The 70,020-nt window shown below is 55.8% G+C and overlaps 1 protein-coding gene and 1 pseudogene across 2 annotated transcripts; one reads left to right on the top strand and one right to left on the bottom strand.

The window, feature by feature from the left end:
• Positions 1 to 39,945: 39,945 nt before the first annotated feature.
• On the bottom strand, positions 39,946 to 64,690 carry TRMT44 (tRNA methyltransferase 44 homolog). 2 transcript variants are annotated; one of them, XM_027971267.2, is made up of 11 exons: positions 64,018 to 64,690; positions 61,752 to 61,866; positions 58,980 to 59,199; positions 56,826 to 56,894; positions 55,762 to 55,869; positions 54,658 to 54,729; positions 50,555 to 50,661; positions 49,171 to 49,354; positions 46,599 to 46,995; positions 44,429 to 44,545; positions 39,946 to 40,496 (listed from the first exon to the last, which is right to left on the bottom strand). In XM_027971267.2, exons 1-11 carry the CDS (start codon positions 64,664 to 64,666, stop codon positions 40,267 to 40,269), a joined length of 2,268 nt encoding a protein of 755 aa, XP_027827068.2. In that variant the 5' UTR covers positions 64,667 to 64,690; the 3' UTR covers positions 39,946 to 40,266. The 2 variants fall into 2 exon arrangements, with proteins under 2 accessions (XP_027827068.2, XP_027827069.2); XM_027971268.3 differs by having other exon boundaries at positions 58,980 to 59,170; positions 64,018 to 64,132.
• A 3,638-nt stretch (positions 64,691 to 68,328) lies between these two features.
• LOC114115253 (melanoma-associated antigen 10-like) lies at positions 68,329 to 69,392 on the top strand (annotated as a pseudogene).
• The last annotated feature ends 628 nt before the right edge of the window (positions 69,393 to 70,020 follow it).

Here is a 70,020-nt window from a genome sequence, read left to right as displayed (position 1 = left end):
GAAACAGCAGGCAGCTCGCCTGGGCTGGAGCAGGGGTGTCACCTTACCCGTAACGGCAGCTCTCACTTTACAGGAGGCCCACTGCTCACTGGGTACCGCACAGGCTGCCTGCTGACCCACCACCTTGAAAGCAGCACGACAGCCTCCGAAAGGAGGCGGGGAAACTGAGGCTCAGAGAGGGCAAGTCACTGCCCTGGGGCTGCCCTGCAGCCGTGAGCCCAGCCCGCGTCATCACCTCCATTCCGCAGCTGCCACCCCCCATGGCCTCCACCCCAAACCAAGCAGCCGTTTTGGGCTCCAAGCAGTGTTCCTGTGGCAGGACCCGAGTCCTGTCTGCTGGGCTCCACGGAGGCCTGCCAGGCCCTCAGTCTGCGTCCAGATAGCTGCTGTGGGTGGATGCTGGGCACGGGGATCTCCTCCACAGCAGCCCATTGGGTATGCAGCCAAGACTTAGGGGGACTGCAGGCAGAGTGGGAGGTCCACAGAGGGGGTCGGCCGCCTCGGAACTCGGGCACTTGCCCAGGATGTCGCAGTGGGCACCAACGATGGCAAAGCTTAGGAACTGATGTTGACAAAGAACACGCGCTCTGCTGGCCTGCTGGGCCACTGAGTGGGTAGTGTGGCAGTGGTGCCCACCTTCAGACACGCACACCTAGAGGTTTGGAAGCTTCTAGAACCACAGACGAGTACAAATGGCAGACGGGACAGTTGCTGGGTGAGTGGCTCTGGGCCCCAGCACGGGTGTCCAGGGAGTGGCCGCGAGGGACTGAGTCTGGGAGAACACAGCTTAGTGTCTGGAAAGAGTTGCCACCTCCAGCTGTTGAAGCTCAAGCACCTGTGTTTAGTCGCTCAGTCCTGTCCGACTCTTTGTGACCCCATGGGCTGTAGCCCTCCAGTCTCCTCTTGTCCCTGGGGATTCTCCAGGCAAGAATACTGGAGTGGGTTGCTGTGTCCTCCTCCAGGGGATCTTCCTGACCTAGGAATCTAATAGGGTCTCCTACTTTGCAGGCAGATTCTTTACCAGCTGAGCTACCAGGTAAGCACACACACGCACGCACACGCATGCACGCACAAACACACACGCACATACATGCACACACGCATGCACACATGCACACACGTGCACACGCATGCAGACACGCATGCACAAACACACACGCACACACATGCACACACGCATGCACACCTGTGCACGCGCAGAGATGATCCCTGGTCACATAAACCGCTAACCCCCAGGGAAGCCTTCCTTCATTCACAAAGGCTCCCATGCGGTCTCCTCAGACTAGACCCCTCGCCAGGTTCCCTGTGAGGAAGCACAGCGCCCGGGGTCCAGGAGAAACCCACGCCGCATCCCTGAGCCAACAGCCCCAAGACTCAGCCCTGAGCACGGACTCTCACGGGAGCTTGACAGGGAGGAGAGAGCCCACTGCCTGCCACAGCAGCTCCACGGCCCCCCGGCTTGTGGAGAACGTCCAGCTCCTCCAACAACGCCTTGCAAACAGAATGGCCTGAGGAGACGGTCAGTCTGGACAGACGGACTGACCTTGCGGGAGATCCCAGGAGGACTGCATGTGAACGAAGCCCGGAGCTGGGACCCCCATCCTGACCTGCTGTCTCCCCTGGGGCTGCCGCCTGGGCCATGGGGGACCTAGCCCCGTGAGGCAGAGGACCATCGTCTCCTCCCAGGGGGCCGTGAGGACCACCCGGCGAGTCTGGCCACACCAGGGGCCTGGGCTCAGAGTAAGAAGCCCAAGAACACAGACCCACATGGCCCTCACCATGAGACTGTGACTGTGGTCCCCAGCGGGCCCCAGACACGTCTCTTCCCCAGTCTCCTACAAGCTTCAGGCCAGGGTCTCCAGGGAACGGTCTGGGAGGAGGAGCAAAGAGACCACTCACCCAACTGGAAGAGTCTTGAGGTCCCAGCCCAGCCATCCACCCCTCTTCCCTGAAACCTATGACCCAGGCATGCTGAGTCCCAGGCTGGGATGGCTCCCAGTTTGCCTAACTGAGTTTGAAAACTTCTCAGGATGAGAAAGAGCCAGGTGCCTGCTGGCTGTACCTGCCTGTACCTGGGTCAGTCTCCCTGGATGGAGACTGGTGACATCCCAGCCCCAGTGCCTGTGTCAAGAGCGGAGAGGAAGCTGGTGCCTCAGGTGTGAAGGAGGGGCTGTGGATTTCGGCTGCCCTTTAGGGCCCATCTGGAAGATCTCAGAGGCTGGTGAGCCAGAGGGCCCCTCCCCCTCCCCCCAGGAACTCCCAGGTCAGGGCTTGATAGCCAGGGCGCAACCTGTCCTAGACCCACAACATATGGGGCAAAGTGGGTGATGCTCATCTTCCTAGCACCTGGGAAGCGCCTTCCCCTGGAGGCCCCACTTCTGCTCATGGAGGCAGCTCTCACACACACACACACACACACACACACACACACACACACACACACCCTGCAGGGCAAAAAGAGGGCATGGTCAGAGACAGGACTAGAGAGAAAAGCCTGACAGAGAGCTGGGTTTCTTCTGTAACGGTGGAGTAATGGAGGCCTGGTGGGGTGAGGGGGGCGGCGCAGAAAGGAGGGGTAGATCGTTGCTTCCCTCTTCCCCCTCTAAGCCCCTCCACACCTCCCTCCCATTCTACTCTTCCTTCCGCCCAGAGGTAACCAAGGTCAAGATCCCTGAGGGAGGAGCAGAATGACCCCTCGGTGAGGAGGAGCCTCCTGGACTGTCGGGGGCGTGGGGAAGGGCAGCGTGCGGCAGGGGCTGTGGGAGCTCTGTGTGCGGGAAGGTGGAGGCGGCCCCTAGCAGTGACCCCAGCTGGAGAGTCAGTGGGCATGGGCATGCTAAGCAGTGAGCAGACAGACAGAACCTGGGAAGACCCCCTCCTCCAAGACTTGAGTCCCTGGTCAGGAAAGGCACCGGCTCAGCAGAGCAGAAATAGGGCCTGTTCACATCCACACCCAGGAGGGGCGTCCTGACGGCCCCACATCCAGACAGAAGGAAGGCACCCCCTCCCCACCGCCTTCTCCACTGGCTCCCTACAGACCTCACAGCTTGGCACAAAAGCTCCTCTCCACCTCAGACACATATTTCACTGGCTCAGTGCTGAGAACACTTTAGGTGTGTGGGTGTATGGAGCGTACAAACAAGCCAGTGTGGAAACGCGTGAGCAGCGTGCAGGGGAGGCCCGGCTCTGCAATGCCTGAGCCGATGAGGGTGCCCGCAGGCTCCTCTGGGCCCCCTGCCAAGGGAGTAACAGCAGTTCGGATGCCGCCCTCCAGACCAGGAGGGAACCACGGCCTCTGCACCTCACCTGCGCGGCGAGGACGTTGCTGCGGGGGAAGTGGCCACACACCACCCGCAGCACCTTGGTGGAGGCCAGACAGCACTGTGAGCAAGCGGTGGGTGAAGCTGGTGGCGCGGAGGCCAAGGAAGCCAAGGACGCCGGGTGCTGCCGGCGTGAGGACACAGACAGCAGGCGCAGCGAGCAGGACGCGAAGGTTCCAGCAGCCCCGCCACGAGCAGGGGGAGCGCGCGAGGGGCGCGAAGGCCAGCGGCAGTCCCCACGCGTGGACCAGCAGCCAGAGCCGGGCGCAGGGCGCCACGCAGTGGGAAACCCACCGCCGGCCCCTGGTCCGCGCTCAGTGCCACCACGATCAGCGCCGCCTCGAAGGCTAAGAAAGTGTCCAGGAGGCCGACGGCCTGGCACGCGCCAGCCTCCACCGGCGACCGCCCTCCCAGCCCGCCGAGCCACAGGAAGGGTAAGTGCAGCGCCGCCGGCAGCCGGTGGCCCAGGAACGGGCTCACCAGGAAGACGCCTGAGGCGCGCGCGCACGCAGTGTGGTTCTGCGGGCGCAGAGCAGCACCAGCGCGCTGGACAGCGGCGGTGCCGCCCACGCCGGAGCCAGCAGCGCGGCCAGCAGGGCCTCTCCCCTGCCCTTGGTGCTCGCAGGTCTCCGGGCATCCCGCAGGCGCCAAGGGCGGCAGGGGATCGACCCAGTGCGAGCCAGAGAAAGCGCGGCGGGGGAGCCGGCGCGCCCAGGGAGTCCCAAGATATGGAGGCGCGCTCGGAACGGCAGCAAGCGGCCTAGTCATGATGTGACCACCAAAACCCAGCCCGCAGGACACTCGCTTCTCTGGAACACACAAACCAAATTTAACTAGTGATATTGCACCGTGTGGATGGAGTGTCCAAGCAGAGTGGCACCCTGCCAGAGATGAAATAGGTGAGGTTTTGTTCTGTTTTTCTTTTCTGTAGAGAGAGAATTTATCTGCTTCTTCCAGGTATGGAGCATGATGTCAGGTAAAAACAAAAAAAAAAGGCCTAGAAAAAATTTAGGTAAAAGAAACATAAGATTTAGCAGCGCTGCGGAGCTGGGCGCCTCCGGGGAGGCGGAGCGCACACGCCGCCGCCCTGGCCACCGCTCGCGGCGCTGTCCGTGGTGCTGAACGCGCTCGCCATCCCCGCGCCTGGCACCATCCGGGGGCGCTGAAGTTAGGCGGGAGGGCGCGTGGTGCAAGGGGGCACAGAGGTCTCGTGGCTGTTGCTTTGTCTTTCCTCCTCCCCTCGTGGAGTTGGTGGGAGGGGGCTCTGCGCCTGTCTGCTCTGAACCAGGTGAGTCCCTGCCGTGGTCACACCTTCAAGGGAGGCTCCATGGTGACTCACGCACAGCTGAAATGCTAGCCAGCCGGTTAGCCCCTCCTCCAATGCCCGTCACCATGCGCCTCACCCTCCTCTGAACTGGCACCAAACTGGAGGTGTTTGTGGGGTGCTCTGAGCTAGGGAGAATGAGGGCACAGGGATCTGTGCAGGCCAGGCAGAGGGTGTTGCATGGAGGGAGTTACAGAAAGCACGCACTGACTGGGTCTTGTTCCCCTTCCCCAACTCCCACCCAGCTCAGGGTCAGAGACTGCAGCCTTGCTTGCTGAATCGAGAAGCGTGGCAAAAAGTGGAAACAGGACTGGAGGAGCAGTGAGGGAAGGATGGAGATGAGGAAGGGAAGGTAAAGAGGAAGATCTTAGGAGATGGAGAGGGGAAGGAGAGAAAGGCAGAGAGAGGGGGGGTGACAACCTGGGAGGGGCGCTGCCCACGTCCTGCGATCTGGAAACACGTTTGGAGCTGCTTCTGTGGCTCTTGAAGCCCCTGGGAGGGGGATCCTTCTCTCCCGCCATCTCCTCTGACCCCTGTCAGCTTCTGAACCTTGTCACCCTGTGGGAATCTTCCAATCCCTTCAATGGCCAGTTGGCAGGGCAAGGATGAGGGAAGGTACACAGAAGCCACTGGCTCCAGGAACCTTCTTGGCAGCTTCTCTGCAGCAGCAGCTCCAACTGAGGAGCCAGAAGCCAGACCTTCATCTCAGCTTTCCCCACCCCCTCTTACCCATCCTCACCCAGAGTCTCTGCCAGCCTAGCCTTTCCTGAAGAACAAAGCATGGCTAGTGGGGAGGGGGCTCGCCCTCTGGGGGGTCTTCCTGGTGCCAATGCTGTAAAGCCTGGAGAGAAAGCAGGGGGCCCAAGGAGGCAGCAGGGCAGACTGGCCCCATCACCCCACCTCCTAACCTCAGCAGGTCACTTGACCTCCTGGGCTCCCTTTTCTCAGGTGTGTGATGGGTGTTGACAGCTAGTAATCACATCTGCTTTGTTGCTTTTGAACTGTGGTGTTGGAGAAGACTCTTGAGAGTCCCGTGGGCTGCAAGGAGATCCAACCAGTCCATTTTGAATGAAATCAGTCCTGAATTTTCATTGGAAGGACTGATGCTGAAACTGAAACTCCAATACTTTGGCCACCTGATGCAAAGAACTGACTCATTTGAAAAGACCCTGATGCTGGGAAAGATGGAAGGCAGGAGAAGGGGATGACAGAGGATGAGATGGTTGGATGGCATCACCGACTTGATGGACATGAGTTTGAGCAAACTCCGGGAGTTGGTGGTGGACAAGGAAGCCTGGTGTACTGCAGTCCATGGGGTCGCAGAGTCAGACACGACTTAGCAATTGAACTGAACGGAACTGTATGGCTGCTATTACGAGCAAATTAACAAATAGGCATAAAGGGCTTAGAATAGTGCCTGGCACACCACAGTGTCAGCCTCTATTAGGATCCCCACCTTACCATTGGGAAAGGAAGACTCAGGAAAGCTCCATGTCTGTTTCAAGGACACATAACTGGAAGCCAGGGGTGCTAGGAGTCAGCATCTGGCTCCAATCCCAACGTCCTTGTCATCCCTCTGCCCAGAGAGGCCATCAAACCAGCTCCAAGCCCAGCCTCCACCCCTTAAAAGGAGCAGCCTCCTCTCCTCCCTTCCCTCCTGTCAACCTGCCTTCAAACCCAAGAGGAGTTTTCACCAGATGAGAACGTGCACAACCCAGAATGGGATTGTAAAAGCCTTGATGACTTCCTGGGAAGAGCAGGCAGCTCTGCCACCCCTGGCATCAGTCAAGGGCACAGGGAAGGAGCTGGAACAGGCTCCTCCAGACTCGAGTGGCCAGCTGAGGCTCCGTGGATCAGCAGAGGAATTGGTACGTTCACAGGGAGGCTTCAGTTCAGCCATTTTCAGCAACTGCTCTCCCCTCAGTGTCTCCAAGGAGATTCAGATTCCAGTGAGGTCACTCGGGGGAGGTGAGACGTGAGGAAGGAGAGCTCTGCCCATCGGGATAATGTAAAGAGAAGCCATTCACTCCTCCCCAAGGACTTATTGGGCTCCCAGCATGTGTGCTTTTGTGGCGTTGGAGAAGACTCCTGAGAGTCCCTTGGACTGCAAGGAGACCCGACCAGTCCATCCTAAAGGACTATCAACCCTGAATAGTCATTGGAAGGACTGATGCTGAAGCTCCAATACTTTGCCCACCTGATGCGAAGAACTGACTCATTGGAAAAGACTGTGATGCTGGGAAAGATGAACGGCAGGAGGAGAAGGGGACGACAGAGGATGAGATGGTTGGGTGCCGTCACCAACTCGATGCACGTGAATGTGAGTAAACTCGGGGACTTGGTGGTGGACAGGGAAGCGTGGCATGCTGCAGTCCATGGGGTCGCAAAGAATCGGACACAACTGAGCGACTGAACTGAACTGAACTGAACTGACTGCGGACTCTAACCACATCTGCAAATACGTTCAGAGCAAAATCTAGACTTGCGTTTGACTGAACAGCTAGAATCCACGTCCTTGCCAAGACAGCACGTAGCACTGGCCATCACAACAGACCCCGCGTTTGGCCCATGACGAGACGCTACATGCACCTCCTCCGAGTCGGAGCGGCCAAGGCCTGCCTTTGTCGACCCAGCAGCCTCCCCGACCAGCCCCGCGAGGCTGAGGTTTGCACCTGGGTCTTCCCTCCAGCCTAGGAGGCGAGGGGCTCCAGGAGACGCTGCTGCCCTCAAGTGTGCGTGTGGCACCTGCCAGGCCCAGAGCTCTGGGCGGGGCCCCAGTACCCACAGCAAATCGGGAAAAGCTCGGGTCTCTTAATCTGTCTTAATTGCCCCGCTCCCTGCTAAGGGTGGGCCATATGCCCAGGTGCCCTGTGGCACCACTCCATCCATCTCTCAGCTCCAATGATAGCTTTTTCCTCCCATCAAAACGTGCCTGGCTCAGTGGCGGCTGACGCAGAGCCCCCGTGAGCCCTCCCCGCTCACTTTCTAATGCGGGGTCCCAGTGCAGTATCTGCCTTCCCGGGGACCTTCAGGGTCCCGACCCACAGGGCAGCCCGAGGTGTGGAGGGGGTGCTGGGCTCAGAGCTGAAGCAGAGCAGGACCCCAGGATGCCTTCCCAAGAACAGAGCCTCCACCTCCTCTCCTGTCTGTAGAAAACCTTTAGCCACCGAGGCCTTCCTCAAGTTCCAAACTCAATCAAAGTCAATCAGATGGTGGGAAAACATCGCAGCAAAGGGGCAGAGTCAAGCAAGACAAAGAAAAAAAAGTTTAGCTGTGAAAGCAAAGGAACTTTCGTTCCTCCATAAGGGCCGCAGATAACATCCTGAGTTGCATCCTTGAGCTATTCTGCAGATGCTGAAACCCTTCCAGGGGAAAGAAGTGACCCTAGACTGTTTGGAACCCGAAGGTGATGGCTGAGATTCCTGAGTTACCTCTTCATCAACCAGTCAGAGAATTGTGCACAAGCTAATCACATACCCCAGGACACTCTTCCTCAGGTTACCTTTAAAAGCCCTTTGCTGAAACCCATCAGAGTCCAGCCAGGTCTTTTGAACATGAGCTGCCTGTTCGCCTCTCGGTCATGTGCTGAACTAGTAATCCTGGGAAGGAGTTGGGTGAGCTGACCCCAGCTCCCGTTCATCCGCACTCACACTGAATAACCACCCACTGAGCCCGCTCTGGGCCAGGCACCCTCAGGGCCCCAGTGTCTACACCGCAGTGTTGACCTCGGGGTCCACACCAACACATCACAGAGCCGTGGCTGCAGGCTTCCCTCCAGGAGGGGCAGAGACAGATCCCAACCTTGCAGTGAGGCGCGGGTGGGAGAGAAGCAGACGGGGCCGTCAGGGCAAGCTCTTAGAGGGAGGGGCATCTGCGTCAGGGCTTAGCCAGGTGAAGACTTAGGAGTGTTCTCGGCGAAGGGCAGAGCACACCCACAAGAAACTGTCCGAGAGGCACCATAAAGTCAAAGTGAAGTCACTCAGTCGTGTCCGACTCTTTGCGACCCCGTGGACTGTAGCCTACCAGGCTCCTCCATCCATGGGATTCTCCAGGCAAGAATACTGGAGTGGACTGCCATTTCTTTCTCCAGGGGATCTTCCCGACTGAGGGATCGCACCCCCGTCTCCCTCATTGCAGGCAGACACTTTACCCTCTGAGCCACCAGGGAAGCCCATAGCTTGTCAGAAATCAGGCTTGATATCCAAAGTTGTGGGGAGGGTCTTGCTTTAAAGAGCTCCTTCAACTGTGGTGCCCAAGGTGGTTTGGAGGGGCCCAGGGGAACCCCCTAAGCTGGTGAGAAGTGACCCTACCTGGCTGGTGAGAAAAAAGGACCTGAGAGCTGGTGGGGAAAGAAAGTCATGAGTCCTGTTTCACAGATGAGAGAACTGAGGCCAGCAGGACCCCTTCCCACACACACACCTTCCTGGCTTCCTTTTCACCATATGGGCCCTGGGTCACGTCATTTCTCTCTATATACATCAAGAAGCCCTGGCTCTCTGAAAACCTTCTGGAGACTTGAAGTTCTTTTCTGGAACCTGCTTTCTGCCTCTTCAAAGAACGCAGTGGCCCCCCCTGCCCCGAGGTGAGAAGGGATGCCGGGACTCCACCCAGCAGCAAAGTGCTCCCATCGCTCCTGCCCTCTGACCCTGACACCCAGCCTAGCGGGGAGGCACGCTCAGAAAGCTTCAAAGGGATGAAAAATCTGGCATAAACAAAGTGGAATGAGAGAGAGAGGAGATACAAACACAAAGGCCAGTAACGTAACCCTGGAAACATTGTCCCAATGTCCTACTGAACAAAGTTACACAAAGAAAAAGGAAAGGCTGCTTCCTCATTATTGGCTGGGAAAATCGCTTCCCAGAGGGATGGGGAAACCATCCCACCAGAGGTTATAAAGAGGCTTTGTCCTTGGCACAGAAATCCAGGCTTTTAGCACCAGGAGACGGTGGTGTGGCTTCGGAGGTGCGGCCACACAGAGGCCCAGCCACGCAGAGGCCCAGGGCCGTTCACCACACGGACCTGGAGCTGCTCCTTCCCACGTAAGCGGAGGCCGGAAGCCAGAAAACCACGGTGCGGGCTGACACTTGGGGCTCTGGGAGTCTGCCCAGGCTTCTCACTGCGTTCGCAGGAAGAGAAGATGTGGGGTCACGTGTCACACACTACGGTACGATCTCACTGTGAACCGGGGTCCGTGCGCGTGGCTGCAGGTGGAGGTGCGTGGAGGGAGTGATTTGTCTGAACCCAGGAAACACTGATGTGAGGTTCACCAAAAGTTTCCACATTGATTTCTCCAGGAACCGGATGTGATCTGATTTTTAAAAATCCTTTCTAATCTCCTATACATTTCATTTTACGTCTTATTTTTAAAAAATTCTATGTAAAAACAAAACCAAAAATGCTCTTTTTAAAACAATTCTTTACAAAATCAGCCACAGAGGAGAACACGCATCCTTCTTTCATCGCCTGCGTTGAAGCACAGCTTGCGGTCACTTCCTCTGCAGCCCCGGTGATGGGTGGCCAGATGCCCCTGCCAAAGGCTGCTTTTCCCAGCAGCTACCCCTCCCAGTGCAGGCCTGCCCTGGGGGTGGGAGGCGGGCTCCACGAATTGGGCAGTTGTGAAAATTCAGTCCGCAGAGCTCGGGCTGGCTGGGGGTTGGGGTGGCCTGGAAATGAGCCGGGCCCTGGGACGGCTCCTGCGAGGGCGGGTGAGGGGACTTCATGTAAACAGGGGCTTCCGGGCCCTGTTCAGTTCTGTTCGTTGCCTGCACTGCCTAAGAAATTGTTGGTGCTTCTCCGGCAACACAGTTTGAAACCATCAATTCTTTGACGCTCAGCTTTCGTTGTGGTCCAGCTCTCACATCCCATCGTGACTACTGGGAAAACCACAGCTCATGTTGTCATCATCTCCATCTCAGTGATGAGAAGTCCACGCAGGGCTTGGCTGCGTCCTGGGCTCAGGCTCTCATGCAGCCAGAATGTGGGCCCCCTGGAACGCTGGGTCCTCTTCTGAGCTCACAGGGTTGTGGACCAGAGGGCTCACTCTCCATCCTGGTCCTCCATCTCCAGAGCCAGTTACACAGAACATCCCTCCTGCAGAAGCCCTCTCTTCAGAAAAAGGAGCCTTGATGAAGTCAAGCCCAGCTAGGTGCGTTTCTTGAAGTCAGGAGTGAAATCCCATCAGATTCATGGACCCAGACCACATTCCAGGGGAGCTGATGATCTCGGCGTGCACTCCAGGGGCGGGATCTTGGGGCCACCTCAGGACTCTGCCTTCCTTCCTCACTCATTGCTCCCACATGCAGCCTCATTGTCACCCCGAGCACTAGGCAGGGATCACAGCCCCCAGAGGAGCCTGCCCAAGTTCTCAGCCACTTAGGCACGGTCAGCAGGGTTGTGGTCAGTGCTCGTCTTTAGCCTGGCCCTGTAGCACTGGCTGCTGCCCTGCCTCCACACAGCTGCCTCCAGTGCCGACCTGGCCTGGCCAGGCAGGGAGTCAGGGCCAGGAGGTCAGAAGGCAGTGTAATTGCAGGAACCTGAGCCCTGGGCCCTGGCTGAGGAGGACACGGTCCAAGATCCTCACTGCGGGCCACCTGCAGCCCTGAGACCACATTGACTGCCTGGAAGGCCCCCAGAACCCCTCCTCTCCCATTTTTCAAGAGCCGGAGGCCCTCCTGGAAGGGGCGGCTAATGCAGGAAACAGCTGGTCTGGAGGCTTGGCCCCACTGGACAGCTGAGGTGGCAGCCTGGCCTGGCTCCCTGGGGCTCACTCCAGCCCAGCTGCCCCAGAATCTGGGCCAGGTCCCAGTTCTGCGGTTTTGGATGTTACGGCGTGTCCTTGCCTTTGGCCCATAAAACGATCCTGTCCGCATTTTATGGGCAGGACACGGGGGCCTGAGGGTCTTTTCCTTACATGCACTTCTCATTCAATCCTCACCACCACCCTGGAAGAAGGGACTTGTCCCCTTTCAAGCCCCAGAAAGCAGATCCCCTGGGGACGATGGGGAGAGTGGAGGCCTCGGGCGAGTTACTGGTGAGTATCGGGGTCTCACTTGCGGTCAGACACTGCCCCCAGGCTGGCCACGGCTGGGCCCCGGGGCAGAGAGCAGGCCCACCATGGCTCCCATCTGCAGGCACTAACAGCAGAAATGCTGGTGCAGCTGGGGGGGCTGCTTGCCAGGGACCCCTCCACCAGCAACAGGTTCACCAACGAGCAGCCCAGACTTCACTGGCCGCTTGAGGACCTCTCTGTACATCACTTGGAGGTAAATGCACCCCAGCTTGACAGATCCGGTTCCCTGCTGGCCACAAAGAGCTCGTCCTCTGTGTTTCCTGGAGACCACCCAACCTCCAGGAGTGGAGACCCCCAGAGGTCTGCCTCTCCTCACTTCCCGCTGGCTTGGGTCCTGCCGGGAGTGGACTTGATGGGTGGCACTTCTCAGCTGAGCCCTGACCCTCAGCCTCCCACCTCCTCTCCATGGCTCCTTCCCCATGGCCACAACTGAGGCCCCACCTGAGGCTCCCCTGAGTCCCTCCCATCCAGGGCAGCCCCGACCTCCCACCACCCCCGAATCCTCGGACCACCTGTGACTCCTCTCACTCCCTTCTCCTTGGACATCAGCTTTCACTTGAATGCCTCCAATCGTGAGGAACTCACTCACGTATAAGGGAGCTCACCCCCTAATTTGCGTGTTTTCGAACTTTTTCCTCTCACCTTCAAGTCTTTGCACATGCCAGGCCCTCTGCCAGCGCATTCCAGGTTCCACTGTTCAGGCTGGCTCTGACCTTCTTCAGGTCTCACCTCCAGGAAATCACAGACCCTTCCTCAACCTAGAGGACGTTGGCCAACAATCCCAGGCACCCCACCCCTGTCCTGTCACTGCTAGGCAATCACCTGCTCACATGAGGCTCCCCGCTAAACTCTGGGCACAGGCTTCATATCTTAACAGCACCATGCCCCATACAAGGCTTCAAGCTGTCCCCCAAAACCCCAATCATTTATTCACATTCTCCCTGTGAGGGCCACACAGAAAGTCTCAAGTTTTGATTCCCAAGCAGAAAATAGCCAGCTTTCCTGCGTGCACACCCCTCCCCTTCCCAGGGGAACTGGCATTCATAAGCCAGGAGCCAAGCATGGCTAGCCACCAGCAAGGCAGTCTTCCCAATAAAAGAACTAAGTGGACATACGCTGCCCCCATTTTATAGACAAGGCAATTGTGTCTCAGTTTTTTACTTGATAATGAAAGTCAAGACACCAATTAGGATTTTGCTTAGCTGCATAAGAGAGGAACCATGTCAATAGCTCAACAAGAGAGAGGTTTCATCTCTCCCATATGAAAGTCCAGAGGGAAGAAAAATCAGGGGCGGTAGGCATCTCCATGGTCATCAGGGACCCAAACACCATCCTTTGTTTTGCTATCCTTAGAGAATGACTGACATCTTCAGTATCTCCTCCTGGCCCAAAATGCCTGCTGGAGCTCCAGCCATCGCATTCTGATTCCAGGCAGAAAGCGAAAAGAAGAGGAAAGGAAGGAAAGATGATATGGATGAATAGCCTGTCCCCTTTTAAAATTTGTTTGCTTTCTTCTGTGCTGGGTCCTTGTTGTGCAGGCTTTTCTCTCGTTGCAGAGAGTGGGGGCGACTCTCGAGCTGTGGTGCACAGGCTCCTCACCGTGGCGGCTTCTCTTGGTGCAGAGCACGGGTTCTAGGGTGTGAGGGTTTCAGCAGCCGTGGCACGTGGGTCAGCAGTTGCCAAAACTGGGCTCTAGAGCACGGGCTCAATAGCTGCGGCACGCGGCTTTGTTGCTCCAAAACTTGCAGAAGCCAGGAAACGGAGTATTTTGATAGCACGTTACCACTGGGCTGGGCGCTTGCTGCTTTGCTCCCAGTCCCACTCCTGCTCTGTGTGACGGGGACATCTCTCAGGTCCCCAAGCCAGGAGGCCTCCAGGCAGGCTCCAGCAGTGGGGGATGTGGAGAGGGGAGGGGTAGGTGGAGGAGCAACTCTGTGCTGTTCTGGTCTCACTCAGTGTCTCTGGGCACCTGGGGTGACGGCAGTGATAGCCTCAGCAGTGGTCTGCACATGTCAAGGCAGCACCTCTCTGGTGGACCAGAGCTGGCTGTGACGGCATCTCCACTGCAGGCGCGGACTTGGGGCTCAGTCCAGCCTCTGACCCCAGGCATCACCTCCTTCTCCCCAGCTCCCATAACCCTTCCAGCACTGGGACCAGCACCTTGCATTCAATTCCTTCTGTGTGAATACCTGATGGGCTTCTGTTTCCCAGGCCAGGGAATTGCAAATCAGCTTCTCATGACAGCTGAGGTTGTTTTAGGTGCAGACAGCTACAAACAAGGGCTCACAATGAAATTAGAAAGCTCCAAGTGTTTCTGCATGCCTGGGACCTAAGGGAACCAGGAAAGCCCAGAGACATCATGAAGAGGAAGGAACGTAGATCCTGACTCCATAACACTGTTTCTGAACCCCCGGCTCAATCCCTGGGCTGCATGTATGTGGGGCTGACCTACAGCAAGCAGTAGGTGGCTGAGACGGACAGTGAAAAAGCTGGCTCAGAACTCAACACTCAGAAAGCAAAGACCGTGGCATCCGGTCCCATCACTTCATGGCAAATGGATAGGAAACAATGGAAACAGCGACAGACTTCATTCTCTTGGGCTCCAAAATCACTGTGGACAGTGACCACAGCCATGAAATTAAAAGGCACTTGCTCCTTGGAAGGAAAGCTACGACAAACTTCGACAGCATATTCGAAAACAGACCTGTCACTTTGACGACAAAGATCTTTATAGTCAAAACTATGTTTTTTCCAGTATGTATGGATGTAAGAGTTGGACCATAAAGAAGGCTGAGCACCGAAGAATTGATACTTTTGAACTGCGGTGTTGGAGAAGACTCTTAAGAGTGTTTTGGACTGCAAGGAGATCCAACCAGTCCATCCTAAAGGAGATCAGTCCTGAATATTCACTGGAAGGACTGATGCTGAAGCTGAAGCTCCAATACTTTGGCCACCTGATGCGAAGAGCTGATTCACTGGAAAAGACCCTGATGCTGGGAAAGATTGCAGGCAGGGGGAGAAGGGGATGACAGAGGATGAGCTGGCTGGATGGCATCACCGGCTCAATGGACATGAATTCGAGTAAACTGCAGGAGTAGGTGATGAACAGGGAAGACTAGCATGCTGCAGTCCATGGGGTTGCAAAGAGTCGGACACGACTGAGCGACTGAACTGACTGACTGCCTCTCAGGTCCCGGACTGGCCACTGGGTGGTGCACACACAGGGTGAGCCACTGCAAAGACGGAAAACAGAGCTGACCTTAAAACCGTGACCTACAGAAAGCTGCTGGGTTCCTGGGAGCTGGACCCAGCTGCGCCCCACTGCCTGCTGTCACAAAATTTCCAACATTCTGTGCAGGATTTAAGCAAGACCCAGAGTCTCATAATGTAGGATTCTAAACGTCCAGCATACAGTCCAGAATTACTTGACATACGAAGAACCAGGAAAATTTCAGCTTGCCTAGGAAGAGACCAGAGAAGGCAACGGCACCCCACTCCAGTGCTCTTGTCTGGAGAATCCCATGGACGGAGGAGTCTGGTAGGCTGCACACCATGGGGTCGTGAAGAGTCGGAGACGACTGAGCGACTTCACTTTGAATTTTCACTTTCATGCGTTGGAGAAGGAAATGGCAACCCACTCCAGTGTTCTTGCCTGGAGAATCCCAGGGACGGGGGAGCCTGGTGGGCTGCCGTCTATGGGGTCACACAGAGTCGGACACGACTGAAGCGACTCAGCAGCAGCAGCAGCAGCAGGAAGAGGCCACCAACAGATTATGAAGATTCCAAGATGCCATAACTGATTGAAGCTTCAAAGCAAGTATTGCAAAAAAATAACTCAAGAAGAAACAAGGAACACTACTGAAGTGAAAGGAAAGAATACAAGTCTAGACAAGGAAACAGAAGATATGAAGAAGAAGGAGATGAAAACATTAGAGCTGAAAGAAAAATTGCAAAATAAAAAACTCATTGCTCAGTAGCAGAATGGACACGATGGGAGAATACGTGAGTGAACCTGGTGATAGAGCAATGAAAATTATCCAATACGCACAAAAGAGATAAAGGAGATTTAAGAATGACCATAACATCCAATTCTCTTCCATGATGAAATCACTTAACGAGCTGGGACAGAACCTGATGAAGGACGTGTCTGAGACAAGCACGGCCATCAGCATGCTCAGTGGTGAAGACTGAACGCTTTCCCCTCAGATCAGCAACAAAGCGAGGGCATCGCCTTCACTGGACATCATCCTAGAGGTTCTAGCCAGGGCAGTCGGGCCAGAGAAAGACAAAAGGCATCCGGACTGTACCAGAAGAGTTAAACTATCTCCATTCATGTGTGACACGGTCTTATACACAGAGAATCCCAAGAATCCACAGAAACGCCTATCGGAGTAAATAGAAAGCTCAGTGAGATGGACACTGGGCTACACGTGTCTCTTTCCGTTCTGGTTTCCTCGGTGGCAGATTCTTGTTGATGTATGGCAAAACCAATACAATGCTGTAAAGTAATTAACCTCCAATTAAAATAAACAAACTTACATTTTTAAAAAAGGAAGCTGAGCGAGGTTGTAGGATACGCCATTAACATACAAAAATCAGTTGCATTCTTATACACTAGCCGTGGACAAGCCAAAAAAATAATTCCTACAATAGCATCAAAAATAATAAAATACTTATGCATAAATTTAACCAAACCACAAAACAGTGTTGGAACATGTTAAAGACCTGTATAAACGTGAAGACATCTTGTGTTGATAGATTGGAAGGCTTAATATATTAGGCAATACTCCCCCAAATGATCTACAGAGTCAGTGCAATCGCCACCAAAATTCCAAATGTCTGTTTTGCAGAAATGGATACACTAATCCTGAAACTCATTGAAAGGAAGGCCAAATAGGCAAAACAACCTTTAAAAAAAATTTAAAAATTGAGGGATGCACACTCCCCAACTTCAAAACTTAAAACCAAGCTAGTGCCACTGGGACAGTGTGGTGCTGGCATGAAGGTAAGGACACAGATCACTGGAATAAAATTGATAGACCAGAAATAATCTGTACAGTTTACAGCCAATTGATTTTCTACAAGGACATTGAGACCATTCAGTGGGAGGAAAGACCAGTCTTTTTTAACAGATAGTGGAGGAATAATTGTCTAGCCACATTTGAATGCAGAGATCCAAATAATAGCAAGGAGAGATAAGGAAGCCTTCCTCAGCGATCAATGCAAAGAAATAGAGGAAAACAACAGAATGGGAAAGACTAGAGATCTCTTCAAGAAAATTAGAGACACCAAGGGAACACTTTATGCAAAGATGGGCTCAATAAAAGACAGAAATGGTAGGGACCTAACAGAAGCAGAAGATATTAAGAAGACATGGCAAGAATACACAGAAGAACTGTACAAAAAGATCTTCATGACCAAGATAACCATGATGGTGTGGTCACTCACCTAGAGCCAGACATCCTGGAATGTGAAGTCAAGTCAGCCTTAGAAAGCATCACTATGAACAAAGCTAGCGGAGGTGATGGAATTCCAGTTGAGCTGTTTCAAATCCTGAAAGATGATGCTGTGAAAGTGCTGCACTCAATATGCCAACAAATTTGGAAAACTCAGCAGTGGCCACAGGACTGGAAAAGGTCCGTTTTCATTCCAATCCCAAAGAAAGGCAATGCCAAAGAATGCTCAAACTACCGCACAATTGCACTCATCTCACACGCTAGTAAAGTAATGCTCAAAATTCTCCAAGCCAGGCTTCAGGAATACGTGAAATCATGAACTTCCCTATGTTCAAGCTGGTTTTAGAAAAGGCAGAAGAACCAGAGATCAAATTGCCAACATCCGCTGGATCATGGAAAAAGCAAGAGAGTTCCAAAAAAACATCTATTTCTGCTTTATTGTCTATGCCAAAGCCTCCGACTGTGTGAATCACAATAAACTGTGGAAAATTCTGAAAGAGATGGGAATACCAGACCACCTGACCTGCCTCTTGAGAAACCTGGATGCAGGTCAGGAAGCAACAGTTAGAACTGGGCATGGAACAACAGACTGGTTCCAAATAGGAAAAGGAGTACATCAAGGCTGTATATTGTCACCCTGCTTATTTAACTTCTATGCAGAGTACATCATGAGAAACGCTGGGCTGGAAGCACAAGCTGGAATCAAGATTGCCGGGAGAAATATCAATAACCTCAGATATGCAGATGGCACCACCCTTATGGCAGAAAGTGAAGAGGAACTAAAAAGCCTCTTGATGAAAGTGAAAGAGGAGAGCGAAAAAGTTGGCTTAAAGCTCAACATTCAGAAAACTAAGATCGCATCCGGTCCCATCCATCACTTCATGGGAAATAGATGGGGAAACATTGGAAACGGTGTCAGACTTTATTTTGGGGGGCTCCAAAATCACTGCAGATGGTGACTGCAGCCATAAAATTGAAAGACGCTTACTCCTTGGAAGGAAAGTTATGACCAACCTAGACAACATATTAAAAAGCAGAGACATTACTTTTCCAACAAAGGTCCGTCCAGTGAAGGCTATGGTTTTTCCAGTGGTCATGTATGGATGTGAGAGTTGGAATATAAAGAAAGCTGAGTGCTGAAGAATTGATGGTTTTGAACTGTGGTGTTGGAGAAGACTCTTGAGAGTCCCTTGGACTGCAAGGAGATCCAACCAGTCCATTCTAAAGGAGATTAGTCCTGGGTTTTCATTGGAAGGACTGATGTTGAAGCTGAAACTCCAATACTTTGGCCACCTCATGCGAAGAGCTGACTCATTGGAAAGGACCCTGATGCTGGGAAAGATTAAGGGCAGGAGGAGAAGGGGACGACAGAGGATGAGATGTCTGGATGGCCTCACTGACCTAATGGACATGGGTTTGGGTGGACTCATGGGAGTTGGTGATGGACAGGGATGCCTGGAGTGCTACGGTTCATGAGGTCACAGGGTCAGCCACGACTGAGTGACTGAATTGACATGCAAAAGGTAATTTAGAGCCCTACCTCACACTCTATATAAAAACTGCCTCAAAATTAACGCAAAGACCTCAGTGTACGAGCTATTAGTAAAATTACAAAACTCTTAAAAGGAAATAAAGATATAAGACTTTGTGACCTCAGATTTAGCAGTTGTTTTTTAGATACGAAACCGAAAGCATAGTCAATCAAAGGAAAAAATATATACTGGACTCCATGAAAATTAAGAATTTTGATGCCAAGGACGTTCTCAAGAAAGTGAGAAGACAGCACACAGAATGGGATGATATATCTGTTGACTGTCTGGTGTCTAGTATATAACAATAAAACCCAGATACCCAGCTTTAAAATGAGCCAAGGCTCCGAGTAGACACTTATCGAAAGAGATACATAAATAGCCAACAGATCCCTCCAGCCCATGGGGTTGCGAGGAGCTGGACACAACTTAGGGACTGAACAGCAGTAACCGCAAAGTGGAAGAATCAGACACAAAAGCCTCACATTGTATGATTTCACTTATAAACCTCCATGAGAGGAAGTCCACAGAGACAGACAGCAGACTGGGGATGCTAGGGCTGAGGAAGGGGGCAGGACCACTGGCAGGTGCGGCGTTTCCTTTGGGGATGATAGGAATGCTCTGGGATGAGACCACAGTGGTGACTGCGTGACACTGTGAATACACTCAAAACCACCTAAGTCTGTGCTTGGAAATGGCTAACATGGTGGCTTTTGTGTCATGTGAACTGTGTCTCAGTTAAAAAAATTCAATTTAAAAAAAGGGGGGAAAATGCACAAAGTTTCACAGACCCTCAAGGAAATAAAGTAAGGTGAAACGCTTGTGTCGTCAGAGTCCTAGGAGGAGAGGAGGATGGGGGGAGTGCAGAAAAAAAGCTCAAGAAATAATTGCTGAAAACTCCCCAAATTTGGCAAAAGACGCAAGCTTGAGGCAACCCAAATGTCCTCCAGGGGTAAAGAGATGAAGGGTGAGGCTGCAGCTGCAAGAGGGACTGCCACCCGGCACGCGAAGGGGCCCCTCGCCGACACAGCACCTCCTTGTCGGGTCCCCACGGCGCGGCGCTGAGGAAGGAAACCCTCCAGGTCTCCCTGTCCCCTTTCTCCATAGATGCTGCTTGGAGGCCTTTGTCCGATAATCCCAGGGTCTTATTCCATTTTATAAGACTTTCCCGAAAAGACGTGAGGTGGTGATGGCGAGCAAGTCACTGGTTGCCAGAGGTCAGGACTGGGGAGACCACAGGCAGCTCTGGAGTAGCTCACTGAAGCGCAGGGCCGAGTTGAGGCAGTCCCAGCTCCCAAGGGGGAGAGTCCTGACAGTCCACCTCTGACGTGTGGGCACCGCACGGGTCAAGGAAGGAGCTGGGGGCACATGCAGAGGCCAGCACCAGCTCCCCAAGGAGCCGCAGGAAGATACGGAAGCAGGCGGTGCCAAGACTCCGCTGCCTGGGGAACGAGACCATCACACTCACTGCCTGTCCCCACTCAGCCGTGTCCACCCGCACCCCTCCCCGCGAGCTCAGCCACGCGGCCACCCGGGCCCCGCGGCTCATGGTCACTAAACGCGTCTTCAAGAAGGAGATGTCTGGCGCTGAGTGAAAGTGCTGGGTCTGGTTTCCTGGGCAGTGTTCTTGCTCTCTTCTGCCCCTGCTGCTAAGTCGCTTAAGTCGTGTCCGACTCTGTGTGACCCCATAGACGGCAGCCCACCAGGCTCCCTCGTCCCTGGGATTCTCCAGGCAAGAACACTGGAGTGGGTTGCCATTGCCTTCTCCGTCTTTCTCTCTTAGCAGTGGGTAAAAGGGGAAGCTCCCCGCAGCAGTCACCTCTAAGTCTCAGTGGGATGTGCTGGTCGTTTACTCCTGAAGCTGACATTGGCAGCGAGCCTGCTGGGTGTCCCCCAGTAAGCCAGCATGGGGGTGGGGGTTCACTGAAGACCGAAGTCTTCAGGGCCATGGACCCTGCAGTTCCACACAAGCAGGGTGAGTGAGGGTCCGCACTCTGGGCTCAACTCCAGCCTGATCCCCCTCCCTCCCCAGACACCCACCCTGCCCTCTGCGAGCCCCTCCTCAGCCAGTTCCGGAGGCCTCCCCAGCCCTCACACCCCGGGAACACAATCCGTCCTTCCTCTTAAACTGGGAATATTTGAGATTCCACACAATGCCCCATTGAACTTTTCCAGAAATTATTTCCTGAGCAGCAAATTCTTGAGCCTCTTTTGAAATGCATTTTCCGTCTGTCCTGCTTTCTCTGCCGCCCTTTGCCTCTCCTGTGGCCCAGAAACTTCTCTGGTTCACAGGAAGGCCTGTGTCCTTTTGAGCAGGGTTCCCTGGAAGGGCCTGATTTGAGAGGCTGTGAGTTTTCAACCTCCGTGGGTCCCACGAGTCTCCATGGAGATGGAGCCTGAACCTTGTGTCCCTTCGGGAAACACCACACCCAGGAAGCCCTCCTGACCAGCACTCCAGCCCCTGGGGGCAGCACCCATGCAAGCCGTCTGTGGGGAAGAACCACCCCATCCCAAGCTGGACCCTACGTCCTACTGTGCGTGTGCGTGGAGCCACACCTCTGGGCTCTGCCAGGGGAACTGACGCGTCTGCATCAGGGTGCCATTCGATGAGCCCGTGCTGCTGGGCAAGCTGCGACAAAGTCTCCCAATACTTGCCAACGACACGGGACAAGCATTCACAGCCCCTAGTGTGAATTGTGCAGAGTCGCCCCTTGGGGCCTCTCAGCTCTGCTGTGTCCTGATCCCAGCATGAGACACCCCAGGGAGCGTGGGCGCCACGACCCGCGTTGACGGCGACCCGCATTGATGGCGAGGGAGAGGGCAGGGAGGTTCAGAAGGGAGGGGCTATATGTATATCTATGGCTGATTCATGTTGAGGTTTGACAGAAAACAGCAAAATTCTGTAAAGCAATTTCCTTCAATAAAAAACATTTTAAAAATAGATACGCAAAAAAACAAAACAAACAAACAAAAAAAAACAAAAAAACGCATGCGTGCACGTGACCCAAGAAGCAGGAGAGGAGCCAGTGCTGGGGAGGAGGGAGGCGCTCGGCTTCCGGAAGGGCGACGGAGCGCTGGGAGCTGTGCTTCCGGGTCACGTGCTGTGTGGCCGCCCCTCCCCGTGTGTCTGCACCCTGCCACGCTGCGCTGAGCATCGCTGTGCTCCCTTGCGGTCTGGGCTTCCCCGTCCTGGTGAAGAAATTCTCCTCTAATCCGAGATCTCCTGGATGTTCTTCTCAGTGTGTTGGAGTTTGACTTTTCCCATGCCGACCTTGAATGCATCCAGGATTTGCTTCTGTGCCTGCTGTAAAATAGGGCTTTACAGTCTTTACTGCTCACAGAGATAAATGATCATTTGGGCCCCAACTGTCAAAGTGCCTGCCCCTTCCACACCTGAATGACAGAGGGAAGCCAATGCCCGCTGTCTGATTTGGGGTCTAGAGTGCCCTCCCTCACCCCCTTCCCCCGACCAACTCATACTCATCCCTCAATACCCAACCGTGTGCCCACTGCTCCCAGGCAGACTGTTCTGATGCCGCCTTAGCTTTGGCGCCTCCTTCCAGGCTCCTGCAACCTCTCTGCTTCTGTCTGTCATGGCAGAAAACACTGGGAAATGCAGTCTGACCACCTGGGACCGGTTATAAAAGGTTGGATTCCTGCTCCTCATCCAGCTGCGTGACCCTGGGCAAGTTCCTTAACCTCTCTCACCTCAGCTTCTTTGTCTGTAGTGAGTGAGTGAGTGAGTGAAAGTCACTCAATCGTGTCCAGCTCTTTGCGATCCCATGGACTCTAGCCCACCAGGTTCCTCTGTCTGTGGGAGTCTCCAGGCAAGAATACTGGAGAGGGTTGCCGTTCCCTTTTGCAGGGGATCTTCCCGACCCAGGGATCGAACTCAGGTCTCTGGCATAGCATCCTGCGTTGCAGGCAGATTCTTCACCGTCTGAGCCACCAGGAAAGCCCTTAAAACAAGGGTAACAATATGTGCCTTCAAGTTTGTTGCAAGTCTTAAATAAGGTCATCTCTGTAAGCTTCCAGGAATATTAGAAAAGCCGCATAAATAATCTTTATGGCTGCGGTGCTGACTGTGGATGCTATACCCACCTCTTTCCTTATCTGTCTCCCCCAGCAGACGGAGCGCTTCCTGGGGGTAGGAACTATATCTGCCCCATAAAGGGTGTGGTTTGCGTTTGCTGAACAGAACACAGCCCGGCATCCCAGGACAAATGATGGGACGCGGCCTCGGCCATCCTGGTGGGGAGGAGATGGTTAAAAAGAAGAGCGGCCTGGGCTTGGCTGGGAATGGGGCTCCAGTCCACGTGGCCACCTGACTCCTTCCAGAGAGTCTCTTCACAGTGGAAACTCGCCCTGGCGCCCTCCCCGCTGGAGGCACGGCCCTGGAGGGCCCTGGAGACACTTCTCCAGATGGCCCACAGGCACTGCCTCTACATTCCTGCTGAGACCGCTCTCCACCCATGGCGGCTGCCCTAAGCCTGGCGCAGAGGGCGGGCTGCCCGCTGCCCCCTTGTTCCCCGCCCCCCGTCCCCACCATGCCCGTCGGCCTACCAGGGACACGGGGTCAGCATGGGGACCCAGGACGCTGACTTCCTCTTCTGCACTATAGGGCAAAATGGGAAAGCTGAAAAGTTTCAAACCCACTGGTCCTTTCAACAAGACCTCCCTGTCTTCTCTGTGTCCAGCCTGGAATAGGAGTGGGGCGAGAGAGGACGGAGACTGGCCCCCGCCCTCCATGCGGCAGAGCCCACCCAAGTCCTGGGCCAAGACCCCGTTGCTGAGAGAGGAGGGGGCCAGACCCAGACACGCACAGCAACACAGCACAGGGCAGCTGCTGTCCAGTCCCAGAGGGTCCATCCTCTCCACTCAGCATGTCCACACCGAGCTACCCACCTGCCTTCAATCAAACCCAGCTCTTCATGTCAGAGGACAGTTCCAGCAGAGCCCAGGTGTGGCGGCAGAGTGTCCTTCCATCCATTCCTCCCTCTGTTTATTCATCTGTCCGTCCGTTCACTCCCCCATCTCTCTGCGCTTCCAATTCTTCTGAAAAACGAGGACAATGATTGTGCCTGCCCCACAGGGATGGCGTGTGGATTGCCTCCAGGAGAAAGGAGGTCTTCACAGTCGTGCTCATCTGCTCTGCCCAAGACCGGAGCCAACGGGGGACAAACAAATCTGGCAGATGGGGCTGGGAATAAAGCATCAGCTTTATCACTTCATAGTAAAAAGCAGAGACAATACTTTGCCAACAAAGGTCCATCTAGCCAAAGCTATGGTTTTTCAGTAGTCACCTATGGATGTGAGAGTTGGGCTATAAAGAAGGCTGAGCACCGAAGAATTGATGCTTTTGAACTGTGGTGTTGGAAAAGACTTTGGAGAGTCCCTTGGACTGCAAGGAAATCCAACCAATCCATCCTAAAAGAAATCAGTCCTGAATATTCATTGGAAGGACTGATGCTGAAGCTGAAACTCCAATACTTTGGCCACCTGATTCAAAGAGCCGTCTCATTGGAAAAGACCCTGATGCTGGGAAAGATTGAAGGCGGAAGGAGAAGGGGACGACAAAGGATGAGATGGTTGGATGGCATCACCGACTCAATGGACATGAGTTTGAGTAAACTATGGGAGTTAATGATGGACAGGGAGGCCTGGTGTGCTGCAGTCCATGGTGTTGCAAAGAGTCGGATACGACTAAGTGACTGAACTGAACGATCACTTAAAACAAACAAACAAAGCTGGATTCAGAAGAACACAGCTGGGATGGGCAGCAAGAGGGGCTTCCTAATGCTGCCACCACCGCTAGGCCATCACCGGGCCATGGGCAGCAATGACCTCTGCAGGCCTCCCTGCAGGGCTGCCCCCAAACCTGGCCACAGGGAGGCGCCAATCATGCTGCAAACTTCGAGCAGACACGTCTGACCACACTGCGAGCTCGGAGGGGACTGAGGGTGGAGGCGCTCATACCCAGCCTGCTCCCCGAGCAGGGGCAGAGCTCCCCGCTCCAGGAGGGTTCAGGAAAAACCCTCTTTAAGGACACTGTGTGTGCTTAGTTGCTCAGTCCTGTCTGACTCCTGCGCCCCCGTAGACTGTAGCCTGCCAGGCTCCTCTGTCCATGGGATTCTCCAGGTAACAATACTGGAGTGGGTTGCCATTTTTGGAAATTGCATTTGGCCACCTGCACTCCATCCAAATAGGGTTGATGTTGACACAAAGTGCTTGGACAGCGCCAGGCGTGGCGAAGGTGCATGGTGGCCTCTGGTTGTTAGATTCTTTTCACTGCTATTTGCCGAGCCGCTGCGATGTGCCAGGCCCAGGCCGGATGCTGAGGATGCAGAAACGAGCAGAGCGTGATCCTGCCCGCCCGAGCCTCCAGCCCAGCCTCGTGAGCCATGGGGTCTGGGTGAGGCAATGACTTGCCTACACCTGCTTCTTCTGGGGCTTGCTGAAAGGCTGCCACAAGATACCATGTTGTATGTGCATGTGTGTGTGTGTGTGTGTGTGTGTGTGCACACACACACACGGCTTATTTGCTCAGTCCTGTCTGACTGTTGAGACTCCAAGGATTGGGGCCTGCCAGGCTCCTTGGTCTAGGGGATTACCCTGGCAGGAACACTGGAGTGGGCTGCCATTTCCTCCTCCAAGGGATCGTCCCGACCCAGGGGTCGAACCTGTGTCTCTTGCGTCTCCTGCACTGGCAGGCAGGTTCTTTACCACTGAGCCACCTGGGAAGCCCCGTGTTGTATGTGTCCTCCTTCAAATAGTGACTACTTCTGCTTTGTTATTTTCAACTTGCTTTGAATACTTTTGGCCCTTTGCACTTTCATATGAATTTTACAATTGGTTTCTCGGTTTCCACCAAAACGTCCACTGAGAACTCACCTAGGATTATGAATCTACAGTTCAGTTTCAGGAGAAGCAGGTCAGGAGGCGTGAGGTCAGCAGAGACCCCAGAGCCTGCTCTCTTTCTGCTCCAACGTACTCAGTGTGCGGTATCTGTCCTCAGAGTCACAGTCTGGCTGCTGCAGCTCCAACCAGCACATCTGCATTCCAGCCAAGAAGAAGGGAAGAGCAGAGGTTAAGGGGTGAGCACCTGCTGTCTGCCCCCCTTTAGAGAACATTCCTAAAGTTCTACTTGGGGGCCTCCGCTCTGCTTCACGGCCACACCGCAGCTCCAATTTGACCTGCTTCTCCCTTCAGGCTCTCTCCTGGGGTCCCGACCAAGCCCACTCATTCCTCAGCTCAACTCTGCCCCAGACTTCTGCACCCCATCTCCTTCCCACCAGAAGCTCAGAGGATTATCCTCACTCCCCGTCACTCTACAGGCCCCAAGAAAAGGAGCTCACCCAGGGTCTCCCAAAGTTGGTGCCCCAGCAGGGTGACCTCCCCAGCCACTATTGCCGCCCAGATCTCTAGTTGGCTCCGTCCACCTGGCTCTCTCAAGATGACATTCCAAGAGACTGGTTGCAGGGTCCAGGGCCACCCAGTAAGTGACTGGATGAGTCATCTCACAGGAGAGTGCCAGGCGCACCTGGGTCCTGCTGCCCAAGGGAGTTCTCTCAACCACTCCCTGGCACAAGCCAGACACGGTGCCGAGCACGGGGATTCAGCAAAGGGTCCTTCCGTCTGCCGAGAATAGCGCTTTAGTCCCCAATGCACCTCCCTTGTCCCCACCTCCCGGAGTGGGGAGCTGCTGACCCTTGACCTTGCTCATCTCCTGGGCTGAGGGCACACCAGGACCAATGACCCATAGCATGGGCACCATCCCGTCCTACCCTCAGATCGCCAGGCGGGAAAGACCTGGAGGAGGTCCTGGATGGTCCTCCAGTGGCCCCTCCGCCTTCTGCCACCACCCCCAGCCCCTGCTCACAGGCAGGGAGACTGAGGGTCCCAGAAACGCCTCGTCCAGGCTGAGGTGGCCACAGGCCTCTCTGTGAGCATAGAGGCCTCCACACCGAGGACTACTCTGCACCTCTGGTCGTCTCCAGGCCTCCCTGCCCAGGAAAGGCCCTTCCTCACTCTGCAGATGAGAACTTGCTAAAGTTCTCGAAGGCGCTTCAGACCCCGAGCTCCACTGTCCCGCCCAGAACCCTTACTCTCTGCCCGCGTGCCCCCTGCCACCCCCCGAGTCAGGAGAATCTCGACAGGCTTCCTGGCCCCCTTCTGCCCTAACACCCAGCTGCAGCCTGGACGGACAGAGTCAGGCCAGAGAGGCCAGCGCAGGAAAAGGGCGCTGTCGAGGCGAAGAGATTCCTGAATGCAGCTCAGTTCTTGGAAGTCACTTTTTCCTTCCCTCTCCCCAGGCACCCGCCCTCTTCACGTCCTGCCAAACGTCTGTGCCTCGTGTAAACCCTGAGCCGTGGAGCCGCCTCCCAACACGGGCCTGCTGTTGACGTGGCCCCCGAGCCTGGCCACCGCCAGGAGGGCGAGAGAGCCCATGCAGGGGGGCAGCTGAATTGCCTGGGCCCAGCCTCCAGCAGGCATGTCTTTGGGGGTTTTCTGGGCCGGGGGAGCTGAAGATGGAGCAGGGCAGAGCCCCTCGGTGGCAGCTGGGGCTCCCCTCTGTTGTCTGGCCCCAGGGGTGCACAGACCTTGCAGGGACTTCCACTCCAGAGCCTGCCCCTGGCAGGCCTGCCTACCCTCACCTCCTCCCTGCAGACGGGACACGCTGCCCTGGCACCCACCTGTGTAAGTGTGGGCAGAGGGTCTGACCCAGGTTGCTCAGAGTGTGTGGCAAGGCCAGGTGTCTGATCCCAGGGCTTGCTTCCTCTCCAGCCATGGCCTCTTGGGGGCTGAAAACAGACTCTGAAGGAGCAGGAACCCAGGAGAGTGTCCACATCGGAGGATACCTGAGCTGGAGAACCAGAGAGCCCCTGGCTTGCATGGTCCTCAGGGGAGGGCTTGGAGGCCCAGAGAAGCTGGGGACCCTGCCTATCACAGCAGGTTGGTGGCAGGGCTGGGGCTCGCCTGCCATTGACTCCCGAACCCAGGAGACCCTGCACTTGGCCGGCCCCTCCCTCTGCTCCCTTGCTGACGCCGGGGGAAGGGAGAGAACTTCTCCAGGGCCTGGCCCTGATCACCCCTGGAGAGAAATGAATTTCAAAATGCATTTCTGGATGAATCATTGGGCCAGGAAACCTCGAAAACTGCCCACGTCTGCTGAAGGCTCTGTCCTGCTGACTCCTTTATAGAATCCTGGAAAGAACTCTCTGCTAATGGTCCGTTTGGAACAAATGCTGTGCGGCTACAACGCTGGGGCCACCCGACCCGTAGAGCCGCCCAGAAGGCTCCTGGTAACGATGGCCAAGCCCCCAGGACTCAGCACCTTCCACAGTCGCTCTTCAAGTCCGTTCTCTTCCCAGACGGTAATGAACCAGGTGATAGGGCCTTGACGTCACGAGGAGGCTCCATCCTCATGGCAACCCCCTTGTGAAATGCCTAAAATCTGCTAGGAGAGCAAGGCGGAGCTTCTCAAGGAGTCGCTCAGTGTGCTGGCTACTGTTGCAGGTTTGTTGTTGGTCAGTCACCAAGTGATGCTGGGCTCTTGGCGACCCCACAGACTGCAGCACGCCAGGCTTCCCTGTCCCTCACCATCTGCAGGGGTTGGCCTAAGTTCACATCCACTGAATCGGTGACGCCACCCAACCATCTCAACCTCAGCAACCAGCACTACTGAGCACTTTCTTGAGAAGTTGCGAGGCTACATTATCGTAAATGTCACTAGGGATCTCCCACAGGATAACGCAGTGCACAGTACGTGAGATGTTCCTGGTTCAATATCTTAAAAAAAAATTTTTTTTTGTTTAAATATTACAAAAACAATTTTACAGCATCGTGTGGGTTTCTGCCATACAACAATGCAAGCCACCCATAATTATACCTATGCCCCCTCCCTTCCTCGCCTCCCTCCTCTCCCCCACCCCACCCCTCTGGGTCATCACAGAGCATCAGTCTGGACGCCCTGTGCTACAAGCAGCCCCTCGCCAGCTGTCCCGCTCACGCCTGATATATATGCTGATGTGTATGCGTCAGGTATAGGGCGACGCCACTTTCTCTGTTTGTCCCACTCTCTCCCTCTTGTTGAACTGAAGGGAGAAAGCAGGGACGGTGGTAAAGAGGAGGGAAGGAAGGAAAGAGGGGAGGGAGGGAGAGTGAGTGGATGGACGGATGGCTGATGGGTGGAAAAAAGGATGGATGGATGAGTGGGTGGGTGGGTGGGTGGACTGATGAGAGGCTGGACAGATGAGAGGGTGGATGGGTGAGAGGGTGGATGGGTGGGTGGATGAGTGGGTGGGTGGATGACCGGGTGGACAGATGGATGTTGGGTGGCTGGGAAGGTGGATAACTGTGTGGATAGATCCTGTGTCCCCACAACACGTGCATTTGTCCATTCAGCCATTCATTCCATTAACACGAGCCTTTACTGAGCACCTATTAAGTACCAAATCCATCCCAAACACTGCGGATGCCGGGGTAATCGGGGAAGACAGACACTGTGTCTATGTTTCTGGAATTCACAGGCTGGAGCCAAAAGGGGAATAAGAAGTCAGGCTCCATTCCCACAGAAGAAATGTAGAAGGCAGTTTTCCCATTTACATAAGCCAGTGACGTCCAACCTTGACTCAATATATCAGCATTTGTGTCATGGACAAATGCACGTGTTGTGGGGACACAGGATCTATCCACAGTTACCTGTCTTTCCAGCCATCCAGCATCCATCCGTCCACCCATTCATCCATCTACCTACCCACCCGTCCACTCATCTACCTGTTAGCCACCCACCCACGCGTCCACCCGCGCATCCATCATCAGCTGTAACAAAAGGCAGCGTGGTCCGCTAGAAAGAGCCAGCGCTCTGGAGTCCGACTGGGTTAGATCAGCGCTTTGAGGCTCACCTGCTGCATAGCACGCAGAGGCCCATTCATTTTTCCAGCTTCTTCACCTATACCGTGGAAGTGAAAGTGGAAGTCACTCAGTCGTGTCCAACTCTGTGACCCCGTGGGCCATACAGTCCTTGGAATTCTCCAGGCCAGAACGCTGGAGTGGGTAGCCTTTCCTTTCTCCAGGGGATCTTCCCAACCCAGGAATCGAACCAGGGTCTCTTGCACTGCAGGGAGATTCTTTACCAGGTGAGCCATCAGAGAAGCCCATAGAAGAAACTGTCCCCATTTGCAGGGCCGTCATGAGCCCCCCGTGCCCTCAGGCAGCTCACAGACGTTCTGCTCAAGGCCCCTCTTCCCGTCCCCCACCCCAGCAACCATCCAGTCGCTTACAGTTTGCTGCTTTTCAGACTGCTGGGCTGCCCTGGGCTATCGGGGGGGCAAGCTGCAAGCCCTGCTCCCCCTTTCTCCCCACCCCTCATTTCTCGCGTTGGCCCTCCTGCCCAAGTTGTGAAGAATCATGAAACTCCCTCAGAAGGCTAAGAAACTAAAAGGAAGGTTCAGAAACTAAGACACACGACAGGGTCAAAGGGAAAGAATTGAAACTTGCCAGATCAGCCTGATATCACGTGGTCCAAGGGGAGCCGCCTCCCAAAGTTAAGCCCTCCTTCCCACCGTTTTATCTTCGGAGGCAGCCTCTCCACCTGCAAACCTCTGCCCGCATCCCCCCATCTCTCAGGGTCACACCGGACATGGCCCTGGCCCTCTCCTGGGCGCTCAGTGACCTTAGCTGCATGAGGCCTGCAGCCCTGCAGGAGCCTCAGCCTCCAGGACACTCAGGCCTCTCAACTCCAGGCCACTCACCGTCTTCCACCAAGGACGAGCCATCTTCCTGAGGCTGACCCCACTGGGCCAGCATGACTCCAAGTTGGCCCTGGCCCAGAGCCATCTGCAAACCATTGCTGCTGGTCGGGAAAAAAGATGCAGAAATCGAGAGTCGATAGAAACGTTTGTGACAGTTTGACAAAGTGATTTTATGTCTATTGTTAAATTTTATCTTTAAATAATTTTATCTACTTTTAAGTGTGCTGGGTCTTCGTCAGTCCAAGGGCTTTTCATTGCAGCAAGCAAGGGCTGCTCTCGAGGTGGGGTTCGAGGGCCTCTCGTCGAGCTGGCTTCTCTTGTTGTGGAGCAGGGCACCCCGGGCACGTGGCCTTTGGTGGTTGCGGCTCCCGACTCTGGCACGCGGGCTCAGTAGCTGTCGTGCATGAGCTTAGTTGCTTCGTGGCACGCGGAACCTTCCTGGAACCTATGACCCCCTACACAAGAAGGTGGACTCCTCACTCCACAGCCACCAGGGAAGCCCTGTTGCTAATTTTATTTAAATAATGATTTTTAAATGGGCCTGCCTTTTGAATGATTCTCTTTGTATTTCATTTTCTAACAGTTTATTATATTTTAAAGTAGTGGTCTGACAGATTGGGAATTTTTCTAAATGGTTCTTCCCTACAGATCATTTGAGAAGGGCTGATCTGAACCTATAAGGGACAGAGCATCTATTTTCCTGAGGGTCTTCCTGAGGGTCTATTTTCCTCCCAGCCACCACATGGGGACTCAAGCTTGTTTTAGAAAAGACAGAGAAACCAGAGATCAAATTGCCAACATCCACTAGATCATCGAAAAAGCAAGAGAGTTCCAGAAAAACATCTATTTCTGCTTTAGTGACTATGCCAAAGCCTTTGACTGTATGGATCACAATAAACTATGGAAAATTCTGAAAGAGATGGGAATAGCAGACCACCTGACGTGCCTCTTGAGAAATCTGTATGCAGGTCAGGAAGCAACAGTTAGAACTGGACATGGAACAACAGACTGGTTCCAAATAGGAAAAGGAGTACATCAAGGCTGTATATTGTCACCCTGCTTATTTAATTTCTATGCAGAGTACATCATTAGAAATGCTGGGCTGGAAAAAGCACAAGCTGGGATCAAGATTGCCGGGAGAAATATCAATAACCTCAGATATGCAGATGACACCACCCTTATGGCAGAAAGTGAAGAAGAACTAAAGGGCCTCTTGATGAAAGTGAAAGAGGAGAGTGGAAAAGTTGGCTTAAAGTTCAACATTCAGAAAACGAAGATCATGGCATCTGGTCCCATCACTTCATGGGAAATAGATGGGGAAAAGGTGGAAACAGTGGCAGACTTTATTTTTTGGGGCTCCAAAATCACTGCAGATGGTGATTGCAGTCATGAAATTAAAAGATGCTTACTCCTTGGAAGCAAAGTTATGACCAACCTAGACAGCATATTGAAAAGCAGAGACATCACTCTGTAAACAAAGGTCCATCTAGTCAAGGCTATGGTTTTTCCAATGGTCATGTATGGATGTGAGAGTTGGAATATAAAGAAAGCTGAGTGCTGAAGAATTGATGCTTTTGAACTGTGGTTGGAGAAGACTCTTGAGAGTCCCTTGGACTGCAAGGAGATCCAATCAATCCATCCTAAAGGAGATCAGTCCTGGGTGTTCATTGGAAGGACTGATGTTGAAGCTGAAACTCCAATATTTTGGCCACCTGATGTGAAGAGCTGACTCATTGGAAAAGACCCTGCTGCTGGGAAAGATTGAGGGCAGGAGGAGAAGGGGACGACAGAGGATGAGATGGTTGGATGGTATCACCGACTCAATGGACATGGGTTTGGGTGGACTCATGGGAGTTGGTGATGGACAGGGAGGCCTGGCATGCTGTGGTTCATGGGGTCGCAAAGAGTTGGACATGACTGAGCGACTGAACTGAACTGAACTGATATGAACAGATAGGGGAAAGAGGATCTATTTTCCTGAGGGTCTATTTTGCCCCCCGCCACCGTGCGGGGACTCAGGGTCTCCCATTCTCAAACAGAGCCAGGTTCCTTCCTGTTGGCCCACCCATTCCCCGCCCCCAAACTTCCCAGCTCCAGGACTTACTGGGAATAAAACCCAGCTTATATCAAAAGTCCTCCTTAACAGCTGCTCCCTGTAACCTCAGAAGCCCCAGCAAACCTTCATGAAGACCGTGCAAGAGACTGCCCCCCGCCCCCAGTCAAGTCAGAAAGGCGTGGAGGCCAGGCCATCAGCAGCAGAGGCTGGGGGGAAGAGTCTGCCCCATCTGTCTGCAGAGGAGGAGCCAGCCTCTGCACCACTCACTTGACCTCAGTAGAAGAAAAGCAGGCTGTTTACAAACAGAAGATAACGTTGGTGCAGATGGCGGCCCCGAGTGGTGCGGGGGCGGGGAGACACAGTCGGCCTGCGCCGTATTCCTGGTCACGAGACCCGAGGCCACATAAGCGGCTGTGCCGGTCAGCATGTCAGCCCCCAGGGGTGCGCTGGTCCCCTGCAGGTGGCGGCCGTGGTCCTGCCTGCTCGTCTCTGAGAGTCAAGACAGCCCGATCCTGTCAATAAACGGTCTCGTGCAAAGCAAGCCTGGCGTGCTGCAGTCCACGGGGTTGCAAAGAGTCGGACATGAGTTGGCGACTGGGCAGCAACAGCGGAACAGCAGTGTCTTCTGCACCGTCTGAGCCCCTGCGGTGCGCCGGGCTCTGAGCAAGGGTGGGGAGCTGGTGTAGTGCCCCGGAGACCCAGGGGAGCCCGAGGCTCAGGAAAGAGACGCGTTTTTCTCCAAATCACAGAGCACTTAACGAGCCTTAGTGCTGAGACCGGGACTTGAAATTCTGGTGGCAAAATCTTGCGCGCGTTCAGCCAAAGGCCCACCTCACAAGCACGGTAAGGAGCAAGGGGGGCCTGGCTGCGACGTCAGCCAGTCTCTCAAGCGTCAGCTGGACAAATATTTCCTGAGCCGCCAGGACATACCAGGCCCTGGGCTGGACCCCTGGGGTACCGCCCTGCTGCCAGAACCAAAAGTGAACCAGCTCAGACCATCCCACCTAGGGAGGGGATATTTGAGCCAAGGCTGAGGGGAGCAGAGAGTGAGCAGCTTGAGTACTTCGGGAAAAGGAATGCGGCAGCACCAACTCCCAGCCCAGCCCCACCCTCCTTGAGGTTCATTCCAGGGTCACCTCCTCCTGGAAGCCTTCCCTGATCCATCCCTCCTCAGCCTGGGTCAGGCACTCCCCCAGCTGCCGCAGCGGCCTTCTCATGTTATTGTGTCTCTGAGTCCCCACCAGCCTGGGAGCAGTTTGGGGACAGGGGTTCATCTGCAATACTGTTTCAGAGCCTGGCACTGCCAGCCACCAGTCACCCCTCACTGGTTGGTGAGCTCCTAATGGTCAGCTCAGCAGGGTTCAGCTCAGATTCTTCAAGATGGCTTCCTCTGAGCCTAGAATAGGACCCAGCCAAGGCAGGTGTTTTAAGTTGTTGTTCAATTGCTGAGTTGTGTCTGATTCTGTGTGACCCCATGGACTGCAGCACGCCAGGCTTCCCTGTCCTTCACCGTCTCCCGGAGTTTATGATGCCATCCAACCATCTCCTCCTGCCCTCAATCTTTCCCAGCATCAGAGTCTTTTCCAGTGAGTTGGCTCTTCACATCAGGTGGCCAAAGTACTGGAGCTTCAGCTTCAGCATCAGTCCTTCCTGTGAATATTCAGGAGTTCTGCATTTGTTGGAGAAATGAACCTGGAGTCCTGGTGCGCGTGGACGGGCGTCTCACGCGGTCCTCCTGACACACCTGTGTGCTGGAGGGTCTTGTAACCGTCTCATGGTGTGGGCTGAGCTAGGGGGTGTGGTTGGTACATTTCTTCAGGTCAGGTCAGGTCAGTTCAGTTGCTCAGTCGTGTCTGACTCTTTGAGACCCCATGAGCTGCAGCACGCCAGGCCTCCCCGTCCACCAGGGAGCCCACCCCGGACCAACACCCAGAGCCCACCCAAACTCGTGTCCATTGAGTCAGTGATGCCATCCAACCATCTCATCCTCTGTCATCCGCTTCTCCTCCTGCCCTCAGTCTTTCCCAGCAGCAGGGTCTTTTCAAATGAGTCAGCTCCTAGAATCAGGTGCCCTAAGTATTGGAGTTTTAGCTTCAATATCAGACCTTCCAACGAACACTCAGGACGGATCTTGCGGTCCAAGGGACTCTCAAGAGTCTTCCCCAACACCACAGTTCAAGAGCATCAATTCTTTGGCGCTCAACTTTCTTTATAGTCTAACTCTCACATCCATACATGACTACTGGAAAACCATAGCCTTGACTAGATGGACCTTTGTGGACCTATTTCTTAAGTAGATAGATTGATTACCCTTCCTGACTGAGCAGCTGGATGAGGTCTCACAAAGAGGCCACATGCCTGAAGCCACCTCCCAGATCAGAAATCGCAAACCACAGCTCTGAGGCCTCCGCCCGCCTCCCGCAGGTAGCATGGTCCCCGAAAGTAAGCGAGTCCTTCCTGCCACAGATGGCCTTGCCTGGGCGGGACCTTCGCGCAGGCAGCACGCGACGAGTCTCCATCCGGCTGCCCACGCGGCCCTGTGCCCAGCACCCACCCGCGCCGTGTGGGGCGCCAGGCCGTCGTACTCCTCCTTGGTCCTGCCGCAGGCATGTCGGCTGCTCGCCGTTGGGAGCCACTCAAGGGGCTTCCAGTGGGCGGCTCCTGTGCGCGCTTCCGCTGGGTGTCCACCCGGGAGTGGGCGTGCTGAGTCACAGCCCAGCAGATGCTGCCAGTCGGGGCGACCGAGCTTTGGCTTAGAGCGCCGGAACCAGCTTCCCCCGCGGTGACCTGTCTGTACATCTCAGGTCTTCTTTCCGGGGGGCGGTCACTGACCCTCGGTGTGGTTGGATCTGTACTTCCCCGAGGGTGAAGAAGCTGAGCGCCTGCTCACGCTCACCGATCGTCTGAATATCCTCCTTGCTGAGCTGTCCTGCGTGTCTGCTTCATCTGCTTTCTCCCTCCATGATTGGCGGTTGTTCTCTACTCTAGATTCAGCTTTTTTGTCCCACGTATGCACTGCGAACATCTCCACCTGGTGGAGCTCCTCCAGGAGCTCACGGGCTCCTGGTTCCGAGCCTGGAAGGGGACCCCGACCGGAGCGGGTGTTCCGAGTTGTTGTTCAGTGGCTAAGCTGTGTCTGACTCTTTGCGACTGCAGGGCCTGCACAGGGCTCAGGGCGCTGCAGCCCCCTGCTCACGGCAGGGCAGGGCAGGCTCCGTTCTGTCTCTTTCAGAGGGAATTGCCCTTTTTCAGGGCCTCCCCTGGGGAGTTCGTTCCCCTGTCCAGCCCAGGGCACCAGGGGTACAAAGGGGGCCCTTGCTGCCAGCTGGGCTGGCCGACTGGCACTGCTCCCACAGATCCCGAGGTATCGGGGCTCCTGTGTGAGCCCACCCGAGACCCCTCTCTTGCCTGATCCCCAGCCCTGCCCAGTCCTGACATCACCAGGATCCCACCCCACACTCCGTGTCTCAGGGACCCAACCCCCTGCTAAGCCCAGGCTGAGTGTGGAGGTTACCAGCGCCTGTCTGGTGTTAACCACGTGCCCCTTGCGCTGGGTGGCCCAGAGGTCAGCGGCTGCAGCCCTCAGCTGTCCTGCCCGCTAGGACACGTGGGGATGGGGGGATGGAGAAGTACAGGCTCAAGCTGCGGGTGACCCCTCCCTCCTCACCTCCTCGGGCCCCTTTGTGGGAGGAGCTGGTCCTCAGGACGGTGCAGAAACCCCGCTGCCAAGTTCAGACCTATGATTGCTTTGTGCTCCTTTGGTTAACGTCAGGAGAGGTGCGATCACAAAACCTCAGGCTTATCTGCCTTCTGGTTTCCGTGGAAACTCCGAAGGCTCTGGGTCACATGCTGGGGACAGAAGTAGCTGTCTGGGCTCCCTCTGAGCAGGTCAGCTGCCAGCCCTTGAGGGCATTGCAGGATGGGGTGGGAGGCCGGCGCCTGGGCTGGGAAGGGGCAAGGGCCCCAGAGGACCTGGGCAGCCCAAGGCCCTAGAAGTGATTGGCCTGGAGAGGGGCTCCTCCCCCGACTTTACAGGCAAGCAAACTGAAGTGGGGAAGGGACACTTGCCCCAAACTCGGCGGACTGGAGTCTCAGGGCCCCGGGAAGCCTGTGCTGTGGGCACATTGTTGGGAGTCACATCACAGTGGCTGTCCATCTTACTAAAACTGTGTGACCTTGCTCAGGGCTGGCGGGGTTGAGACAGGCCTCCCTTCCACCTGATGTGCCTGGGGCCCGAGCATCCACCTGCACGCCGGTGACCGAAGACACCTTCAGATACATCGTCGGAGGCCTCGGCCCTGGCTGGGGAGGGGGCTCCGGGGCTCCGGCCGCCTTCACCCGCCCAGTGCCAACCCAAGGCCACAGGCACAGCCGGCAGCGATCCCTGTCCCCTCAGCCCCCAGACGCGGGTCAGCAGCAGCGTGAGCTGCCAGGACGTCACCTTCCTGCCTCTCCCAGCCCCGTGCGGCTCCACTGCAGGGATCTGGTGCTGGAGGCAGGTGGGCAGTGTGAGGGGTGTGCTGTCCCCAGGTCGGGATGGGAGAACCGGTGCCACAGCTCCAGTCCTGCCGGGCTGCAGGCTGACCCCTTGACCAGGCGCGGGGTGGGCTCTGACCGGCACCAAGGCCCACCCCTCCTCCTGCCCCAGGCTGCAGCCAGGCCCTCAGTGAGCCCTTGAGCTGGGGTTTTCACTTGTGCCAGGGAAGGGCTCCCAACACCCCCAGCTGGGCCCCTGCTGGCGCCTGGGGAGCGCGGGGAGGCGGGCAGGCTCAGAGACGAAGGCCTGGCCCGCTTCCCTGGGCACGGTCCGCTCCCCCGGCTCATAGGGACCCCAGCAGGGGGAGGGACCTGAGGTTAAACCAGGCTAAGGGAGTGCTGAGTGCCCTGGGGCGCTGGCCAAGGATGGCTGGCTCCGCCAGGGTCCTCCCTGCTCTGAGGCAGCCGCTGGGCGGGCTGAGAGCTGGGCTCTGCTTTGTTTTTAGTGGCGTCGAGTCCCCGTGGTTTAAACAGACTGTTTTAAGAAATGGGGGAATTTGGGTAAAAGCCGTTTTCTGGGGCACTAAGGATATAGAAGAAATTCCTTCCAACCCCCTGCTGTTGAAGAGTCAGGGACGGGCTGTCTGGCTCTGTGACCCGCCTCCACCATGGCTCCTGGGTGCCCCTCTGGGAGCCCCTCTCCTTGTGAAGCACCCGTTGAAGGCAGGGGGCCCTCTCTTCACAGCCTGCGTGCACTCCAGCCAGCCAGCCAGCCAGCCAGCCTCAGTGCGGCCGTTTACCGTGCAGCCTTACGCAAATGTCTCACCGTCTCTGACGTCTTGTCAACATGTAGAGTGATGAGAGGACACCCCTGGGGTTGAGGATGAGAACCCGGCCAGGCCAGCTCCATCCCACCCCGTGACCGTGCCGCTGCACCGCTGCCTCTCCAGGGCCACAGAGGAGCCCTGGGGGGTGGTCTCCACCCACCCCACGCCTGAGGAGCCGAGCCTGCAGCACTGCCACCACCCCCATGCAGGGCACTTCCTGGGCAGCAGAGGCGCGCCCTGCCCCTTGGCAGTGAGCACAGAACGCGGCCAGCCTTTCTGCCCAGGGACCCCCGCCCCCCACATCTCTTGCTCAGAGTCCCACACGGTGAGTCTGTTGCTTCAGGCTGGCTCCCCGGGGTCAGATCCTCAGGCCGGGTCCCATCGGCTGCGGGCCAGGCGGGTGTGAGGTTGGGACTTAGGGTAAGAGCTGTATCAGGGGCGCTTCCCTGCTGGCTCAGACAGGCAGGAACCTGACTGCCTCGCGGGAGACCAAGACAGGCCAGAGGAACCACCACCTCAGATATGCGGCTGACACCACTCGAAAGGCAGAAAGTGAAGAGGAACTAATGCGCCTCTTGACGAGGGTGAGGGTGGACAGTGAAAGAGCCGGCTCAAGACGACATATTTTAAAAAAAACTAAGATCATGGCACGTAGCCCCCTGACCACGTGGCAAACAGAAGGGGAAAAGGTGGACACGGTGACAGACCCCCTCTTCTTGGGCTCCAAGATCGCTGTGGATGGGGCCTGCAGCCGTGAAAGCGGAAGGCTGCTTCTTGGCAGGAACGCTACGGCAAGCCTAGACAGTGGACTGAATAGCAGAGACATCACTCTGCCAATAAAGGTCTTGTATAGTCAAGACCACGGTCTGCCCAGTAGCCACATACGGTGGTGAGAGCTGGACCGTAAAGGCAGAGCGCCAAAGAACTCATGCCTTTGAACTGTGGTGCAGGAGAAGACTCCTGTAAGTCCCCTGGACAGCAAGATCAATCCAGCCAATCTTAAGGTAGATCGACCCTGAATACTCCCTGGAAGGACTGATGCTGAAGCCCCAATATTTTAGTCACCTGATATGAACAGACGACTCATTGGAAAAGTCCCTGATGCCGGGAAAGATCAAGGGCAGAAGAAGAGGGGGTCAGAGGATGAGATGGCTGGACGGCATCACCAATGCAATGAACATGAACTTGGGCAAACTCCGGGAGACAATGAGGGGCAGGGTGGCCTGGTGTGCTGCAGACCGTGGGGTCGCCAAGAGGCAGACATGACTGAGCAACACCAGGCGTGCCTCCACCAGGAGGGCGGTACTGAGTCTCAGGTGGATGGAGGCCGGGCCTGTGCTGGGTGGAGCCTCCCACCTTCACAAGGCTGGTGTGCACATTCCCATCTCACAGACAGGGAGACTGAGACTCCCTAGCCTGCCCAAGGCACAGAGCTCAGAGGGGACCCACATTCAGACAAAGGTCTGCTTGGGCCAGTTTTGTTTTCTCAACACTGAGTTGGCTGCCTTTTTGCGCCCTGAGCCTGTGCCCACTGCCTCTCTGGTGGACGGTACATCCGGCCAACGATGCCTAGGTGTAGGGAAAGCAGCAGAAAGGCCCCACACTTGGGGCAAATGCCCAGCAGCCCTCACCCAGATAAAGCTGCCCAGATATGCCAGGCAGCAGCGTCAGGAACTGCAGCTCTGTGGCTTCAAGGATGGACACCCCTCATCTCTGGGAACAACAGCTCAGAGGCTGAGTGGGGCTCAGAGACTCCGAGGACCTGGGCTCCTCCCAGCGGCCCTTGCTCCCAAGAAGCCAACTCTGCCCATTCCTGGAGCCTGGCCAGGCACCTGCTGGCTGGCCTGTCCTTGACCGGACTACCACCACCACCGCGTGGGGAGTGGGGGGCAGGGCCCTGGCCTCCCGAGGGTCATTCTGAAGGCGGGACCTCACACCTCTCAGCAGCTCCCTCAGGCTGCCCTGAGCAGAAAAGAATGGGGTCTTTCTCATCCCCCGTGAATGAACCCAGAGCGCCCCCAGGAGGAACCCTCCAAAGGGAAAGGCCGGTGGACACATTCCATGAAAATCAGGGGGCGCAACAGTGTCACTGACACGACCTTCTGTGTAAAACTGTAAACAATTTACAACAGAAGCACATCCTCAGGACTTTTTTTCTCCTGGAATCAAGAGTCAACAGTATCTGTGGGGAGAAGACCTAGAGCAGGAGGAAGCCACCCCCCAGGCGCCTCGCGGCGGGGCAGCGCGGGTCCGGAAGGGCCGGCTCAAGGGCTTCCTGCACCTGAGGCCTCGGCTCTGCCAGCTATAAAGACGCGGAGCAGGAGCAGCCAGCGTTGGGGCGGAGGGCGGGGGAGGACCTCAGCGTCCGCAGGGCGTGGTCGGCCCGAGAGAGCCTGGAGGAAGGCGGGGCCCACGACCTCGACCGCGGCCAGGACGCAAGCCCCCGGCTCGGCCGCTCAAAGAGCTGGCTTCTTCTTGGTGCGGGGCGCCGGCCGCAGCTCCCCGGGCCCGTGGGCGAACGGGCAGCAGTCCGCCGGCAGGACGCAGCCGTCGGGGTGATGAGCGAAGAACCAGCAGATGCGGGTTTTGAAGGTGTCGGAGGACGGCCTCCGCTTCGCCTCTGGTTCCTCCTGCTTCCACGGCCTCTCCTCCCGCCAGTCGCGGATGCGCACGTGTCCGTGCAGAACTGGGGTTGGAACAGAGCAGAGATGCGGCAGAGTTAGCTGCGGGCCGTGGGCTCCTGGGGCGGGGGTTGGGGGCAGGCTCTGTGGGTGCAGGCGTCCCAGGCTGCGGGCACAGCCCCCAGGAGGCGTGGCAGGGAAGGCAGATAGAGCCCCCTACCTGCCCGAGGCCTGCAGTCGCCCCTAAAGCGGAGCCGGAGGCAGGGGTGAGGGGGAGGAGGGCAGGGTGGAAGCTCGGGGCTGGGGGTGGTTAGGAGGCGCTGCCCGACACCCTGGGGAGGGGCGAGGAGCCTGTGCCTGAGGCCGTGGTGATGGCAAGACCAGAGTGACCACACAGGGCTGGGCAGCATGGGCACCAGCTCGAGGGATGGGGCTAAGGACCAGGCAACCACGAGCGTGGTCCTGATACAGGCAAGGGTTTGGGGCATCTGTGAGGCCGCCCTGGCCCCCGAGGACTCACAGCCACATCACAAACAGTAGGCGCAGTGAGACGGGGTGGGGTCCTTTCTGGCCGGTGAAGACCAGGGGTGAGGTTTACAACCAGAGGAAGTGGGGGCTCACGGCAGCCCCGGTGGCAGGGGCGGGCGCTGGGCCACCCCGGGGAAGGATGCGCCTGTCAGCTGACCGCCGCCTAGCGGCCTCCTGAGCTGGTGTGGCGACTCACGGAAGCTGCCCTGAGGGCTTCCACTGGCCTTCGCCCTGTCCCGAGAAGTCAACATCCCCATGGAAATGGGCTGAAGCAGCCAAGCCCTGGTGGTTTCCCCTGGAAGCGCTAAAACCACGTGGAGACACAGCGGCTCTGGGAGAAATGAAGGCCGCTCACTCAACAAATCTGGCTCCCCAACCTCTAAGGAAAACTTCAAAGTGGGAGCGAAAGCTCCAATTTCCCCTGCAGATTGCCTCCTGTTACGGCAATAATGGGACCGCCTGTCTCTGGAGACTGATGATTTACTAAAACTGCCCCTCGAAGCCAGAGGAAGGAAGCGCAGAGGCGCCTCTGTGTGTGGAGGACACAACGAGGGATTCAGCCTCGGCGCGGCCGACAAGCACCTCCGAAGGGCCAGGCGGGGCGAACAGAGAGCTTGGCTCCCCGGCCTGAGAGCTGGGCAGGAAACCACGGCCTGGATGGTGTGCCCACAGCAGCACCTCCTGGCGCAGCCGGGAATGACATGGCCCGGCTGGAGCAGGGTGCCCGGGGCGCCCCCAAACTCCAGCAGTGTGCATCTGAAAGGCAGCCCCCCGCCCCCACTCCCTGGACAGGCTTGAGAGAAATTTGGGGGAAGACGGTGAGGGGTTTGCTGGGGCCACAAGTGGCGACAGACCCCCGCCGTCCAGAGGGGGACTGGTCCCCGCCCCTCAGGGCCGGCAGGCTTGCAGCAGGCCCTCCACTGACTGTGTTTCAGGAGCAGTCCCTGCAGGGTTGGGAGAAGGGGTCCAGCCAGGACTCGTAAGGCCCGGAGAGTGGGCGCTCAGGACGAGGGGCGGCCCCCGAGAGGGCAGAGGCCAGGGCGTCCCGGGGCCGGGATGGTTGACGGCCTCTCCGTCCCCCAGGACACACCCCCTGCCTGGGCAGGCCTGTGCCCTGCGTGTGTGCCCCTCCAGACAGCTCTCGGGCCAGAAGCAGCCTCTCACCGGGTGAAACATGCCCTGATTTTCAGGGCGTCACAAGCAGGAAACGCGCTGTGCCAGCTCACTCTCCGCCCACCCCTGAGCCCCTCGCCTCCCAAAGTGCGAGCCCTGCGGACTCACGAACCCACGGCTCTGCTCCTCCACCATTTCTGACCACAGACGTCGCCTGAACCGAAGTGTCCCAAGGAAACGGCAGAAGGGTCTCCCAGAAACTCTCTGTGGTGGTTTAGTCGCTCAGTCGTGTCCGACTCTTGGCGACCCTGTGGACTGTAGCCCACCAGGCTCCTCTGTCCATGGCATTCTCCAGGCAAGAACACTGGAGTGGGTAGCCTATCCCTTCTCCAGCGGGTCTTCCCGACCCAGGAATCGAACCAGGGTCTCCTGCGTGGCAGGCAGGTTCTTTACCAGCTGAGCCACCAGGGAAGCCCCACCAACTCTGCGGAGGTAGATTTACTGGGCGCTGGGGTGCGCGCGGCAGCACCAGTTCCGGCGTCCGTCTCACCCGGGGGACCAGCCCAGCCCCCCCACTCATCGGACACCCTGGGCTGGGGACTGCCCTCCACAGCTGGGTCCGCATCCTCAAGGCTGGGCGAGGATTCCAGCCCGGCCCACGAGAGGCTCAGCGCAGGCAGCACTGAAAGGTCTGACACTGCCTTCAGCTTCTCATTTGTGTAACCGTGACTGGAAAACCAGCCATGTTAGTTAAAAAGAATCCTACAGAGAAAAGCCTGAGCTCAGGCCTATTTGTTGCGTGACTGGGAGCAGCGTGTCTACTGGCACTCGATGCCCAGGCCTCTGATTCAAAAGTGCTTCCAGAAATAAGTGAATATGCCCCTCAATGCCAACCACACAGAAAGCAATCCCACACACGTGTATTTATGATGGGGGAAAAAAGACACGATTTCAGGAAATCAAACCAGAAACGCACCAGGAACAGCAGAGGGCAGAGCAGCGCCCGGCACGGGGATTTTTAAGCCACTGAAGCTTCATACAGCGGAGCCCGGCCAGCAGGGACGCCCCCGACCTCCACTCACCTGTGGGCTGCCCGCCACACGCCCCCTGGAGCCGCAGCTCCTCTGCAGGGCCCCCCACCCCCGTCGCAGCAGGAGCGCTTAATCCAAGTGGAGATGTAAACAGCTCCGAAAGGCCAGCCAGGCCACCTCCTGGGGGGTCTTATGGGCTGCGGGAGGGGCTGGAGGTCATGCTCCAGCCCTGCGACCCCCCTACCCACCCCGACCCCATGGGAGGACCACAAAGGCGGACTGGGAGGGGCACCTGCCCACCCCTGGGGCTCGGACGGCTGCCCGTGTCCGCGCCTGGGACCCAAAGGCCCTGCCCCTCAGCTCAGGACCCTGTGTGCAGAGGTCTCGGAAGCTTGGCCCTCCTCCCCACGGTCACAGGGGAGTCACCTCGCCCTCGTTGGTCAGAAGCCTGGGGGCCACAGCCCCAACCACACCCACGGGCCGCCCCTGCCCACACGCTGCTCCCTCTGCCCGGCATGCTTCTCCTTGTCCCGGGTGCCATGACCAGCACAGACGCTGCGGGCCTGAGCGGAAGCGTCCTTGACAGGCTTCCCTGGGCAGGGATATCACCCATGACACAGGGCAACGCAAGGAGACGCCCACTGACTTTAAAGCCACACATGAAGTATTTAGGGGTGAAGAGTATGCCAGCTGCAGTGTGCTGTAAGATACTTCCAGAAAGAAAGAAAGTACACACAGCTAACCACGGACCCCCTGGCGGAAGGGTCCGCAGAACCCTCCTCGTGCGGCTGAAAGTGGACAGGCCTCCTCTGAACCCCGGTGCCGTGTACACATCCGTGACGCACCCCCAGCAGAGCGCAGGGAAGGCGGGGACTGCTCCCCACCCTGCAGAGCCCGAAGCCGGGTGGAGGAGCACGCAGGCCCAGGCCCTCCTGCTGCTCGCCTGGAAGCGGGGGCGGCGGGGCGGGGCTGGCTGGGAGCTCAGGGTGCTCCCAGTCCACGGGCAGCCAGAGACCAGAGCAGAGCAGGCGCCCGAGCACCACCAGAGATGCTTCAGGACAGGGGCCCGCCAGCAGGCTCGTCCCTCCGAGGGCGAAGGGGCACACCCCGGACGGGGTGGGGCTGAGCCCGGGGGCCAAGGCGGAGGCTGGGGAGCATCAGAGAGAGAGCGGCGTGAGCCACGCTCCGGCCCCGTGTGAGACGCACACGAGGGAGCCGTGCTCTGGCTCTGGACCCCTCTAAGATGCAGTCACTCCTCAGGAACGGGACAGGGGCCCCCAGCGCCAGCGCCAGCGCCAGCGCTGGGGCGCACGGCTGCGCCTCACCTTGGAACACCTGCGGGCTGTTCCTCAGCAGTGTCTGCAGGCCCCCGCATTCCCGCTTCAGCCTCCGCAGCATCTCCCGGTCCAGCTCCCCAGCCACCTCCGCCAAGGACAGGCTCCCTGTGGGAGAGGGGGTTGCCCCCAAACATGAGAGCCGTCCACCAGCGCCTCCCAAGCCCCGCTGAGAGGATCAGGGGAAAATTAAATGTGGCCCAGACGGTCCTTGCTGCCCCTGGGGCTGCCCCTCAAGGGCTCCCCAACGCAGGCTTGTGCCCACGGCCCCACACACCGCCTCTGGCTCGCCCTTCCACGTGTGTGTGTCCCGACCCGACCTCCAGGGCCGGCCCACCCCCTTCCACCCCATGTGCCCTTGGTCAGGCTGCGGAGGGCAGACACCAGGCCCTGGGTCAACGAGCTCTGGGGACAGACTACTCACTGGTCACACAGGGCTCAGACACACGGAGGTCCTGGGCCCGGGGTCACCAATTCCCATGACTAAGGTGGGGAGCCTGCAGCTCTGGGTCTAAGGGTGCCCCCGCCGGCACCAGGCAGACTTCTCACTGCTGGCCAGGCAGCCAGAGCGTCCCAGGGCGGGCTGACCCTCGGAGACGCACGTGGGGAAGGGGGGAGCTGCCTGGCTCCCTGCTGTCTTCAGCAGGCAGGTGGCCTGAGACCCCATCCCTGGAGCACCCAGACCCCCACACGAGCCCAGGAAGAAACCCCGTCCTCACTCACTGGCAGGGCGTCCCACCCCAAGCAGAGGCCAGCACCTCCTGGGCGCAATCATATAAAAGGGCACCCCAGAGGAACGGACCATCCTGGGAACTAAGGGTCAGAGGCCTTACTTCCAGCGTGGCGTGCAGGGCTGAAGGCTCTGGGCCCTTCGAGGCCCCACGTGGAGCCCACCCACCTCTTCCTCCTTGTCCAGCCTGGCCCGCCTCTGCATGGTGCCTCAAGGAAGGGGGTGCTGACCCCCAGAAGTCCTCAGAGCCCCTGGTCCTTGTCCGTAGTTACCTGGCAGTCAGCCACCTGAACTGAGCCCCCAAGAGGCTCTCCTGGCCAGATGGCCACAGGGTCGGGGATCCCTGGAGGGGACAGGCTCAGTGGTGCTGCCACGTCGCATGGACACACGGGATGGGAGGGGTGTGGGGCTGAAGGAAGAAACTCGGGGCTATGTCCTCCACGCCAGGGGCCAGGGGAGGCCTGCTGTTCACCACCACCGGTCTGGCCCAACCACGGGGCCAGCAGGCAGCACCCCCAACTGACAGCGGGGCCTCGGCCTCCTCCCCGAAGGGCGAGCGTCCCCCTCCCGGGCAGCCTTGCGGAGCCCTCCAGTGGCGACAGGCGCCTTCCGTCAGCCTGTCTTAACTCTCCTGATAACCTGATCCCTGGCTAAGTGAGGAAGTATGAGTGTTACTCGCTCAGTCATGTCTGACTCTTTGTGACCGAACCCGGGTCTCCTGCGCTGCAGGCAGATTCTTTACCGACTGAGCTAGAGGGAGCCCCTGGCCCTTTTGAGAGCCACAGATTCCAGCACGCTCTCACCCCCTGAGAGCAATCAGGTACAGACGTCTCCCTTTCACCACATCTGACTTTTGCGTTTATTTCAGAGACGAGTCGATCATCAGAGCAGAGCATCTCCCAGGTCTTCCGGGCCGGGGCTCCTCTCTGGCAGCCAGTAACCTGGCTGTCTGTCTGGATCATCTCAATAAATGGAAAACAAGGAGCTCTGCACCCTGAGACTTCCCCGTGACCTCAGCTTCCTCCTCTGAGGCACCAAGGTTCTGTGTGTTAACAGAACTACAAGGAAGAGGGTTTTCTAATGAGCTTGGGAGAAGCCTCCCTGCTTCCTTAAAATAAATTTAATTAAAAAAGACCATACAGTTTCAAGGTGGCTCAGATGACAAAGAATCTGCCTGCAATGCAGGACACATGGGTTCGATCCCTGGGTCAGGAAGACCCCTTGGAGAAGGGAATGGCAGCTCCCTCCGGTATCCCTGCCTGGAGAATCCCATGGACAGAGGAGCCTGGTGGGCCACAGTCCATGGGGTCGCAGAGTCAGACACGACTGAGCAGGTGTACACACGTACGTGTAGTTTCAAACTCGGGCTGAAGAGAACAAGTGAGCGTGCTCCCGCCTGGCACCCAGCGGGAAGCCCGGGCTGGGGGTTACCTCCGCGATTCCAGGCCTGCGCACTCCCGCCTGCAGGGCTTCCCTTTCCCAGCAACAAGCGCGCCACGTGCAAAACCACTCGGTCCACAAACTCTCGAGGGAGGGCGGCACAGTTCCTCAGGCGCTCGGCTTTCTCCCGCGGCTGAAACCCAGACAGCCAGAGTGCCCCCGCTGGGGCTCCGGCCTCCGCTGTGTGCGCGGGCCAGGCGTCCAGGGCTCCATGCCCCTCGGGGCCAGGGGAGCTGCTGGGAGCGGCCCCGGGGGGCAGAGGGGCAGGAGCCCCGCTGCGGGGGCTCCTGGGGCGGCCCCGCCTGCTGTTAATGTAGCGGGTCCTCTCCTCGTCCACAGCAGCCTCTCTGGCGGGCGGGTATGTCCTGGACTTCCCGATGAGACAGACCTGCAAGTGGAGAGCAGAGACGTGCTTTAACAGGCCCCAGCGGTATTTTCCCACGGAATTCTCTCATCCTGGAGAACAAACTCCTCAAGCCTTAGGGACCTATGTCGACAGGAATCCTTATTTTATAAACGACTACGAGCATCAGTGACCTCAAAATAAGCAACTAACGGCAGAAGACCACAGAAAACCTCACCACTCAGACCCCACGGAGCCTGACAAACACACAGACCCAGGCCGCCTTCACTGAGCCGACCCCGGAGCCTGACACACATACAGACCCAGGCCGCCTTCACTGAGCCAACCCCGGAGCCTCACATACAGACCTAGGCCGCCTTCACTGAGCCGACCCCAGAGCCTGACACACATACAGACCCAGGCCGCCTTCACTGAGCCGACCAGGCTCGGCCCGCCGTGAACACTGCTCGTGTCAGCCCCGCCGCGCACCCCCCGCCCCCCACACACCCTGCCGGGAACCCCCGGAGCTCTCGAGGGGCAGCCTCGCTGGTGCAGGGAAGCATGAGCGCCCCCAGCAGAGCACCAGGCGCTGCGTGGATGGCCCATTCACGCTGCACGTTCCCCCCAGCGCGGGCTGCCCTGGAGCGAGAGGCTGGGGCGTCCTCCGCAGGCTGGAACCTGACGGAAGTGCCTCCGGTCACATCGGAGCCCCTATCACGGCTCTGCAGCTGCGCCCCCTGCTAACTGTGCCGCCCCGGCAGATGACGACTTCTGTGCGCGCGGGAACGAGAGCGCCGGACCCGTGTTCAGTCCTTAACGGCTGCTGCGTGTGGACACCTATGCTATCCAACCCCCGAACCAGACGATCTATATGAACACAGGCTCGGAGAGGTGGAGTGAGGGCCTGTGGCCTCCAGCTCCCAGTGATAGCAAATGCAAACACAGGAACCGTAGGATCCCTGGACACACACGACCCAAACTCTGTGTACGTGCGAAGTCGCTTCAGTTGTGTCCGACTCTTCCGCGACCCCACAGGCTGCACCCCGCCAGGCTCTATCCGTGGAATTCTCCAGGCAAGAAGGCTGGAGTGGGTGGCCATTTCCTTCTCCAGGGGATCTTTCCGACCCAGGGATCGAGCCTGGGTCTCACGTCTCCTGCGTTGCTGGGAGGGTTCTTTTACCTCTGGCGCCACCTGGGCGGCCCAAACGCCAAATTCCATCCCAACCTCAGAAGAGGCTGTGACTTGCCAAGACAGGGCAACTGGCAGGATGACATGAAGGCTCCAAGCTGAGTGCTAAAGGACGTTTCCGAAAAGATTCTGAGCAGCGACAGCAATGGCGCGCCTGGAGCCGACTGAGGGGCCCAGCACCGCCTGGGGGCTGCCGCTGCTCCCGCCTGGCAGCGCCTGCGCTGGCCCTGAGTGCGCTGCCAGCACGTGGCGGGGCCCAGAGTTAAGCCCCATCTCCCCCCTTTCACCGCTGTCAGGCTGTGAAGCAGAGATCTGGATGACGGGCTTGAGTGTGCGTGTCTTTTTAAAAGCACTGGCAACCTAGAGTCTCATGGAAGAAAGCGACCAGAGGTTAAGATAAAACCGATGTCAACACTTGCCCTGACTCCCAGAGGTTCAAGCCCCCGAGCAGGTGAGCAGGTCGGCCCCAACCATCTGGCAAGGCGACAGGCAGTGCAAGGGTCAACTTATCCCTGGACAGATTCATTTCAAGTAAATCTGAATTAATGAGGCTTTTAAAGAGAACATTTGAAATCATTCTGAAGTTTGGAAGCAATTTCAGCCCATTATTTGGGAGTCTAAGTCCATGGTGTCGCAAAGAGTCGGACACGACTGAGCGACTAAACTGAAGTCAGAACTTAAAGCGTTCAGCCTGCGGCGGCACCAAGCCCACTAACCAAAGCCAAGCTGACCCCGACTCTGGGAGGTGCTGAGGGCCAGTCGCCGCCGCGCGGGAGGAGATGGGGGCCAGGTGAGGGCTGCTGCAGGGGCCGCTGGCCTGGAGACGGGGGTCCAGGGCGCCCGTGCAGGAGGGACCGCAGGCACGCAGCGAGCCCCGGAAGCCGCCGGCGCCGTGCTGGGGCCGCCGGGTCAGAACCCATTTCTCTGGGCATCACCGACTCGTCTACGGGTCTGTGACAAGGACGGCCCCACGCGTTCCATCGAAATGCCACACGTGCCCACGGGGGACAGCCCCGGTGGCCGGCACACACCCGCTTGGTGGAAGGGATCCGAAGGCAGTCCTCCTCCACGTGGAAGCCACAGGCCGAGCCCACCTCGGTGACGAAGTCCAGGTACCCTCGGTACTGCGTCTTGCTGCTCTGCGTCCGCTGGAACTTCCCGACGAAGTCAAAGAAGCAGCAGGGCAGGATGAAGAAGCGGCAGGCGTAGGAAGACCTTCAGAGACAACCGGCGACAGGGAAGCTCAAAGTCCTGAACAGGCTCGGTAAGGAAAGTGCTGCGGAAAGCCGCTCGGCAGCGGCGTGTGGGGCAAAATGCAAATGATGGGCTGCTGGCTAACGGTGCTTTTTATATAAAGAATGAATCACAGCCCTCCTAGGTTACACTCTAGACATGACGCAGCACAGCACCTTTTCAGTAAAACATGAATGTAATTACTTTTATAAAAAGTATTCTTTCTATTGCAGTTGTGATCATCAGCCGGAACCTGAAACCCCCTCATGCGCCTGAAGACTGCAGCTGTGGGTACAAAATTTCAGAGGCAGGCACCACACGATTACGGTCTGCTGCTTGGCCTACGCTATTCTAAAACAGTCCATGTCATGCTTCGTGAAGTAAAGTCGGACAGAGAAAGACAAGTATCGTGTGCTGTCACTTGTGCACCGAATCAAAAAGACTGAATGGAGGTAACAAAGAAGCAGAGTCACAGACACACAGAATGGAGCGGTGGTCACCGTGGGGAGAGCGGGCGGTGGCGGGCGGTGGGAGGGCAAGGCAGGGGTCGGGGAGGAAAGAGATACAGACGACCCTGTCCAAGTTCAACAAGACACAGGGCACGCTGTGCAGCACAGCACTTCACGATAGTTTATGATACAAAATATTTCATATTTATGTATTTTATGGTAACCACAGACAGTACAACCAGGGAAAACGCTCAGTCACTATACTGTACACCTGGAACTAACTGAATCACCGGAGCCAGCGGAGCGTGCTTATACTGACAGGCAGCCCCTCCTGCTGTGAGAAAGCGTCCCAGGAAAAACACATCTCAGCACTGGACACAAACACGATAGAACGAATCGCAACAAAAATACGATGTGAACGCGTGAACCACTTACGTTACTTTATATTTTTAAATTTAAATACAGCCAATATGGCAACCCACTCCAGTGTTCTTGCCTGGAGAATCCCAAGGACAGAGGAGCCTGGTGGGCTGCCGTCTATGGGGTCGCAGAGTCGGACACGACTGAAGCGACTTGGCAGTAGCAGCAACATGCCATCATCTCGACAGAGTAACCTAGCCACGTTTAAGCGCTCAACAGCCACGAGCAGCCAGAAGCTATGGGTCTGGACAGCGAGACTTGAGGCAACGGGACATCCCCAGCCACCATGGTGCCAAAAGGCCCATCAGCTCACCTGGCCGCAATGACTGGGATCCATGGCGTCAGCTCATCAGAATGGTTACCGATTAGCCAGTCGACGTCAGGGAAAAGGGTCTTATCATTTGGTGTGATTGCACTTTCCTAAAAGAGACGCAGAACAAGACTGAACATCTAGTCCATGAAAGCAGAGCATGCGAGGAGGCAGAGACCGCAGCCCCTCAGAACCACAGCTGCCCGGGGCAGGTCTCAGCCCCTCAGGGCTGTGGGTCTTCACCTGCAGAAGGAAAAAGGATGGGCCAGGAGTGAGGAATGTGTGTGCCCAGCCCACCCGCCTGAGGGTATGAGAAATGGCAACTTCGAGCACCATTACCCGAGGAGCGAACACCACCCTTCTGAGTGCTCATCAGCTGCTCATAATTAAAAACACCCTTTTTACATGAAGGACATGGGGGCCATGTGAACTGCTTTACTTTTGGCAGAAGATGGGAGCAGGGAAGGCTTCCCAGGTGGCACTAACTGTAAAGAACCTGCCTGCCAACGCAAGAGATAGACAACACGTGGGTTTGATCCCTGGGTCGGGAAGAGCCCCTGGAGGAGGAAACAGCACCCCGGTCCAGCATTCTCGCCTGGACGATCCCAAGCACAGAGCAGCCTGGAGGGCTACAGTCCATAGGGTTGCAAGAGTCGGACAGGACTGAAGCGCCTCAGCAGGAGTGCACACACGGGAGCAAGAAAGGGCCTGCAGAGCGAGCGGGAAGCAGGGAGGTCTGAGGCTGGCCTGCCGCGCAGCCCGATGCATTTACACCTTGACAGCCCGTCAACCCATAGCCTGAAGCGCAGCAGCGGGGAGAGACAGCGCAGGCAGAATCCACAGACACAATGCACACCAGCCTTTGCTGCTACAACACGACCTCGTGTGAGCACTCGGGCAGCAAGCTTCTGCCCACGGAACAAGCGTGTTCGCCACTGGGACAATGTCTGTGGTTAAGCTGGGAACAGCTTGTTTTTATGATTGAAGAACTTGCAGTGAACACCTATCCCTTCTGCTAGTTAATTAATTAGCAGGCCTTCATTAATTACTTCGTTAATTACTGAAGTCAACAGTCTCAATAGTTTATCTGTCAGTAAGAACTGGAGAGACAGGAGAGTCTATACAGACACTCAACATCCTCCTAATTCTAAAACTAAAGAATGCAGCCCCCTAGGCAAGCAAGCAAAGCCCCACCTGTTTCAGAAAAAAGCTTTAACTGAAAATTTGAATGCAGCAAACTGCAATAATTCTTTTGATACAGAGTTTTACAAACAAAGTTAAGACATTTTGTGATCCTCACGGTGCTGTTATCAAAAGCACGCGTTTTTTCCTTCACCACCTCTAGCTTATAATCAGATGAGGCATCAGAAAAAAAAGCTGTATCGCAGACTTGGCCTCTGAATGTCCAGACTGCACCTGTTCATGGAGATCACTTGTTTAGTAGGAAACAGACAAGCGCTGAGCACTTGTGTACGTGTACAGACACGCACACACACACACACGCAGCGGAGTGATAAGAAGACGGAAGTAATGCCATTTGAGCAACATGGATGGAACTAGAAATGAGCACAGTTAGTGAAGCAAGTCGGATAAAAGCAGACATCAAGCGGGGTCACCTGCGCGTAGAGCCTAGACGACAACAAACATGAACTTATTCCCCAGACTGAAAGAGACTCTCGGACACAGCAAACAAACTTAGGGTTGCCGAAGGGGAAAGGGGTGGGAGAGGGGTAGATTATGAGTTTGGGATCAGCATGTATAGACCACTGTACAGCCAACAGATAACCAGCACGGCCCTGCTGCACAGCACCTACATTCAATATCCTGCAATAAACCGGAATGGGAAAGGATGTGGGAAATACGCACATGAATAACCGAATCCCTTTGCTGTAGAAAAGAAACTAACCCAACATTACCACTTCCCTGCAGACTCAGACAGTAAAGAATCTGCCTGCGATGCAGGAGACCCGGGTTCGATTCCTGAGTCGGGAAGATCCCCTGGAGAAGGGAGTAGCTACCCACTCCAGTATTCTTGCCTGGAGAATCCCATGGACAGAGGAGCCTGGTGGGCTACAGCCCACGGGTTGCAAAGAGTCGGACATGACTGAGCAACTAACACTTTCATACTTCAACTTGAAAAAAAGGCCCCCAAAGTAAAAAAAGTAGTAGAATCCTCTACCTGTCCTGCACGGGGCATAGAATGCAGCCAGCTTCCATAGAGACAGGACTTGAACAGACAGCCTACTCAACTGCTATCTGAACTTTCCACGTGAAGAAGTTATCTTGCTTCTTCACCTGGGACACACGGGATTGTGAAAACAACCATGTTACTCCCTTAGCTTTGATCATCAGTCTCGTATTGCAATTCAGAGCCCAACTTCATTACCTGTGTAAGAATACAGTCCGCGTATGGATCTGCAGAGCCACCCCTAGCAGGAGTCCGTTCCCTAGTTTACCAGAGTTCTTCAAACCTGAGACTTTTTAGATATTGTCATGTGTTGTCATCTGTGAACATATCCCTGTTGCTAAGTCATGTCTGATTCTTTGCAACCCCATGGACTGTAGCCTGCCAGGCTCCTCTGTCCATGGGATTCTCCAGGGAAGAATCCTGGAGTGGGTTGCCAGGCCCTCCTCCAGGGGATCTTCCTGACCTTGGGGTTGAACCTGCATCTCTTGCAGAGCAGAGAGATTCTTTACCCACTGAGCCATCAGGGAAGCCCTGTTCGACTATATAAGCAAGTGCAAACCCTTGTAGCATAAAGCAGAGTGTAAATATATAATGAAGACCTAAACAGTAAAGAGGTGCCGGGCAGCTGCAATAAACGCCACTTCCTCCAACCTTTTTAATTTTTGGCAACACTACTCTCAACTTTAAAAGAAAAGTGAAGAGAAAACATAGTCTTGAAAACTTTGTTTTCTATTCACAGGTGAAATAATATATCGGAGATATGTTTCAAACACAGTGAGGCTAATGCTGGGGTTGTGGGAGAGGGTATGAGACAAAGAACCACTGCTCAGTTGGCCCCTGAATTTCTGGGATTTACTACAAGCTTCTCTCCACTTCCACAGGCTCCTGACGTCCTCCACACTGAAAAGTAAATGCTTCTCCCACTTGTCAGTCAGCGTCCTATCCTCGTGCAGAAGAGAGGTGTGTCCTAGCCACACCCACGCATCTTATCAGCAGGGGGACGAGGGTCTGGAGGCGATGTGGGTGTTTGGGCAGCAGCAGCCCCCACGGCACTCCAGAGCCAAGGACGGAGCCCCAGGGCCGGGCGTTCCCCTGCTGACCTGGAGGTCTGGATGAGAGGCTGAGGCTGGGAAACGCTGGAGCCCAGACCTGCCGGGTGGGTGCTGTGGGGGAGATGCCCACCTGCCTGCCCCCGAGATACCTCCCTGTCTGACAGCTTGGACCTGCTCCAGACCTCGGTGGGGCTGACTGCAGCCCTGCGGCCACAGCTGAGACCCGGTGGCCAGAGAGCTGGAAGCCATCATGCTGTCTCCACGAGATATCCGCACATCCGCAGCCCAGCCCTGCCTGCGCCTCTGTGCTTCCCTTCCTCTGACTCCCTGACAATCTATCCCTAGCTAGAGGCTTCTCCTGGCGCTACTCAGAGCAGGACTGTCCACACTGCCCCCCGCCCCGAACCGGTCCCCGCAGGGAGGGCACCCACTGCCAAAGGAATGTTTCAACTGCAGCCTGCGGCAGGCTCCAGAGCGGATGCCCCCAAAGCAGCCGCAGAAGACCCGGGGCCAAGACAGCACCCCCGCTCCGGAGGCCAGCACCCTCCCTTCAGTCTAACCGGAGGCAGGAAGTCTAAGGGGGCGCCCTCCCTTCAGTATAATCGGAGGCAGGAAGTCTAAGGGGGCGTCCACCCTTCAGTATAATCGGAGGCAGGGAAGGTCTAAAGTCAGTGACCTTTCAATATAACCGGAGGCAGGGAAGGCCTAAGGGAGCATCCTCCTTTCAAGCCTCAGAGCAGCGAGCCGAGTGTGGGGTGCTGCGGTTACCAGCACCTCTGACTGGCCCCCCACACACAGACTCTCTCCTGGAAACAACCGCACTGGGGGCAGCCTGCTGAGGTCAAGCGAAGGGACAGAGCCAGTACCTCTAGGCGGGTCTGGGGTCCGTACATGTCCCAGATTTTTCTTCTTCGGACGTCGATCCCTCGGCCTGGATGCTGAAACGATGAATTTCGGGAACCAAAGGTTAAGGTGGGTATGTCGTCAGAAACGACGAGAACGAGTCAAGCGCTGCAGAGACCACGCCCTGAGAAGCGCAGGGACCCTGAGCTGCTGAGGCCCCAGGGCCCAGACACAACCCCGGCTACGGTGCCTTTGTGAGGCGAGGCCTGGAGACACCGCCAGGCTCACTCGCAGCCCCGGGGGACACGCCTCCCTTGAAGGGAGCCGCCGCCTCTGCGCTCAGCCAAGCTCAGCTCCAGGCCTGCCTCCTCATCCAGCCCAGAAGAGCCCTGCTCCGGGGTCCTGAGCACCCAGTGTGCCCCGACCACCTGCAGCTCTCCCCGGGCCCCACCGCCGGCTCCCAGTCACCGCGCGATGTGCTAACACCACAGACAGGCTGTTCCAGGGCCCGCAGACTCTTTCTATCAAGCACCTCAGAAGGCGGCCCTAACAACCTCACCCCAAAGTCCCGCAGGCGAGGACATGCGTGTTCGTCCACAAGGCAGGACGATACAGCCCTGGGGGCAGGGGGCAGTGGGCACTGCCACCTGTGTGCCCAGAACCGCTCCTGGGACCAGGGCCGCTCCCGGTTCTCACGGCCTCTGCTTCACAACCAAGGAAATGGCTGCAGAACTGAGCATCAGTTTCACGCGTGCTCAGTACGCGGGCGCCGGCCGTCCCCCAAGCTAGACCCCAGGCTCCTCGAGAGCAGAGCTGCCCTCGCCCCTTGCCCCTCCCCGTGCCTTGAAATGCTGGGTTTTCCAAAGAAAGCAGCAACAAGAACACCCCTGCTGTTGCAAGGGTGTCATTCGCAGGCCGCCTGTCCCCGAGGACCCTCTTCTCGTCCAGCAAGGCGGCTGCCTCACCCTCCCATGCACAGGCTGCCTGCTCGATGGCGTCACCAATAGCCACTGCACCTCTGACAGCCCGGCCACCTCCAAACCCAGGTCGCACCAGCAGAGAAAGGCCTTGTGCTGGACATGAAGACGCCCTAGAGAGGTCTAGAGACGGCCCCCAGCGCGCTTTACCCCTTCGCTGCTCAGGATGTGGACCAGGAGGCCATTGCCGCAGCCCAGGTCCACGAAGGACTGCCGGGCGGTCTCTCCCCGTTCGGCTCTCTCTTCCTCCCAGAGGATCTAAAGTCAACAGGAAAAGCAAGGTCAGTCTGTGGTGCGCTCTGCCCTGGAATAATTCACACACAAGGCCACGTGGACTGCAGTGCTCTCCCAGGAGAGGCGGAGAGGCCTCCGGCGCCGGGGCCCCACACAGGCGACGCCCAGGTGAGCAGAGGGAGGTGGGGACGGCCGCCCCGCTCACCCGAGGCGGCACGGGCCAGGACCTCCTCGTCTCCCACCCAGAGCCCACGCTCGCGGGTCAGCTCTGGGCAAGAGTTTTACAGGTCACTGTTAGTTCCTTCCAGCTTTCTCTAAGTTCTTCTGGCTTTGTATACTTTGAGAGGCCTTATTACTTGTAAAACCGAGAGAATTACAGTTGAGAGGAATTCAGAGATTATCTCTTCTAGACATTTCATAGATAAGGAAACCCAGACTATCAAGCAAAAGGGTGTGTCCAAGTCCAGGTGGTCAGCGAGCTGGCCAGGAAGGCCGCGAACCTGAGTCACCTGATGTGAGGGCGGGAGGCAGGAGCTCATCAGATGGGCCCCCAAGGGCTCCCCAACGCCAGGCGGTGTCTCCGTGCTGACTAGTAATTTGGAAAAAATCGAACTCCTGTTGGTTCACAATCCAAACTTGTTCTATATTCACATAAAAGCACCATGCAAAACTTAAAAAAAATACATGTGTATCCAACCTTGACAAGTCAAAGTCACTCAGTCAGGTCCAACTCTTTGTGTCCCCATGGACTATACGGTCCATGGAACTCTCCAGGCCAGAATACTGGAGTGGGTAGCCTTTCTCTTCTCCAGGGGATCTTCCCAACCCAGGGATTGAACCAGGGTCTCCTGCATTGCAGGCAGATTCTTTACCAACCGAGCTATCAGGGAAGCCCAATGTTGACAGGCAGAACTATAAAAACCCTGAGCTGCCGCGGGCACCCTTCCATCCTTCCACCCACTCAGGTCACACAGTCTTACCAGCAGGTAGGCAGCAATAGCTACATCTTCATATACAAACTTCTCAGGGTCAGTGACTTCAGGCCATACCTACAAAATTATCAAGAGCATTTGTAAATTTCCACCATACCTGTGTGTAACAGGATACATGAAGACCAATGGAGTCCAAACCAAGACTGCAGAAGAAAGACGCTTAGCTGAGGCCACTGGACATCAAGAGAAAAGGCTCAGCTACGTTGCCTGCACCCCTCCATCCCCGAAGACTGAGTCTGATAAACAAGGAATCGAGGGGTGGGGGTGTCAAGGAAGCCAAGGGGCAGGGGTCATGGGGGCAGAGGTCAGTGCTCCACCCTGCGGTCTGTTGGCGTCTTGCCGTCATTCGCCAGGAGCATCACTCAGCTGTTTTGCCCCCATCTCCCTATTTGTAAAGCAAGGATAAAGATACGACCTAACGCCCATGCAGATGACCGTCAGGTTCCTTGAACCTGGAAACGCTGGCTGTGCAAGTATGAGGGCTCACTGTTAACACCAGTAATGCGCAGAACAGGCGTCTTGCAGATGAGAGAAAAACCAACGGCCAGTGTTAAAAGTTCAGACTTCTGTTTCCAGTCTAGCGGATTAGACAGTTCACACGAACCATCTCACCAAGGACGATTTAAAAAGCTGGAAGAAGAAAGGAGTGCCTCCGTGAAGGTTCTAAACAGCAGGATAATGAAGCACCGCTAGGCCAGGACCTGGGAGGGAAGCGGGGGGCGCCGTGAGGCCAGCCAGCCTGGGACCAGCGTGTGATCCCCCAGGAATGAGCGGGTACTGTTCAAGGCTGAGACTAGGAGAGGCTTTGTAATGCAGCAACGGCAGATTAAAAAATACAAAACTCTGCACTGACAAACTGTGGTCACTTCTAGACGGGAGGGAGACACACTAGGAAGAGGCCAAAGGAGGTTCAGCTGTCAGCACAGGCGCCTCGGTTCCAGGCGCCGCCACAAAGCGAATGCTGCAGCGAGGCGCTATGCGCGTGCGCGCTCAGGCGTGTCCGGCTCTCTGCGACCCCGCGGACTGCAGCCCGCCAGCCTCCTCCGTCCACGGGATTTTCCAGGCAAGAAGACTGGAGTGGGCTGCCATTTCCTACTCCAGGGGAAGTACGGTGAGCCAAACAGATTTTTTGGTTTCCAAGTGCATATGAAAGTTACCTTGAAACTATACTGTAGTTTACTAAGTGTGTAATATTATTACACACACACAAAAAAAGTAGGTACTTTAATTAAAAAAATATTTTACTGTTGGGGCTTGTTGGCAGTCCAGTGGTTGGGACTCCATGCTTTCACTGCTGAGGGCACAGGTTCAATCCCTGGTCAGGGAACTAAGACCCCACAAGCGGCACGGTGCAGCCAAAATAACAATTTTACTCCTAAAAAATGCCAACCCTCATCTAAGTCTTCAATGAGCTGTAGTACTGACTTCAAAGGTCACCATGATCACAGGTCATCATGACAGATATATTAATCGTGAACAAGCTAGAAATAGTGGGCAAATTACCAAAAGCAGACCCAGACATACGAACTGAGCAAACGCAGTGAAACCAGTGCCTACAGACCTACTCCACACGGGGCCGTCACGGGCCTGCAGCCTGTGGAAAACAGCATCTGCACAGCCAGTGTGCCGAGACGTGCTTGTGATGCTCTCTCTCTTAAGCTGGGTGTGAATACACAGGTGCTTATCGTTATCTCCCCCCACACACATTTTAGATATAAAGTTATAACATTTTATAAAATTGATCTCCTTTTTGGAAGTATATGCTTTTGTACTTTAACTTTTCTTATATTTTCTCCGAATGTCTTTCTGTTTATACTCAAGAATTATGGCAATTTAGTAGTTAATATTCAATTATTTTTAACTAAAAAGACTTCCCTTTTGTTCTCTTGAAAAAAAAAAAATTAGTAACGTGCCAAAAAAAAAAAAATCCTTTTCCGTAACATAATTGCCAATGTTTTTACGGTTTAGTATGTCAAAGTACAGGCTGTAATGGGGGGCCACAGGTGGGTATATTTTGACTTAATATCTGCCTCTATGAAACTAAAGGGCACACAGGGAACACGATGTTAGCTGGAGTCGTCTGGTACATCACCTCTCTTAAACGGGGGCGGGGGGGTCCCAGACGTCTTTCCCCAGAATCACCTTGACCATGGCCTTGTACTTCTCTTTCAGCGCCTGGTAAGTCGTGCTGTACTTCACGATGGAGATGAGGGACAGGGTGCTTTTGAAGCCACTCTGCCTGCTCTCCACACACCACCTGGCCAACCTGGCCAGCAACTCTTCTCCAAGCCAGCTGGGTTTGGGATACACAGTGCCATCTGAATGCCATCGTTCTGGACAGAAAATTAAAACAGATATGAACCTTTGAAAATAAGAGAAATATGAATAAGCAGGGCTGGTTTCAGGTCTTGTTTTCAAACTCTACATTTATTTACCGAAAGAAGACAAGTTAGAGCAGCTGTCTATGATTTCCAAATATTGTACCCAGAACACAAAACAAGCTGCAACCAGTTACACAATTTTCATCCTGTAGAGCAAAAAGCAAGAGAATTCCTCCTCTCTTGCAAATGTTGTTAAACATGCATTTACATACCTCAACAAAGCCCGCTGGAAGGAGAACTAAACAAGGTTCCTCTCACATCCCACTCACATGCTAACCCGCCAGATTCTAAAGCAGCCACGGTTTCTTTAATTTTTCTACGTTTTATACATTTCACGTGGGCAACCCAGATACACAGTGCTCGTTCACCAAGTACTTCCTGGCCAGGAAGGTGACGCTCAGTCACCAAACTGAGGACACACAGGCAGCCACTGGGGCTCCCAGTCCATGCTGACCCCTGCGCGTCCTCCGCCAGCAGCGTGCCGGGCAGCTACGGCCCGGTCTGTCCAGCTCGCCGCGTGACCAGGCCCCAGCAGCACCTGGCCAGGGCAGGTGCTCGCTCCCGAGGACCCAGGTCAGGACAACATACCCTCTAGGGCTGCGATCCAGGCAGCGCCGTGCAGGGGAGAAGTGCCAGGACTGTTGGGCTACGGTAAAGGAGGTGCTGTTCAATGGGGGCCCCCAAGAAGGAGCAGGCCCACGGCAGCTGGGTGGGGTGGGGCACAGGGGAGGCCGGTGGGAGGGGCGGCCTGGCAAGGAGTCCCCGGCTGGTGAGAGCTGCGCTGCACCAGGCACGTCAGAGGACACAGCTCGCTCTCATAAGAACCAGGAGCCAAGTCTCCACTGAGAGTCGCAACCAGGTGGGCGTCACCGTCACTGGGTGGGTGGCAGGCGGGGAGAGGCGGGGCAGGGCAGGGAGGGGCGGGGAGAGGCCTGGCTGCTCCCTTCTCCTTCCCTGCCCTTCGGAAGTGATCCTTCTGGACTCACTGGGGCCCTTCCCCTGCTTTTCCGGGGCATCATGCTCTTTCCCAGGTGACCCTGGGGCCCCCACACTAACCCTCACCTGCTCAGGCCTCGGGGTCATCCCCGCCCACACTGGTACAGTGGGCAGAGCCCTGCCCTGGTCAACGAGGGGACTCCTCCACCTCTGCGCTTGGCAGCACCTGCCTTAGAGCATCCACCTGTCTCTGGGCCTTAGTGACCCCCGGGGCCCAGTGCGACCACATGGTGGGGAGAGCACAAATCCTGCCGAAGCAAGGCACTGACCAGGAGGGCCGCGCTCCACGAAGGCGGCCACCAAAAGTCCACTCGTGCTCCACTGAGAAGGCCGCACATGCAGTCTCACTGTGACCAGTGCTCAGCAGGGCGACAGGAAGCATCAGCCAGTAACGGTGCGGGGCGGCCAGCCGAGCGCTCAGAGCTCGTGGGGAACAGGGACGGGCTTCACCACGCCAGCCACACTGGGCACTGCCCCGGCCAGGCCCCAGGCTGCGCTTCCTCACTGGGGCTGGCGGACAGCGAGCTCCAGGGCTCACCCCCCAGCTCCTGCCTCAGCACTCTCCAGGTAACGCCCAGGGGCACACACGGCTCTCCCCGAGGGTCTGCCGACCCTCTCCAGCGGGGAGGAAGGGGCCCTTCGGGAACATTTAACACCTGTCCGGAGGCTCCCGGCAGGGGCAGATCCTGGGCACCCCACCTAGTGTCTGACCTCCAACAGGTCCCTGGGAAGCCCGGCCAAGCCCCCTCCTCAGGGGCTCACAAAGTATTAAACGTGTTTCATAGGTGAGAAGAGCAGGGGGCAGAGGCGACACTCCCAAGGTCACACTGCTGCGAGGACCCAAGTCTATGAGACTCCCAAGCCCAGCTCTCCCCCTGTGCCCTGGCCTCTTCGTGAAACCACGCACACAGCTCACAGCGGTTAAACAGACATGCTCCAAGGGCTGTCAGGGAGAAAAAGACCCGTGCAGATCTCCAGGAAAAGAGCAGAAGAGTAACGCGTGGTCTCCCTCTCCTCTGACTTTTCCATTTAAAAAGCACCAAATGGAAGTAAACCGAATTTCACACTTTCCGGACAGAGCCGAACAGCATGTGGATTTAAGGGACCAGATTAGACTGCTGTGTTTAGAATAAAACATCACTGAATACTCACTACGTCTAAGACCACGTGAGCCTCAGCAGGAAATACAAAAGGATGCTTCCAACCACCCCTGTTACCAGGGTGTAAGATATGACAAAATAACAGAAGGATCGTGTTTATTTGAATTCGGTACTAGAACCAGGTGCTATGAACCATCAAGCCGACACGGAAAGTAGGGCCCAAAGACTCCAGCCAGGCTGGGACCACCCAGGTGCCAAAAGGGACAAGGATGCATCAGGGTAAAACATCGACCAGCAAGCAGAGCCCACAGACCTGATCTGCCAGAGGCTGAGTCCCTGTAGCTCCTTGGGGACCTAGAATCTTTCAGCTGCCCAAAGAAATCACTGCTTGAAACCAGAGATCATTGAGAAAGAAGAATCAGTTATCCAGTACTTACCATTCTCCTTCGCTATGACTGAGCTGAATTTGATACACATTGCTCATCTTAACCTTTAAATTCCCTTCATCATCCTCTTCCAAAGGTAAAAAAGTTACAGCTCCATTGAGGACATCTGGGGAGAAAGAAGATAGGGGTGATCAATTAAAACTGCTCAGTTCAGGGGCTCGCCGTAAGTGGTCTTAAAAGCACAGCACTGAATCCACCCCCATCATTGTGCCTTCAACCCCCAGGGCTTTTCCCCACTTAACTGACCGCAGTGACCGTCCTGGTCATGGCTGTATCTCCACTCCTCACTGAGACCCACGTGAGCATGCAGACCTCCATGTGTGAAGGCCTTGTGAGCACGGATGTGCTCATCCCCGCAGGCCAGCAGAGGTCAGTTTAGTCTGCCAGTAGGGTCCAGCTCTTAGTGACCCCATGGACTGCAGCACACCAGGCCTCCCTGTCCATCACCAACTCCAGGAGCTTGCTCAAACTCATGTCCGATGAGTCGTTGATGCCATCCAACCATCTCATCCTCTGTTGTCCCCTTCTCCTCCCACTTTCAATCTTTCCCAGCATCAGGGTCTTCTCAAATGAGTCAGCCCTTCGCATCAGGTGGCCGAAGTATTGGACTTTCAGCTTCAGCATCAGTCCTTCCAATAAATATTCAGGACTGACTTCCTTTAGGATGGACTGGTTGGATCTCCTTGCAGTCCAAGGGACTCTCAAGAGTCTTCTCCAAAACCACAGTTCAAAAGCAGAACTGTAAAAGGTGCTGAAAGCCGAGGGCTCCTAAGCTAAGTTCTACCATCAGAATTAGAGAGGGTCTCCAGGAGGAGGGGACACCTGGGAAGAGGCACAGAGGCCAGCAGTACTGGGGGCCAGGGGTAGAGGTACGCACCCACCAGCGACTCAGCATCACTGCTTCTGGACAGAGCTGCGTCCAGAGCAGCTCACACCCTAACACCTAGAACCTGTGACCACACAGTGTTACACAGCAAAAAGGGACCTACACACGTGCCAGGGTTATGGTATGGGCCTAGGAGAGAAAGAGGGTACCCTGGCTTGTGCGGAGGCTGGGGGTGCTGGTCTAACCACAAGAGCACCGGAAAGCTGAGAAGTGTGTCCAGCTAGAGGCAGAAGAGACGCAGCAGCAGGAGAGACCACCGAGGCTCGAAGCCGAGAAGGATCCGGCTCAGCCGCCAGCTCTGGCAGGCAGGGAGGCCACTTTCCTCATCCCTTTCACTACTGGAGGCCTCCCGACCGCTCACCGTCCCGCCCTCCTTCACCTTCTCCCCCAAGCCTTCCAGACAACACCCCAGTCAACAACCCCATCCTCCGTGTTAAGGATCCACATTTCCACATGCCCCCTCCACAAACAATCTACAGCCTCCCCAGGGCGTCATGAATTTGAGCAAACTCCGGGAGATGGTGGAGGTCAGAGGAGGCTGGCGTGCCGCAGTCCATGGGGTGGCGAAGAGTCGGACAAGACTTGGTAACTGAAGGACAACAAGGCCGTCATGAGGAAACAGGCGGACTAGGTGCCTTTAGTCTTTAGCACTTACTGACTGCTTTTTAACCCAACCACACCCCCTGCTGAAGATGCTCTGCTGGACCAAACTCTAGGCTTGCTCCTCTCTGTTAGGGTTCAGCCACAGCCCGAAGACTAGAACAAACACTGTCACTGTTCCCAAGAACTCAAGACCACATCCCGAGCAGGACTCTGGGCCCCCCTGAAGTGCCCACTGGGGAAAATCAAGGCTGACAGAGGAACAGACTGTTCCAGCCCATACCTGAAGGTGGGGTTGCTATGACCCTGGCTTCTGCCGGACGGGAGGACCTAACTTCAGAAGGCGCCAGTTGGCAAACCCCCGATGGGCTCTGCACGACCTATCCCCCACCTTTTCCTGCTTGTTGTTAATTTCAGCTGCCTCACAACACTGCCCCATTCTCTTCTTTCACTCTCCCTGTAACTTCTTGCACTTAGCTGAGTGGAGTTAGGTTCATGCTGGACTCTCCTCCCTACCGTGACAAGCCTGCGCCTTCTCAGTCGCTCAGTCGGTGTCTGACTCTTTGCAATCCCATGGACTGTACAGCCCACCAGACTCCTCTGTTCACGGGGATTCCTAGGCAAGGATCCTGGAGAGGAGGTTGCCATTTCCCACTCCAGACCCTGACATCCTATCACCAATTAAAACTCATCCCTGCCACTGTAACTTGTGCCTGCCTCTGTGGGGAATCTCTTGACAAACTGCCACTATGAGAAACACACTCTTTATACCTTGCACGACCATTTCTCTCCTCGGACCACGAAGCGGGCAATGCGGGTTCGTTTTGGGGATGACGGTTCTGAGCAGCAAGTCGAGCTCGCGCCGACCCTCTGGCGGCGATCCTGCCCCGGTGCGGGTGAGGAAGGCTAGCATCTCTCGATTGTCGCCGGCGAGGCTCTGAGCGAAGGCGTCCCAAAGAGCACCCAGGTCGGCGGCGGGGAGGTCACCCTCCCGGGCTGCAGCCTGGCCAGGTTGCCCAGGGGTCCCTGAGAGCTGAGCCGCGGCGGCGGCGGCGGCTTCCCGGGGCTCCTCCTCTGGCTGGCGCCGGCCCTGGGCCTCCTGGCGGCCGTGATCGGGGCCCGCGCTCGGTCCAGGGCCCGGGCCCCCGTCGAGGGGACGCCGGACGGGTCCCGGCCCCGCGTCGGGCCCACATCCTCCCGCCTCCGCAAGCCTCTGGGGCTCGGGGCCTGCACTGGGCCGGAGGTGGGTGTGCCCGGTCGGGGGCAAGGAGACGCTCCGCCGGGCCTCCAGGCGGACGCCACACAGCCGCTTGTTGGCCACCTGCGGCCTCTCCACCCACACGGCCACCGCCGCCCAGAAGCCGCCTGGGAGCAGCCGCGAACCCGGGCCGCTCACCGCAACCCTACCAACCTCGGCCATGATCAGCCCTAGGCCCCCGGGCTCAAACGGCGCGCGGCGATGACGCACACGGCCTGGCGCGGCCCGTTTGCGTCACGGGGCGGGGCGCTGGGGACCGGAAGTGAAAGGGAAGATGGCGCAGCCATCGCTTCTCTTATTTTGAGTTTCTTGGCATGTGGTTCTGGTGGAGAGTTCTGAGCTGAGGAATTGCTCAAAGGTCCTCCTAGTCAAAGCTGTGGTTTTCCCAGTAGCCATGTAGGGATGTGAGACTCGGACCATAAAGAAAGCTGAGCGGCAAAAGAATTGATGCTTTTGAACTGTGGTGTCGGAGAAGACTCTGTAGAGTCCCTTGGACTGCAAGGAGATCCAACCAGTCCATCCTAAAAGAAATCAGTCCTGAATATTTATTGGAAGGACTGATGCTGAAGCTGAAGCTCCAATATTTTGGCCAGCTGATGTGAAGAGCTGACTCATTTTGAAAAGACCTTGATGCTGGGAAAGATTGAAGGCGGGAGGAGAAGGGGACGACAGAGGATGAGATGTTTGGGTGGCATCACTGACTCGTACCCATGAGTTTGAGTAAACTCCTGGAGTTGGTGATGGACAGGGAGGCCTGGTGTGTTGCAGTCCATGGGGTCCCAAAGAGTAGGACACAACTGAGCAACTGAACTGAACTGGGGTACGTTCAAGGGTGTCGGGGCCAACAGTAACGTGACCCGAGTTGACTTTTGGAGAATTCTGGCTGGGGTGTATTTATGGAATCATTAAAATTATTCCTGTGTCTGGAATTTGGTTGTCTCCATATTGGTTCCTGATCAACATCAAGGAGCCCATGTTTGGCTCACGAACGTTCAGGCTTAGCCCCCATCCGAGAGCCCCTGCTTCTGCATTTGACTCTGGGCTTGCTTTCCCGTGTGAGGAAGTGGCAGCCGATGCACCCCTGCATCTGAGTGCTGCCCTGTGGTGCTTACTAGGACGGGTGGTCAGCTGTCACCCACCTGTCCCCAAGTGAAAGTGTTAGTTGCTCAGCTGCATCTGACTGCGACCCCATGCACTGTGGCCCTCTAGGCGCCTCGGTCTTGGAATTCTCCAGGCAAGAATACTGGAATGGGTAGCCATTCCCTTGTGCAGAGGATCTTCACCCAGAGATTGAACTCTGATCTCCTGGTTTGCAGGCAGATTCTTACTGTCTAAGCCATGAGGGAAACCGTGTGTCCAAGGAGGAGCAGAAAAGGGCAGCTACTCCCAGTGTAGGTGAACATCACCTTCACAGTCTGTAGAATCTGGTGATACTGAAACCGTTTACCTCAGGTTGGGCCTTGAACCCACACGGCTGAGACTCAAACCCAGCCAAAACCCTGCTTGGGACTTGAACCCACGTGTCTGAGACTCAAACCTAGCCAAAACCCACAGTATGTAGTTTCAGAACCTGATGAAGTTCAGGTTCTTGATGTCTCATCACAGGATGAATTCAATGAGAGATGAAGTGATAGATAAGAAGTGGGTTTATTCAGATACAGAGAGGCACAGACTCCACAGACACAGTGTGAGCCATCGCAGGCAAAGGTGGCCATGAAGCATGGCATGGTTAGCTTTTATAGGCTGGGTAATTTCATATGCTAATGAGTTGGAGGACCATTCCAACTATTTTGGGGAAGGGGGCGGAGATTTCCTGGATTTGGGCCATCACCCACTCCTTGGTCTTTCAACAGTCGTCTCACTTGCTGACTCAGGGTCAAGGTCTAGTCTTGTCTGCCATCTCGGCCCCATTGGATTTTAGTCGGTTTAGGTTGTGTCCTTGGGCTATGCCATTCTCTGAAGTTGTGCTCTGCCCCTTCCCTCCTGTTACAAGACTCCAAAAACACCTCACAGATTCTCCAGTCTTTTTGAACATTCATCCCTCAGTTGGGATTTTTTTTTTCTAAAGGGTCTCTATCAGAATCAAAGATTGAAAACTAACTCAAGTCATGTAGTTTATCAGAGAAAAGAGCAAAGCCCAATGTCTATGGAATCAAGAGGTAAATGATTGCTAAACCTCATAGTCTTTGACCATGTAATTGATTTTCATGCTGTTTTGGTTTCCTAGGGTTGTCATAACCAATTAGCCCAAACTGGGTGGTTTAAAACTGTAGAGATTTGCTATCACAGGCCTGAAGGCTTGGTGGCAGGATCTATTTCTTGCCTCTCAGCTTCTGGTGATTGCCAGCAACTGTGAGTGTCCTGGGCCTGTGGCCGTTTAACTCTGATCTCTTCCTCCACGGCCACTTGGCCTTCTTGTGTTTCTCTGTGTCTCTTCTCTGGCAAAGACCTGACTTCCAAGTAAGGTCACAGGTACAGTGGGTTAGGACTTTGGTATGTCTTTGGGGGGAGGCATAATTTAACCTCCAGTGCTGTCCAAAGATGTTTAGCCTGTGGGGCAGCCAAAAGATTAATCATTACAAAGTGTTGCTCAGATGTGAAGGGACCTGGGCTTAGCACTGAGGATGCAGAGCCAAATAAGATCCCACCCTTGAGGAACCTTGATCATGGAATAGGAAACAGACGACAGTCAAGACGTATGGGATCCAGGGGTGGCAGAAGGAGGAAGGTTTTGTTTCTTTCTTTCTTTTTTTTTACACTAGAAAACTCCTCCAATCTTGATGGAAAGGCTTTGTGAAAGGAGGACTCAGTGACAACTGAGTTAAATAGAACCAATTGTGGTGGGGGGAAAAAATTCTTCAAGGGAGTGCTGACTTCAGAAGACCCGGCTCCAAATGCAGAGCACAGAACAAAGCAGAAGAGTTCACAGGGGCACAGTTTTGTTCACTCTCGGGGAGCTGGGGGGTGGAGGGCAGCCTTCTCCCGTGTTTCTCAGTTTTGCAAAGATCATCGCCTATCTGCAATCATTGGTTTCATCACAGCCAAGAGCAATGTTTTCATTAGGAACTTGGCCTGACTTGTGTTAGTGGAGCTCAGGATGCAAAATGCCTTTGTTTCCTCATTCAACTTGTTATGTAACGTCCATAATCAAAACAGCATTGAGGCAAGGTGTCTGCTTGGCTTCTCGTGTGTAACAAGCATGCTGTTTCATTTAACCGTGGGCTCAGTTCTTCAGAAACATAACAAAATGCCTATTTCTCAGCCTCTGTGCTGTTAAGCGTCTGGGCCCTGAGGCTGTCCCCTTGCGGTCCTGACTGATTCGGTCCCTGCAGCCCTGGTGCATGTCACATGCACAGACGAGTGATCGCTGAGCAGAAACCTGGAGGCCAAGGCCTTCAGATAAGAGTGAGACAGAGCAGGACCCTTAAGTCTTTCCCCTCCGTGTCCTCCACCTGCCTTTTGTCTGTAGAAAAACTTTAGCCAAAGAATAAATTAACCGGAGAAATAAGAAAATGCAGAAACAAAGAAAAGCAGTCAAACAAGACCAAATAATAAGGGAGTTCCCTGGTGGTCCAGTGGACAGGACCAGAGCTCTCACTGCCGTGGACTGGGCTCAAACCCTGGTTGAGAAACTAAAATGGTACAAGATGGATGGCATGGCCAAAAGCACATAAAACAAAACAGAAAACTTTTAAAATACCGAATGGTAATAGTTTAGTCATTAAACAAAGTCAACGACCTTCACTCCCTCCTCCAAGGCTATAGATAATATTCTGAGCTTTATCCTTTGAGCTGTTTTGCAGATAGTGAACTCCCCGCCCCCATGAAGTGGAAAAAGTTAAACTCCATGATGACCAGACGATAGCCATAACATAAGCTGCCACGATTCTGAGAACTGGTCTCAAGGAAGTGGGAACAAACCAACCTTGGAACTGAAGAGGAACTGTACTTAAAACAAGCAAGATGACACTGAGTAAACAACAGGAAGTGAAAGTCGTGTCCGACTCCTGGCAACACCATGGCCTGTACAGTCCATGGAATTCTCCAGTGAGACCTAATCTGATGAAGTTCCTGCTCCTTAAGTGTCGAGCCAAGGAGCTGACCTCCCCGGCGGAAATGCTGAAGATGGTCCTCAGGGATAACCAGGAGCACTTCCCGGTGGGCTTCAGCCATGCCTCGCAGTGCCTGCAGCTGGTCTTTGGCGTGGAGGTGAGGGAGGTAGACCCCAGGGAGCATACCTACACTGTCGCCCCTGCCCTGGGCCTCACCTGTGATGCAATGCAGAGCAGTGGGCAGGGCCTGCCCAAGGCCCAGCCTCTTGGTGCTGATCCTCAGCCAGATCATGAGGAATGGAGACCTGGCCCCTGAGGAGGTGGTCTGGGGAGCACTCAGCAGATGGGGGTGTGTGTTGGGAGGGAGCACTCCATCTTTGGGGAGCCCAGGGAGCTGCTGACCCAAGTGTGGGTGCGGGAGGGATACCTGGAGTACCGGCAGGTGCCTGACAGTGACCCTGCTCGCTACAAGTTCCTGTGGGGTCCCTGGGCCTATGCGGAGACCAGAAAACAGCAAGTCATGGCGTTTGTGCTTGGGGTCAGACAAAGGGCTTTGAGGGCCTTCCCACTTCAGTCTGCAGAGGCTGCGAGGGAGGAGGACAAGGAGGCCTGAGCCAGAGAGGCAGCCGGCCAACCCTTCCCTCTGCGATTGAAGAGGGAGCGTTCAGCCTTCTCAGAACTGAGGGCCTGGCCCAGCTGGGGGAGCCATTCTGTAGCCTCTTTGGGTTCCTGTTCTTTATGATGATAGGCAGATTCGTCTCTGTTTCCTTTAGAAAATTGTCAAACTTGAATTGTTTCAATGGAAGGCTAAATAAACTTCAGTGTCTCAGCTTTGTGAATGATGTTGATCACAGTGTGTTTGTCCTTATCCAGTTCAAGAACAAGAGTTTTGCTGTGTTGTAAAAGCAATTGGGAACTCTTCCATTTTGTTTTGTGGTCCTGAACAGGATACAGTGGAATTGGAATTAGGACTGTTTTGGAAATGTGAGCTTACTGAGCAGTAGTATTGGTGGGGGAAGAATTAGATGATGAAAGTAATCATAGTGAATTCATGCTTCTGTCCTTCTTGTGTATCATTCTCAAAAACTAAATTATCCTTGTTAAAAAAAAAAAATAAAGACTCAGAAATAAGGTGGGGATCAGGTGGGGCTGACGCCATTCACAGGCAAAAGCCCAGGTCCTAATCCTTGCATGCTTTTTATCGCTAACATCGCCTTCCTTGTACGTGCTCTAGAGATATCTGTTTCTTACAATCTCGGATCAGGGATAAAGATATACAATGCACAGTCCTCAATGTCAAACCTTCAGGCCGTCAGCTAGTGACGACCTTTCTCAGCAACTCCCCCAAGTCTTTGGTTATGGAAACAGCCACTAATGGTTTTCCATCAGTCACATCACTACTTCAACATCTTGTTTGCAAAGATGTTTTTCCACGATGTACTGTTTACTTGCTCCCAGCCTTTT

This window comes from Ovis aries, chromosome 6 (assembly GCF_016772045.2).
Source record: "Ovis aries strain OAR_USU_Benz2616 breed Rambouillet chromosome 6, ARS-UI_Ramb_v3.0, whole genome shotgun sequence".
Taxonomy (NCBI): domain Eukaryota; kingdom Metazoa; phylum Chordata; class Mammalia; order Artiodactyla; family Bovidae; genus Ovis; species Ovis aries.
Note: the sequence above shows the minus strand (reverse complement) of the source record. Positions and strands in the feature narration are given on the sequence as shown.

Coding starts and splice junctions, on each gene's coding strand:
- TRMT44 (XM_027971267.2), bottom strand. CDS start 64,666: ATGGCCGAGGTTGGTAGGGTTGCGGTGAGCGGCCCGGGTTCGCGGCTG. Junction 55,870..56,825: donor CTATTGCTGCCTACCTGCTG/GTAAGACTGTGT, acceptor TGTTGACTTTAG/ATCCTCTGGGAGGAAGAGAG. Junction 44,546..46,598: donor GCAGGCCTGGAATCGCGGAG/GTAACCCCCAGC, acceptor CCTCTCCCACAG/GGAGCCTGTCCTTGGCGGAG.